The sequence below is a fragment of the Durio zibethinus genome, chromosome 12, assembly GCF_047325235.1.
Source record: "Durio zibethinus cultivar Kanyao isolate XHJ-2024 chromosome 12, ASM4732523v1, whole genome shotgun sequence".
In the NCBI taxonomy this organism is placed as follows: Eukaryota; Viridiplantae; Streptophyta; class Magnoliopsida; order Malvales; family Malvaceae; genus Durio; species Durio zibethinus.
In genome coordinates this window covers 16,355,927-16,428,015 of record NC_143173.1, presented here as the reverse complement: position 1 = coordinate 16,428,015, position 72,089 = coordinate 16,355,927, and the positions used below count along the sequence as shown (strand labels likewise).

General features: G+C 31.6%; 1 protein-coding gene and 3 pseudogenes across 5 annotated transcripts; all 4 read right to left on the bottom strand.

Moving 5' to 3' along the window:
- Positions 1-15,178: 15,178 nt before the first annotated feature.
- Positions 15,179-19,165, bottom strand: LOC111297650 (putative disease resistance RPP13-like protein 1 pseudogene; annotated as a pseudogene).
- Positions 19,166-22,454: 3,289 nt separating this feature from the next.
- Positions 22,455-33,402, bottom strand: LOC111297649 (putative disease resistance RPP13-like protein 1). Of its 5 annotated transcripts, XM_089741648.1 has the most exons (18): positions 30,325-33,402; positions 29,532-30,249; positions 28,202-28,645; positions 27,448-28,013; positions 26,871-27,260; positions 26,668-26,743; positions 26,242-26,534; positions 26,036-26,078; positions 25,406-25,458; positions 25,046-25,166; positions 24,640-24,685; positions 24,304-24,396; positions 24,066-24,147; positions 23,854-23,917; positions 23,577-23,733; positions 23,273-23,365; positions 23,055-23,151; positions 22,529-22,891 (listed from the first exon to the last, which is right to left on the bottom strand). In XM_089741648.1, exons 1-2 carry the CDS (start codon positions 33,325-33,327, stop codon positions 29,542-29,544), a joined length of 3,711 nt encoding a protein of 1,236 aa, XP_089597774.1. In that variant the 5' UTR covers positions 33,328-33,402; the 3' UTR covers positions 22,529-22,891; positions 23,055-23,151; positions 23,273-23,365; positions 23,577-23,733; positions 23,854-23,917; positions 24,066-24,147; positions 24,304-24,396; positions 24,640-24,685; positions 25,046-25,166; positions 25,406-25,458; positions 26,036-26,078; positions 26,242-26,534; positions 26,668-26,743; positions 26,871-27,260; positions 27,448-28,013; positions 28,202-28,645; positions 29,532-29,541. The 5 variants fall into 5 exon arrangements, with proteins under 5 accessions (XP_089597772.1, XP_089597769.1, XP_089597770.1 ...); XM_089741644.1 differs by having other exon boundaries at positions 22,528-22,891; positions 23,273-23,340; positions 28,202-28,530; positions 29,532-33,402; XM_089741646.1 differs by lacking the exon at positions 24,066-24,147 and having other exon boundaries at positions 22,455-22,891; positions 29,532-33,402.
- An 8,214-nt stretch (positions 33,403-41,616) lies between these two features.
- On the bottom strand, positions 41,617-45,104 carry LOC111297648 (putative disease resistance RPP13-like protein 1; annotated as a pseudogene).
- Positions 45,105-63,453: 18,349 nt separating this feature from the next.
- On the bottom strand, positions 63,454-67,521 carry LOC149515776 (putative disease resistance RPP13-like protein 1; annotated as a pseudogene).
- Positions 67,522-72,089: the final 4,568 nt, after the last annotated feature.

The following is a 72,089-nucleotide window of genomic DNA, read 5'->3' as shown; positions in this document are numbered from 1 at the left end:
TGATCTATAAATCTTGTATAAATAATTTGCAAATATGCTTTGATGCTAAAATTCCTTTACCTTAATTTTTTTTTAATACAAAAAGTCCATTGAAAAATATATGAGTGTTGCTATTTACACCCCAACAATTACTCTACACACCCCTTACTCTTAACATTCAAATTTTTACTCTTAACACATCTTACACCTAAATTACAAATTTATCAAAAAAATCCAAACATCCTATCCCCTTTCTCTCACACCACATCTCCTCTTTCTCTTGTCAACCAAATATTTTAAAGAATTTTAAGTTCAATCAAATCAAATTTAAAAAAAAAAATTCACTCATTTGAAGTTAAAAATATAAAATAAAAGATAAATAGTTTGTTATTTTTTACTTTTTTTATTTGATTTTATATTTAATTTCATAAGATCTTATGTTAATATTTTCAATGCAATTCAAAACTTTTAAAGATAGATTTTTAAAAAGTTTTAAAAGTTTTTGAAAATGAATATTTAAAAATCTTTAAGAGTTTTCGAAAACCTATTTTTGGAAGGGGTGTGAAAGACAAATAAATAATCAACTAATAGGTATTTAAATAATTTTATTAAAAATTAAATTTATAATATAATTTTTGAAGTATGTTGAGAAGAAATTGGGGTGCAAAATATATCCTCTCAAAATATATCCATGTTGGGTAACACAAAATCACCTGTCAAGGCCCAAAGTCCAACAAAGGAAATCTGGTTCAAGCTTAACACACAAGACCCAAAATCCTGAGGTGTGCAAGGTTGCTTTCAAGACTTTCAATACAAATTAAGGTGGCCCAAGCAATGGACAAAAATGGCCGCAGGTTACAGTCGCAAGGAATGATTGAACTCACATTTCACGAGTAGCAACTGTTTTAGCTTTGATGTAATATTCAAATACATCAAATGATCAGAGCTTTCATGCACTGTTTTGGCTAAGGCAAACATGCAATCGAATGGCAGAAACTGATAAAAGGAAGGCTGTTGTTCAATGACTGAAGTTGTCATGGGTTAACAGATGGCAAACCAAGATTCTGCATCAATCTGAGGATCATGGCTCATAAAAAAAAAAAAAAAAAAGTTGCCAAATCAGCTTGGTCAAGTGTTTTTTGCATGTTAAATCAAAGAAAAGAGGTGGTTACTTCATGAAACTTGACATTGATTTTTCCGAGTGGCCTTGGCTTTGCTGTTGAAAAAGAAAGAAATATTGTCTCTATGATCTCCCTTTCATTAAGGGGAGTTAGAAGCAGCTTTCACAAAGATAATTGATTGAAATTCAACAGAGAAAAGTCCTGTTTAATTAATTGCTTTCAAGAATCAAATGGATTTGGTTGTCAATTTTAGATACAGATGCGAAAAGTTGAAAATTAAAAAAAAAAAATTATTTATTTTCCTCTCAACTCCTAACTTTCAAAAATTAAATGACATTGAAAATAAAAGATTTAATGTGTAATTTGACTTTTGAACTATACTACTTTTAATGATTTGATACTTATAAACAAATCATAATTAGGTATCCAAAATTTATTTTTATCAAGTATTTTGTAACATTGATTAACACCGTTAATCAAAATATTGACATTGTAAATATTAATCAATAAAAATGTGCCATATGTCATGATATTATTGATTAATTTTTTTACCATATATCAATTCAATGGTAACAAAATTAGTGTGTATAGCAAAATGCTTGACAAAAACAAAATTCGAATATCAAATCCTAAATTTTTTTATAGATAACAAATCATAAAAAGTATTATAATTTAGAAGCTAAACCACATATTAACCCAAAATGAAAAGGATAATGATTCTTGTATATATATGTTAAATAGCAAACCTTATATGGAGGTAGTGAATTCTATTAATATTTTGTAAAGTTGAAAAGTGAAACTTATGAAAAATGTAAGAAATTGAGTATTAATGGCATAATTTATGTGATATATCCAAACATATTGGGATTTTTTTAATTTTGTTTAATGGAAATAATAAAGGGTCATAGCAGCTATAACAAATAGAACCTAGCTAGCAATTTTCTGAGGGGGCAAAACAAGGAGTTCAAGAAGGAACTGCCACATATAAGCTAGCTACTCAATTTCCATTAATCTAGCAATTCAAAACTATGAAGAATGGCAAATTTTGACATGTTTGGGTGATATTTGGAGCTATGGATTGGACTAACCAACCTCCTGGGAGACAGTCCCACCTGAAGTTTAGAGATAATTGGGGTCCATTCTTCGGCAATTTCATTGAATCCTAAGCAAATTTAGACTTATTGCTTTAGTCTAGTCTTCATTTTGATAACACCCCAATCTTATCAAACCCAATCATCAAACTGTAGTTGGTGTGAACCATAACAAAAATCATGGATTCACTAGTGCTTGTGAGACTCTAGGCACATGATCTAGTTATCTAAGAGCAATTGGCTCCCATAACTAAAGAAAGAGATAAATATGGGTTGCATTATTAGATAAGTTTAATATATACTTGATTTTTAAGTTTTACGTTTAGATAAATTTGACAATTTGTATATTCATGTCATATACAAGTACATATTACAATTCATGTTGACATATAAAACATAAAATTCATTTTTATTTTGTTAAATTTATATATAATTTTTGTTAAAATTTTAACCGTATCATCTTCATATTTTTTTTAATTATTTTCATATCGTATCATTATATCATATTTTAAATTATAAATCTAAATGTAAGTTTAAGTAACCGACATATTTAACATGTTCATTCAACTAATTATGTCATTATTTTTTTTTAAAAAAAATACAAATATTTGAAGTTGCCAATGTGTGGAGTTCAAAAATTCTATTATATATATATATATATATAGAGAGAGAGAGAGAGAGAGAGAGAGAGAGAGCGAGAGAGGCCTTGAAATCATGTTAAACATATTGAGTTGCATCAATGCAAGGAAGGAATAACTCAATTTGGTTTTTCAAAACACCTGTTTAACCAAACCCTTGTGGGGCAGAATCTTGGGAGACATGTCCATAACAAATGAGCTACCATAATGCTAATAATCTTATCCTGTCCAATGGGTTTGATGGCCATCATTTCCTGAGACAAATTCCCATTACCTCCCATTTTTATTTTTCATTTCATGAATTTTGACCATCTTCTTATCACATTTGGTTCATCCAAAAAATTTTGGACCACAATTAATACAAGATAGTTGAACTTGGAATACGGGACAAAGCATACAAAAGTGGCTATTTGATTATTGTACCGTCCTTTTAGAAAATGGACGGCAAGGTGTGGAATTGGGAAAAAAAATCATGAGAGGATGGAAATTGAGAACAATTGTAGCAACTGTACTGTAGATTTTAACAGCGATGAAGGTAGGAATTAGGTAAAAGAGAAGTCGGACGGTAATTTTAAAGGGAAAGAAGGGGCTAATGTAATATTTGGATAGGCTCCGACACTATTACATAAGAGGTGCAATAGACTTTTAGGGTTGTGGCCGCTGCTGGCCCCCTAGCTTGCTCCCTAGATATAAAATACCTCTCTATATATAAAATTCCAAAACACAATTTAATGGTCATTATTTCTTATACCAAAGTAGTTATAACTTTGAAAGGAAAGTGCAATATAAATGAATGGTAGACATGATATAATATTGCACGTGCAATTAATTAGGTATGAATAGTGGAGTTAGTCACCATTAATAGAGTTATTAAATTCCTTGAACGATATTCAAATTAAATCTAATAATTTTATATTATTATATTATATAAAATATTATATTTACATAATATTTTACATAAAAATAACATATCACAATTCATATTGATATTAAAATAAAAAATATAATTTTTTAATATTAAATCTATTTATGATTTTTTTTTAAATTTTAAGTCGTGTTATCTTTATATCATTTATTTATATAATTTTTATATAATGTCACTGCATCGTATTTAAAATTATCAAGTCTAATTAAAATATTTGTTACATGTGTCATTATTTTTTATATAAGTTTTTTTTTAATTTTTTAATGAGTACATTTTTTATATATTATGATAGAATTTTTAAACTCATAAGTGGGATTAAGAAAATGATTTTTTAGATTTGACTTGAGTATTAGAGCTTGAGCCCGCTAAGATTGAACTACTGATTAACAAATACAAAATTATTTTTTATTTAAATTTAATATTAAAAATATAAAATATTAATATAAAAATTATTTTTATAATTTTTAGTTTTTTTAATAATAATAAAATCTATTCAGATGAGTCAAGTTTGAGATTAAAAATTTTAAAAATCAATCGAATTTTATCCGATAATAGGCCTAGACTTGATCTTTTATTCCCATTTACCTTGTTATTTTTTTTATAAAAAAGTGTACAAGTGCGATTGAATCACTAATTAATATTTGATTATTTTGACTAAGCGTTAAAAAATAAATAAATAAATAAAACACATATACACATAAAGTATGAGAGAGATGTAATTAAGATTAATATTAAAAGTCATTATTATAAAATAAAAATAAATAAAAACCAAATATTTGCTTCCAACAACCGATTAGTTTTGATTGCCCCACTTGCGGTACGAGAAGAATCGGCCTGAGAAATGCCCTGACAGAGTGGGATTGTCATTTTAGAAAAAAATATAAAATAATATTTTTTTTTAAAAAAATGGGCGGTGGGTAATGAAAATTTTTGTCAATATTTAAAATTTTTTAGGTATCAGAAATTATGTCTTTATTGAATATTTCAGATTTTATCATGTGAGTGGTCGGCGGGTTTTTTTTTTTTTCTTCTTTTTTTTTTTTTTACCAGCACTAGTCAAGGAATAGTTCAAGTTCTTTGAATTCATTTAATTTAATATAATTCCCAAATCCCCAATCTAGGAATAAAAAAATGAAAAAAATCATAGGAATTTAACCTAATTGCTTAACCTTTGTTAAGTACTCTCCTTCGTAAGATCAAGGTTCAACTTTCAAATCTCCTTTTCAATTTAGACTTTCTCATATGAACAATAATTATAAAGAAATTAAACAAAATTATTTACCTTTTATTAATACATTAGATGCCCGGTCGCGATAGTTAATTAGTTGACACGACTGCATAAAATTAATACAAAAAATCATCTAATAATCATGGAGTGTCTATTTCTTTTTTATATTTAAGAGTTCATCATTTGTGATAAAAAAAAATTACAATTAATGTTAAGATTTAAATTTTAAATTTAAAAATTATTTTTAAATGATTATATAAATCAATTTAAATTAAGTTTTAAATTTCAAACCAGAGCATTGATAAAATTTTGGAATGCTAGAGATAAGTGACTTTGAACTATGTAAGCATGAAGCTCCCCATCAAATGGGATGATGGTGACTGGTTTTAGGGAAATTTAATTTTGGAGTAACAGATTAGACTAACCAATGTTTCCTTGGGACAACCTTAGCTGAAGTTTTAGGATGTATTATTCCATGAAGGTAAGGTTTCCTCCCTGCTATATTGCTTTTCTGTCATATGATAAAACCAATGTTTTGCTTGGTGAAATTGATCAAGAAAATGGGTTGTTTCAGCTCATCATAGGCAAGCTACCTGTATAAAATAGAAGTTAATGATTTATCTCCTTATGGTGGCTCATGGAGACATTTTCATCAATTTTTTTTTTCAATTTTCATCAAAATTTTTGTTTTTATTTTCTCTTAAGAATATAAAAATATGTGATAATACTTTTCAAAATTTGTATAACAATAATAATAACAACAACAACAATAACAACAACAATAATAATAATAATAGTAATAAATTATTATTATTATTATTATTGCACCAATTTGACGAGAAATACGCGTCAAATAAAGATTTGGAGATTCATCCTCAATCTAATCAATCATATGTTTTTAGAGATTAAGTGATAACGTGATAAGCATAACTTTTCATCAATTATCTAAATGAAGTTTTTACACAATGAGATAGTGATCACTAACAATAATTTTTTTTTTTAAATTTGAGCATTAGGATATTTTTAAAAATAGAAAGTGACATTTAAATAATTGTCTCAACTGTAAGTATATGTCTTCCATTATTTAAAAATTTTTTCAAAATTTTTTCTCAAAATATATCTAATTAAAAAAATATAAAAGCATGATTAATATCAATAAATAATCTCTTTATATATTAAATTTGCAACCATGCAATGATATTTCAATGAATTGTCTAAATATCTTTATTATTGCTTATTTTAATTTTAATACATATAAGTTCAGTTTATTGATCAATCCACTAGTCCACATGTATGTGTTCCAAATTTCAATATATAGCATCTAATTTTTTCTAATAAAACATAAAAAAATCAATGTTTTTTTCTTTTAAAAATAAAGGTTAAAGAAATTATAAATTTTACCATAATGTGATTATTTTATTTTTATATTTATACAAATATATTAAAATTATCTCCTTCTATCCAATTTAAGGCCACATCAATTGAAATTGACTATGATTTGGGGATAATTTTGGAACATAATCATGAAAGTTAACTACAGTATTTATTAAGTTCACATCTATACTTACGGATATGTTGAAAATGAAGTGGATAGTTTAAGAATTGCATTTCTTGAAAAGAAAAGAAGAGAGAGGGGCGAACAAAACAAGAGAAGGAATAGAGAGACAAAGAAATATCGAGAAAGAAATATGAGAAAAAAAAAAAAGAAAAAGTCGAGAAAGAAAAGAAGAAAATTTTAAATAAGAAAGGTCCGTGAAGGAAAAAAAAAGATGGAGAAGGAAGATAATCGTGAAAAAAACAAAAGAGATAGAGGACGATTTGAAAGAAATAATTCTTATTTGATTCTTGAACTTAAAAAAAGAAGAAGGATCGAGATCGAAGAAGGAAGAGGGGAGAGATTGTAATCTAAACTAAGTCAATCAAGTCATAAAATAATAGAGTCTTCAACAATGACTCCCTCCATCGACGACAAAATATTCTCCAACCAGTATCCGCAATGAAAATCTGACGAGTCGAAAGTTTTTCAAAAATCCAACAGGCATTTTCGATGATTATGCCTTAATGATTCACACTTATTATGTTAGACAAAAAAAATCCTTGAATTTCAACCCACGCCCACGTGAAGGCTTGTGCCTTCACTTCATTCTTGTGGAAGATTCTTATCTTTTGGTTTGATTCATTTCTTTTTTGGAATGTTTTGTAAAGTTCCTGTCTTAGAAATTTAAATTTAAAATTTGAATTGTTCATGTAAATTTTGAGGATATTAAAAGATTTTTATTATGTATGGGAATTTCTCCTGGTTTGTTTTATAAAAAAAAAAAAAAACAGAAAAGACTTACTTGAAGCCATGTAAGTGTCAATTAGGGGCTTAATTGAGGCCTCGATTGAAAATATTATAAAAACTTAAATTTAATATTATTTTATAAATATTTAGGCATTCAAGAAAAAAATTCCCCATTACTTTACATAAAGCACATTTTATTTTTAATAATTTTAACATAATAAATTATGAAATTGATGAAGTAGGACCCACTAGGGGTGAGTTTTTGAATGTTTTTACTTTCAGAGGCGATGCGTTGCACGTGTGGGTGAAAGCGAGCTTACGGAGCGGCAACGTCACGATCTTTCAACGATTCTCGCGGAAATCGGGCTTACGTCTACGTCTCCCCTTGGGATTCTTACTAATTTATTTTTTTCCTCATTTACCGAGTTTGCCTAACCCGGTTGAGTCAACTCAGTGACTGGTCAAAACCATATTGGGCTCATAATCTTGAAAAAAAATGAAAATTGAAAAAGATAAAAAAAAAGTTATTAGTACTAGTAGTTAAAGAAAAACTTTTGTTTAAATAGTTAATTTGAATCATTCATATGAATATTATCCAAAAAATTAATTCATAAATATGTGTCGAATTTAATTATATATCGTTCATAAATATACTTATTGTATTTGATTAGATGTATATCAAATAATTGTGATTAATTTTTTTTTATAATTATATAATTTTGTATAATATTGACAAAAGAAATTAAGATAAGTTCTACATTATTATCCTTATTATAACTTTTTTTTTTGTTTGTTTTGTTTATTTTTTACTATCATGTATTTATGTGAAAGCTTCTATTCAAAAGTCAAAGTTAAAAGTGAAATATAGATCCTTTTGTCATATAATTCAACTAATTGTGAATCAAGAAAACAAACAAGTTAGAATTTAAGTTCAAGCTTAAAATTGAGTTCAAGATTTGAATATTAGTGTGAATGATATTAAAAGTATTCTCAAAAGAGTTTAAATCAGAAAAGAAATAGAAACAAATCTAGCACTTGACCTAACCCCTTTACACACATGCCATAGCTTTTTCACTTTTAAGGAAATAAAAGGACAGCTTCAGAACCAAAATGGCTGGGCAAGAAATCTAAATCTAGACTTAGTAATTTAAAATATAATATAAATATAAATAAAAAATATTATAATTTTAAATTTTAATAATAATTATATTTAAATTTAATAAAATAAAAAAATATATTATATATTTTTATATCAATATAAATTATAATATATATTTTTTATATAAAATATAATATAAATATATAAATTTTAATATTTTATATAATATAAATCGCTAAATCTATCTATATCCCCATTCTTCCGTTTCTTATGCTTTAAGCCGTTAGATTTTTTTCTACATAATTCTAGCCTTTAATATCCTTCCTCTTGAGCTTGGAAATGATCAAAATTTAATCACCCAATTTTTTTCTTTTTTTCCCAGATTCTAATATGTAATTTCTATTGCATGATTGACATAATTAACTGAAACCCAATTTAGAAAACAAGTTAATTTTTTCGGAAAAAGAAATCTTAATTTAAAAATAAAAAATTATAAATATTAAAATTTAAATTCAATTTTTAAAAATAATTGTATAAAAAAAAACATGTTATTTTGGCAGAAAGAATAAAATATTGGGGAAGCTTTTATAATTTGTCAAATCAAGTTGCCATAATTATCCTAAAGGAAAAAAATGATATAATTTGCTAGCCAAGCAAATTAAATCTGTATATATATCTGGAATAGGAAATATATGAGATAATCATCAAATCAGCAACAGGTAAAACAAGCACTATACCAAGTTCATAGCCCCATTTCTTCCTAGAAAGGCTTTGAAAGCTATTCCCTTTCCCATCAAAATTCTGCCAAGAAAACTTCATTTTAACTAAATATAAATAGAGCAGAAAAGAAGAAAAATGAAACCCTTCTCAAGGGACCAAATATTTTCAAGAAATTAATGTTACTGTAATTATATTTATGATGATCTACACTTTTTCTTTGCCCAAAATTCACAAAAAAAAAAAAAAAAATGAAATTCCTTTTGATGAGTGTTCTAATATATATATTAACATAGAAATTTTCTTCTAATATAAGCTCTAATGTTTGCTCTCTACATTTCTTTTTTTTTTTTCCTTCAAGTGTCACCGTATTCGTTCCAGCAAACAAGCATGGTAACACACCGGCGGAGAATGTAGAACCTTGCTCTTTGCTCCTTCACCAGCAGGCTGCACCGCCGTCCGAAAGCCTTACACGGGTCTGCCACGTGCCGGTTGCAGAAGCTTCTGTTACTCTCTTGCTTCATTTCACTATACATATAAAGAGAAAAGAGATTTATTTTTTCAAGTAGTAGTTTGTTTGGTGAAAAAGAAGGAAGAGTTGTTGGGGTTTATATAAGTTTGATGATGTTTAAGGACGAGGATTTATTGGACACCCTGAAAGACAATTATACCCTTGTATATCTTAATGTTTATATCAATGTAGTAGGATAAAAGGTAATTTTGAATGGACCAGCTGCTCTGGCATCCATTTTGAAACAAAGGGGTTAAAGAAAAATGAGAATTGACGATGTTAATTAGATAATAACGAGGTTAAGATTAATAAATTAATTAATAATATGTAAATTATAATTTTTGGGGGTTTCCAATAATTAAAGGACAAACGTAAGATTTTAATAAGAGTTGCTTTACATTTTCTTTTCGAGGTTACCATTGTTTGACTGATGGCAGCCAAATCAAGCGTGTACGCTTAGGCATTCGTGGGCTATGATGTTTTAATTAGTAACGGATGATTGTAAGAAATTATATATATATATATATATTTACATAAAATAGGGAAGAGATTAATTTATATAAAAAGTGTATTTTTTTTAATTATTAATTTTAATAAATTTAAGAGATGGGATTAGATTTTTTTTTTTCATTTATCTCTTTTATCTATTGAATTTATTCAAATAAATAATTAAAAAAATATAAATTTTTTTAATTTTATATTGGTATAAATTGATCTCTTATCATAAATATATATAACAAAATTTTAAAAATTGAAATTAATTATACTTACAAGTTTTAAAATAAAACTTTTAAACTTGATTTATCGGTTTAAAACAAAATCACGTATTCGATTTTTATAACCTAAATCTTATGTATGGTAGAAAAACTTATTTGGAGCAATTATTAAAAAAAAAAAAATCGAACTTGAAGTTTAGCTCAATTAATTTTTACAATTATTTTTTTTATAATCATATAATTATCTTTAAAAAGTGATATTCTATAGATCTAAATTCAAATCATAACATTCACAATCCCTTCTTTTATCATCAAATTACACCATCCTATATACCAAAGGAAAAGAATTACAAAAAATACAGGCAATTATTTCTGTATTTCAAAGAGTTGTTAGCATAATACTAACTTATGTGCATTTGTATAAATTGTAAGATGAGTATTTTATAGGCAAACCAAAATATCCAATTTACATTAAAAATAACTATAGTGACTTAACCAAAACAAATTTCATGTTTTGATGAATTAATCTTTGGGAATTGTGTGAAATTCAGTTTGAATTTTGACTTAAAAAATTGGATGGTATGTTGAGGAGTGTAAATGAAGATATGGTCATACTTATGATTTGTTTAATTAAAGAATTATAAAATATTATTTATGATCATTTATTAAATTTAATAAATAAATAAAAATTAAATATATTTACAAATTGTTCATCGAATATTCTGTTAGTTTTCATTTGTAGCCTAAATCCAACAATTATTTCAAAGTTTAAAGCTTTGGGTATGTAAATTTAAGCCATGAACTCATAAATATTTTCAGAGTGAACAAACATCGGATTTCATTGGAAAAACAAATTGTATGGCTTTGTCAGGATCACAAGGAATTTGATACTCATACCTGCTTTCAACTCTGCTAATTTGCTTAGAGAAAAGAAATTTTGTTTTTTAATCATCATATTCATGGTTATTGGTTCCAAGTTCCAACCTAGTTGTGATTTTTTCGATTAGCACATTTTAAAGATTATAAGACAAACTCTTTTTAATCAATACTTTTTTTCCCTGTTTTTAAGAATGTTTAGATCCTTACATTTCTTATTTCAAAAAAAAATAAAAATTAAAGGTCAAAAACCTTAAAAAAAAAATTCAATATACATTGAAGCCTTTATCATTTTATTGTAATCAATTAAACTCATAAATATTTAATTTTGTCAATTAAACCATTATTAGATAAAAATTAGTTAATTACTAACATCAATTTTCGTTTAATCAAAAACCCAATTGAGCAAATAAATATTTAAGAATTTAATTAAGTAAAAACATATTTAAGGGTTTAACTGATTTAAAATAAAAAATTTTAAATTTAATTGATTGTAATATAAAATATTAAAACTTAAATGATTATTGAATTTTTATTGTGAGTTTTTCTATCTTAAACTGAACAGGAATAAAAAATTTAAGACTTAATTAATTATAATATAAAATATTAAAAATTTAAATGATTATTAAATTTTCATTCAATAATTTTTTTTACCTTTTGCCTTAAACAATTTAAGGACTTAAAAGCCCTTTGGTAACTCCATGGAAACAACTTTTTCTCATCTACTAGAATGCCGTTTGACAATAAAACCATACTCGAACTTCCCAAACGCGAGTCTACGGTTCATATCATCTTACAACGTTCCAAGGTCAGGCTAAGCAATCTGAAATGGAAAAACAAAATGCACATTTGGAAGAAAAGAATTGATAATTGAAGATTATTCTTAAAAGCTCCAATTGTGTCAAAGTATTTTGGAATACCATTTAGCCAAAAGTTTCACAGGCAAATGACAATAAAAGAGAAAGGGAAAGAAAAATGGAATTATTTGAAGCAAATTAACAACTGGATGGATGGCTTGATAACATGAAAAAGCTTCCAAGAAAACCAAGAACAGGATTTGCCTCTCTATATACATCAGACAAGCATTTCATTGTCTGTTGTCTTCTCTGTTGAATATGTTGGCTCTGTCCCTGAGTTTAAAAGGCCTCCGTGGAATGAACTGGAGCTTGCGCTTGTTATTAACCTTTTATATTTAAAAACATTCAAGGAATTGATGTCCCTATTTATCATTCGGCAAAATGAAGTCTATGAACGATGTAAGATAATATTCCATGTTGATTTGACAAGCCAAATTTGGAAATGAAGAATACAGAACTAGCAGCAAAGAGGTTCAACTTGTAGCTGTAGCTGGTAGTAGACCACTTGATATTCTCACGGTGTATAAAATCTTGAAAAATCAAAGCTTCTTTGTGAGCTCCAGAACAAAGTAGATTTGGATGAAGATTAACTAAAATTTGCAACAAATTTCTCAGAAGTAACTCAAGGCAAGTGATGAAGCATACCTCAAATAGCAGTTTGACCCAGTCTGATCACAATGCACAACGATTGAAGATCATTAGTTGCAGGTCTTCTTGTTTCCCATAAAGGACGAGTCTCCCCTGTATTATGGGAACATAACTTCCAGCACTAACAAGAAAAGCGTCAATGTTAGCCATAGTTGCGCCCGTTTGCCTGTGTCAGTAGAGCAATCAAGTCAAATAAGGATTTATTAAAGTTACAAAGTTCGATCTAATTTTGTACCGTGCACTAATGACTTAACCTAGTTGACATAGCATGTTGAACTTCAAACTAGTCTGAAACTTCCTAAGAAAGAACCTTCAAAATTTTCATAAATAATAAAAATAATTTAATGGTACCACTTACCTGCTTTGATTTGTTCTATGTCCTTTACCAGCCTTCACCAAGTTCTGCAAGTTAATGAGCTCTTCAAACTCTGATAATACAACTTAACAACTGGAGAATCTGTGAAAGGATCATAGAAACAGTAATAAAAATAAGTAAGCAATTCAGAGCCACCATTGATAGGAAAAATATAGGATATTACCAAGTGATAATGCAGTAGTTTAAAACCTCAATGGAAACTTAAAAACAAAAGGGAATTGAGGAACAATGACCTGTCCAAGCCTCATTCATGTGATTACAAAGCTGTCAATTTTCAAGAAGAATATGTGGAGATTTGGGTGAAACCTTGCCCACTCTTCCTTTAGAAACTACGAGCAAAGAACCATTTTGTTAATCTGCTGGAAACGAAGCAACTTTAACATCCCTATTTCTGGTATGAAGGGATTATCAAAATCAATGAACATTCAAGAAAAGTGAATAAAATTATCACTGACCTCAGAGTTGAGAATACTTCAAAAATTTCAAGATGAGTGCATTATTTCCAACATGGAATCATAGATATTCAAATCTTCAACTTGCAACTCTCAAAGACCACAAGACAATGGCGCCGACTACAATGCATCACATCTCTGTAAATTAAGTTGGCAAATGCTTGGTGCCCTTGGAAGCAAGCCTACAACCTTCCCACAATTTTTAATCTCATGTTTGGTTAAAGATGGGAGGTTCTTCCGCGGAGATTTGGTTAACTTGGGACAATGTCCAACTTATAGCAGTAGATTCCTTCATTGATGAACAAGATATTTAGAGACAAAGGTTAACGCAGAAGGAAATCAAAGCCAAAATGTAGGACCCCAGGAATCTGTAAGGAAACTTTGCTTATATTTTCTCATGTCACCAGCCAAATTGACATAGAGAAGACTGCTTAAAGGATTTTAGAGTAAAATTTGATCCCGAGAAAAAAAATGAAAAAAAAAATGAAAAAAAAAGTATGTTCTTGTTGCTTTTAAATTAAAAATTATTGTTGTTTTGAAAACAAAATGCATGATTTTACCTATATCAAACAATTATGTTAGAAATTATATTACATTTTAATTAGTTATGTTTTTACTAATTTCTACTATTATTTGCTTTTGTTCTATAACAAATTTTTAAAAAGTAAAAATTAAATAATAGAAATAATTAACAAAAGTACTAACCAAATGAAGTTTCAGGCTAAAAGAAGTTGCAATACTACCCACAGTACCAAATGCAGCCTTTTCCAATATCAGGGTAAGTTTCAAGCGCAGGTTCACCATCCAGGCATTGACGCAAGAGCAGTCCAGTGAAGAAGGAAGCACTGCAAGTGTGAATAATTAACTAAATTTTGCAAAAACTTTCTCAGAAGTAACTAGAAGCAAGTGATGAGGCATACCTCAAATAGCAATTTGACCCAGTCTGGAACACGATGCACGGCGATTGAAGATTATTAGTTGCAGGCCTTCTTGTTTTCCACAAAGGACAAGTCTCCTCCAGTATTACAGAAACACAACTTCCAGCACTAACAAGAAAAGCATCAATGTTGGCCATAGTTGTGCCCGTTTGCCTGATGTCAGTAGGGCAATCATGCCAAATAAGTATTTGTACATGTTAGCCGTAGTTGACATAGCATGTTGAACTTCAAACTAGTCTGAAACTTTCTAAAAAAGAACCTTCAAAATTTTCATAATAACAATAATAAGTTAGTGGTGCCACTTGCTTTGATTTGTTCTAGGTCCTTTACCAGCCTTCATCAAATAACTGAGACGTTCAAACTCCGATAATACAAGTATACAGCTTAACAACCAGAGAACCTCTGAAAGGATCATAGAGACACTATAAAAATACCACTCAATCCACAGCTTAACCTTGCAAAAGGCAAAGACAAGCAGTAATAATACCTGAGTGCTGAGACAGATTGCGTATTTTTTTTAAAGAAAAATCAATAAATAGAGAAAGGAAGATGGTTAGTGAAATTAAATAAAAATGAATGGAGTACCTCAGAGTCCGACTCAGATAAGTTCATCTTCAATTAGAATGACAGGGAAGTGGGACATGTTGGTCCAAACGTTGTCAACCGAGTAATTTCATGAAGAATGAAGAACAATAAATTAAACAAATTATAAAATTGGAACACAGAAATAGAGAAATATTACACAATCCACAGCTTAACTTTGCAAATAAGACAGGGCTGACTTGGATTGTTTATTTTTTAAAAGAAAAATCAATAAATAGAGAATGGAGGAGTACCTGAGTCTTGCTATAGAATGACTTCATCCTCAATCCAAATGACAGGGATGTGGGAAATGTTGGGCCAATCTTTGCCTTTCTCCTTTTTGCAACGCTGTCTCAGCAGAGGGCAATTGTGAATCTCTAGATAAGAAAGAGAGTCAGGGAGCATATTTGGCAGCATGGATTGGAGTGTCTGGCAGCATGGATTGGCGAAGAGAGGTGAGGTGTTGAAAGCCCTTGCCTTTCAAAAGCTTAAGATTTGGAAGATTCCATATCACAAGATTAGTAAGAGAAGAGGGCAGCATATGTTCATCTGGAAAACACTCTATCTCTCTTGCACCTTCGATTTGGAAGTGTGTCAGTGAAGGGAGTGTTTGCAAACTCCATTCCCTCCTCATCATTCCCGCAATCAACTTATCACTTCCTTTGATAGTAATACCTTTTAATTTGGAGGGTAAACCCTCCCTTGGAAATGACTCTATTTCTGGACAAAAGTTTATTCCCAATTCCTCGAGGGAGGGGAAGAGGGAGTGCATATGCTCTGGCAATGACTTTAAATTTGCTAAATATTAAAAGCATCAGCGATGTTAAATTGGTGGCAGATAATCCCTCTTCAATTTGAAAAGATATCAAATTATGGCAACCATTGATATACAAAAAATTGAGACATGCGAGAAGCTGGTGATGAGGCCCGTCTAATGCACCAATCCACTTCAAGTTTTCACAATCCCAAATAGAAACACCATTTAGCATAGGGAATGATCCTAATGCAAAGGACTCCAGTGGATGACACCCGCCTATTATGTACAAAGATTCAAGAAATGTAAACAAGAAGATTTTGGAATAATCCAAGACACTACACCTTTGGATGTTCAAATGCTTTAGCGTGATAGGCAGACTACCTTCGGGAAGGGAACTGATATTAGAACAATCCCACATAATTAACTCTTCAAGACAAGTACAGTGTTGCATCATCGTCTCCAATATGGAATCATTTATGTTCGAATTGTAAATTCCCAGCCTTCGAAGCCCACAAGGCAAGGCTTCAATTGCAATCCATCACATCCCTCTAACTCTAGTTGGCAAATGCTTGGTGTCCTTGGAAGCATGTCTCCAAGCTTCTCACAATTTCTAATCTCAAGCTTCCTTAATAAAGGGAGGTGCTTGGGCAGAAACTTGGTTAGCTTTGGACAATTTTTAATGTATAACTCTTGGAGAAGACAGAAAGCTTCATCTCTGGAACAAAACCATTCTTCCCACTCTGGCATATCCTCAAAGCTTAGAAATTCAAGAGATCCAAACGGTTTACTCGAAGAATCACAGTGCCCATAGAACTCATCACCGACTGTCACGACTCCCTCAAGCCCTTTAATTAAGAGAGATTTCAAAGATGATAGTTGCCCAAGCGGTGGCAAGAAGATGCAGTATCTGCAATCACATAACTCCACAGATACTACATTTGAGAATGAAGAATGCCCCACCCATTCTGGAAATGGAAATCTTGTACCTCTATAAAACCTAATGACAAGATGCTCCAAGTTTGTATGAGGCTCCAGTTGTTCAAGTACTTCTCTATCATGCTTTGTATCATCATCAATAAGATCATCCTCACTCCATATCGACTCCAACTTCTTAAGTTTCATCTTACCCTTCAAATTGGCATCTTTGGCATCCATTGCACAGACAATATTTTGCAAACCTGAAATGGCAAGTCCTCCACATAGATGCTCCAGCTTTCCCAACTCGTTAATGCTTGAACAATTTTGCTTGCCTAAAACAAAATCTGTTAATGTCCGAAGGTCTTTCAATTTGCCCATTCCTTGTGGCATCATTAGTAACTTTGTTTCCTGAATATTGAGATGGTGAAAGTTGATCAATCTTCTTATGTCTTTGGGCAACTCAATAAGGCAGAAGCATCGAAACAATATTAATGTACAATAGTACAATGTGCTCAAAGAGTTGGGCAAACATTTAATTAAAGTATTCGAGAGATCCAAATAACGTAACTGCTTCAAATTATCAATTTCTTCTGGCAACTCATTGATATTATGATATTTAGTCAAAGAAAGCACTCGAAGTATTTTATTTTATTATCAAATCATGCAATATGTGGCTGGTAACATAACAAGACCATGAAGATGACTCTAAAGTTAAGAATGTTCGTAAACTTTTTGCTTTGGATAATGTCTCAAATTTCTTAAGCACATCATATCTTTTCTTGCACATTGGACAAATGACGAGTCTTTTTAGTTATTTCACATGAACCACCATTATCTTCCAATTTGCAAAAGAATTCTCCTGATATAGATTTAGCCAAGTCACTGATTAGATCATGCATGACAAAGCAAGATTTATCCCCACTTAATTGTTGAAAAAAGGACCTCAACATTAAGTCTTTGAAGTACTCGTTACCTCGTTCTTCCGCATTGCCATTTTCTTTGGAACACTGTAAAAGACCTTCAGCTATCCATAATTGAATGAGCTCTTCCTTTTTGAATTCATAGTCTTTAGGAAAAATTGAACAATATGCAAAGCAACGCTTCAAATGTGAGGGAAGATAATAATAACTTAATCCTAATAACGGAAGAATAGTACCTGCTTCATCCGGTACGTGCCACAAATTGCTGTGTAATATTTTATCCCATTCATCAGCATCCAGTTTACCACGCAGAAGACCTCCAAGTGTTTTTGCAGCCAAAGGAAGGCCGTTGCATCTCTTGGCAATTTCTTTACCGATTACCTTCAAATTTGGATGCATGCTTGGGCTTGTATTGACAAATGCATGTTTTGAGAACAATCGCCAACAATCATCTTCAGATAAGATATTAAGATGATAAGTCGGAACATTCCTCATGATTGATGCAACGTCTTCATCACGTGTTGTTAAAATAATCTTGCTGTTCTTTGCGCCAGAAGTGAAAGGACTTTTCAATTCTTCCCAGTCAACATATCTCTTATGCCAAACATCGTCTAAAACAAATAGAAACTTCTTTCCCAACAGCTTCTCCTTTAGTTTAAGTTGAAGCTGGTTTAGGTTATGAAAAGCATCACCACTAGAACTGATCTCATCAAGAAGAGTTTTAGTTACCCTGAAAGCATCAAATTCTTCTGAAACACACACCCATGCTTTAAGGTCAAACCAATCCTCCACTCTCTTGTCATTGTAGATCAATTGTGAAAGGGTGGTTTTACCAACCCCGCCCATACCCACTATGGGAATCACATCCATCTGATTTTCAGTCGTATTTTCTGGGTGTAACAACTTCATTATTTCTTCTTTTTCGTCATCTCTGCCATAAACACCTGGTTCATCCACCAAAGAAGTTGCAGGGGATCTTTGAAATACCTTTTCTCCTCTAAATTATTTCAAACCGAGGATTTCTTTTTGGTTGACTAGAGATTCTAATCTCACATGGATCTCCTCCAGCTTTGACTCCATTCCTTCTTTGAAAGGATTGAGAGAAGAGAAAAAGCGACTCACCTGCTTTACAGTACTAGTTTGGTCCTCGGATTCCATCCTGCTTCGAAGAGCTTCAATAGCGATCTCGTCTAGGAGGTCCTCCGCATCGTAAACAGCATCTTTGAACTCATCGATCCAGTTCCTGACATTTGGGTTGGTAATCTGCTTATTTTCAGCATCATCCAACACTGCATTAACTGACATGAGCGTTGGCTTCAGTTTCTTAAGAAGGCCATCTTCAAGTTTCTTTCCTCTAACGAAGTCCAAGACCTCACCAGAAGCCATCCCGTCGAACATAATTTGGAGGGAAGCAGAGAGAAAAGCCCCACCCACCAAAGCCCCAGCCATTTTTTTCTTTTCTGGTAAACAAAGGTTTGAAGGAAGATAAAAAAGGAAGTGATTGCAAAAAATGAAATGAAGTGTACTGCACCGCGCTTACTGAACGGAAGTGAAGGCAATGTGTGTTTCACTCTATTCTCAAAGCAATATCTAGAGACTTGAGTCTTGGCCAATAAGAACACTGCCGAAAACGTTTACAGCGCTGATTTTCATTCTATATTATTTATCGAATACATTACAATGCATTGCCTTGGCTATCCACATGAATTATTTGTATTTTATTTTTCATGGAGATGGGAGATGTCATGTGCATTCATTTTAAATTGATAAACTCTAACAGCCACGTAAGCTGAGTTTTGTGCACTAAAATTAAATTTGAAAAGAAAAGAATCTTAAGCCAATTTGCAATACTTTCACTTGGGTGGTCGAATCAGTGGGAGACATCATTTGTAACGACTATCAATTCACAATAATTTATACAACTTTAATAAATTTATTTATTTTTTATTTAAACTTTTTTTCTTATAATAATGGTTTCTATTTTATGCTATTTGGGATGAATTTGGAAAATTTTGCACAACCATGTGATAAACCAAGCCTTAAAACACAACATATGCAGATTGATGGATTACAGTGAATTTTCTCGGATACCCCATTAATATTATTTTTATCTGGTTTGAAAGCTCAAGAAGGTTATAATTTTTAATTGATAACTCTCTATAATAAGAAAATAAATTGAGAAAATAAAAAATTAATTTAAAATAATAATATTTAGTTTGATTTAAATTAATTTTTTTAATATTTGATTCGAATTAATTCAGATATTAAATATATATATTAGATTTGGATTATATTTTAGATTAAAAATAAAAAATAATTGAATCGAATTAAATTATATATTTTATTAATTTATATATATTTTAAATTTTTATAAAATAAAAATAATTATTTTATAGTTAAATAATTATTTTATATCTAAATAATTTAAATATATTAAAAATTATATTAAAATAATATATAAAAAATAAAATTTAAAAACAAATAAACTAAATCGAACTCAATCGATAAATTCTATTTTATTCGAATTGCATTATGTGAAAATTCAATCTGAATTTAAGTCGAATTTTAAAAATTTATAATTTTATACATTTAAAAAAAATCAAATTGAATTCAATTATATATTTTATTAATTTATATATATTTTAAATTTTTATAAAATAAAAATAATTATTTTATAGTTAAATAATTATTTTATATCTAAATAATTTAAATATATTAAAAATTATATTAAAATAATATATAAAAAATAAAATTTAAAAACAAATAAACTCAATCGAACTCAATCGATAAATTCTATTTTATTCGAATTGCATTATGTGAAAATTCAATTTGAATTTAAGTCGAATTTTAAAAATTTATAATTTTATACATTTAAAAAAAATCAAATCGAATTCAATTATATATTTTATTAATTTATATATATTTTAAATTTTTATAAAATAAAAATAATTATTTTATAGTTAAATAATTATTTTATATCTAAATAATTTAAATATATTAAAAATTATATTAAAATAATATATAAAAAATAAAATTTAAAAACAAATAAACTAAATCGAACTCAATCGATAAATTCTATTTTATTCGAATTGCATCATGTGAAAATTCAATTTGAATTTAAGTCGAATTTTAAAAATTTATAATTTTATACATTTAAAAAAAATCAAATCGAATTCAATACAAATTGATATCATTTTGATTCTCTAATATAGGACATTAACGGAGTCATGTGCAATTTCTTCTAGTTAAACATGGAAACAAGTTCCTAAAATTACTTCTATTTAATATTTGAAAGAAGAGAATCTTAATAAGCCAAGCAGTATTATAGTTTCATCAGGCAGTAAAATGAGTGAGGTTGATGTAATTTTTGATTTGGTAGACAAGACCCGCAGAAAGTTGAGATGAAAAGTGTATAGAATTTGCCATAAAAAATAAAGGTTAAGGGATGTAAGAGGTTATTCTTTAAGGTGTATTTTGAAATTCAAATCAATAAGATATATAAATAAAAATAGATTCAGAATTTATATTTAGTGGGAATAAATTGTTAAGTAATATTTGTTTGTCCATTTATTTAAAATTATTATAACTTAAAATAAATTTTAATAACATATAATGTCAAATACTTATAGAAATATAAAATAATAAAAGATTTTTATAAATAAAAAAAATATAAAAAGTCAATTTTAGATAAAAAAAAAAACTCTACGAGATTTTTTTTTTTGACATTTTCCATATAATAGTTGTTTTAAAAATAAATTTTTATCCAAAGTTTAAAAGAATATTATCCAAATTCTTTTTTGATATGTGTAATTAAATATATTTTGATTCTTTTTTTTTTAAGTTAATATCATATAATATTAAAAAATTATTATATTAACTATCAATAATGATTTTATATTTACACTCTTAATCATTACTCTATTCAGCACCATTTTTATTTTGTTAATACATATATCTATATACCTTTTAATGTTATAAAAGATTTATACTTCAATGTTTATTTTACAATTTAATAGGGACAAAATATAAAAAAATAAAATTTTGAGTTTGTTTCTAATAATTTTATTTTATTAGATTTTAGTGGGGGCAAAATAAAACAATTTTTAAAATTTTAAATAACTTACTAATGGTAAAATTTAATTTTCAAGAATCTAATGGGAGCAGCTGCCCCCATCTAGATCCTCCCCATTACAAGAAAGAAATTGAGAGAGGAGAGCAAAGATTTTGAGAGAAGACAGAGAAAGTTGAGTTGTCAATGTCTAACCTCTTTGTTTTGATTCTATTTTTTTGAGATTGAGTGTTAGTTATAATCTTAAGCAATTTGGTTGGCAGAGAAAATGTACTTTGAATTGTTAGAATTTGGTGAAGAACATTGTAAAAATCTGTTTTTTTTGTAACTTATAGACTTGAATGAAGAACAAAGGGAGAGTTGAACCCTTTTCCTGAATGCTCTGCTGTTTTCTTGTTTGTTTATGTATTTTAAGGGTGATAGCAGATCACCATTTGAAACCAAGTTTCTTATTTCTATTTTGTTTCTATGTTTTAATCCAACCCAAAAGGTTCTTTTGGTTTAAAATAGCAGAAGAGGTCTCTCTTGGAAAAAGAAATGAAAGGTAGATGATGCATAAACAAAGAATGAGAGACGCTTGCCAAAGAAGGAGATGCTAGCTGAGACCAACAATCAAGGTTGATATATATCACCAGTGATGTTCTAATTAAGATAGCCTTGAGATGGCTTGATTGTATCAACTGCCTCAAGACTTATAATTGCCACTGGAGACATGGTTAATAAAAAATAATCACAAGTCCTTTATGGCTTTTAGCAAATTTAGCAGACTTGGTATTTTGGGAGACGATTTAGCCAAAAGTTTACAAAAAATTAACAATTAAAAAGGGAAACAAAAATGAAATTGTATGAAATAAAATAGTGGGTCAAAACACTAACAAGAATCCAGAAATGATAATCCACATCTGACTTCAATCATATAAGCAGTTCATTTTCAATTCTGCATGCACAATGTGTTTGAGAAGGTCTTCTACTCCTTCCTGTTGAATATGTAGAGCATTCCTTATGTTTGGCAATGTCTGCCTGCCATGGACTTGGGATTCTGGTTGTTGTTGACCTCTAATAGTTCCAAACCAAAGAAATCGATGTCCCGATCATTAACAAATTTGAAGAGTACGAACAATGTAAGATCATCCTCTATGTTGTCTTTGCCTCCGGATATTTTCACAGTGCATAGTCTTGAAAAAAGCAACTTCAAGCAATGAGGCATACCAGATCAGGTGTCTACTACGAATGTGGTAAAATACTTTTAATTGGCTATTAAGAATTTAAAAAGAACCATTAAACAGAAATAATGAGAAATGAAAAGTTGTCAGCCATTATATGGAGGGCACATGTTTCTAAAGTAAACTCACAGAAAGCATAAAATTGTACTGTCTTCGTCAAGTTTTGTGAGTTACTGAGCTCTCCATAGTCCAAACTCAGCTAATACATCTCAGTAACTTGAAAACTCTGAAAAGATAATAGAAACACTATTAAAACAAGCTAAGCAAATCAGAAGGTCCTTAATTACCTAGAGACAATCAACTCAAAAATTTCTCCTAAGTAACGTGAAGAAAGCAATGAGGCATACCTCAAATAGCTGCTGGCAGCCTTAAAAAAAATGCATAATACTTGAAGATTGCTAGCTGCAGGTCTACTCTGTATCCCAAAAAGCAGAATTCACCTAATGTATTATGGAAACTACTTTTATCATTAACCAATGAACCAAAAATGTTAAACTTAAGCAGTACAACTTGAAACTTTCATGGTGCATAGTCTTGTAAAAAGCAAGCTTCTTCCCTGTTAGCTCAGAAGGAACTTAACTAACCAGAAATATTCAACTCAAATTTGCTACAATTTCTTTTAATTAACATGAATTTAGTGCTGAGGCATACCTCAACTAGCAACTGCCAGCCTGGAATGTAATGCACAACAATTGAAGATCAGCAGGTCTACATACTTTCTATCCCAGAAAGCAGAAGTTACCTCTGAATTATGGAAACACAACTTTCAACACTAACCACAGAAGCATCACCGTGAGCTTTGTTCTGCCTGACATCAATAGAGCCAAAAAGTTTACTGTACATCATGTTCTACTTCAAACTAGCATAAATTTCTTGAAAAATGACCTTCAAAGTTTGATACTAATAATTAGTTACAGGCACGAGTTACCCGCATTTGATGTTTTTAGGTCCTTTGGAGGAAGAACCAGAGAAGACCATGCCACATCAAGTATCTGTAAAGAATGTGGTGAAATACTTTTAATTGGCTATTAAGAATTTAAAGAGAAACATGAACAGCAAGTATTGAGCCACAAGTAGTTGTGATCCTTTATACAAAAAGCACATGTATATAGAGTAAACCCACAGAAAGCATAAATTTACCCTGCCTTCTTCAAGTTTTTTCAAGTTACTGAGATCTCCAAAGTCCAAACTCGGCTAATACGTCTCAATAACTTGAAAAACTCTGAAAGGATAATAGAAAAACTATTAAACAAGGATAATAGAAACTGTATTAAAAAAAAAAAAAAAAACTAAGCAAATCAGAAGCATCTTAATTACCTAGACACAATCAACTCAAAGAATTTCTCCCAAGTAACATGAAGCAAGTGATGAGGCATACCTCAAATAGGAACTAGAAGCCTTCATCAAAATGCATAACAAATGAAGATTGCTAGTTGCTGGTCTACTTTGTATCCCATAAAGCAGAAGTCACCTAATGTATCATGGAAACTACTTTTAGGACTAACCAATGAAGGAACAATGTTAACCTTAGTTGTTTCTGACTTCAATAAAGCAATCAGAAAAATATTTCTTCAAGTTGCAAAATATGTTCTAAAAATGGTGTACTAATGACTTCACATGGTTGGCATAGCAAGTTTAACTTCAAACTAGTATAAATTAAAAAAAACGGACCTCCAAAATTTTGATAATAATAGTTAGTTAGTGGCACTATTACCTGCATTGCTTTGTTGTAGGTCCTTTGGTGGAAAGAGTTAGATTATCTGTTAAGAGTGTGGTGAAATACTTTTCAATTAGCCATTAATAATTTAAAAGATAGAAACATAAACAGCAAGTGATAAGACATGAAAAGTTGTGAGCCTTTCTGGTACGATGAAAAGTCAAATCTTTCTAGAGTAAACACACAGAAAGGATAAAACCTGCCTTTTCCAAGTTTTGCAAGTTTTTGAGATCTATAGAGTCCAAACTCTGATAAAACATCTCAATAACTTGAAAAACTATGAAAGGATAAAAGAAACAGTATTAAAAACTCAGAAATTCTTAGTCACCATTGATAGGGAAATTACGGAAGTCACCAAGTGATATAACCTTAATAAAAACTTACAAACAAAAGGAACAATGACCTGTCCAAATCTATTTTATTCGATCACAAGGTTGTTGGTTTCCCAACAGAGTATGTGAAGAACTGGGTGAATTGTTTCCACTCTCCTCTCGAATCAACAAGCAAAGAACAGTTTTCCTTATCTGCTGGAAACAAAGCAATGTTAACATCCTATTTTCTAGTATGAAGTGATTACCAAATGCTACATTCAAGAGAAGTTAACAGCTTAAAATTTTCACCAATCTAAAAGTTAGAACAGTTTAATTGTTCTTTTCCTGAAAAAAGGTGTCACAGTGAAGTGAAGAAACAGAATAAACTGAAATTTTCTCCATTTTGACGAAAACTAATGCTTGTTATGGAAGTACTTGGTGGTAATCCTTGCCTTTCTCATTTCAGGGAATGGATGCCTATTGCACCTTCTTCTCTGTTACAAACCTATAAAGGCAGAAATAAATATACTATAAAGTTAATGAAAGTATACGAAATGAATTCAGAACTGAAAGAATCTAAATGTCCACATCTGCATGAAGCAGGGAACAATATTCACATATCAGCACAGGGATGTGTGTGAATAAAAACATTGTGTTAGTGATGCATAATGATAATAAATTCTTGACCGATAAATTTCTTGATCCATCAGATAAGCTGGAATTAAAAGGAAAAAAAAAGAAAAAGAAAAGCTAGCTCAATTTCTTCATTTATGAAAATACCAATCATTGCCTTTTATTTCAGGGAACGAATGTCTAACGCACTTCCTTGTCCATTTACGACATATAATGGAACAGATAATTAATATACTATAAAGTCAATGAAAGTATACCAAATGATTTTAGAAGTGAAACGAACTAAATGTCCAAATTCTCATGAAGCAGAAGACAATATTCACATGTTAACACGGGGATGCACGTGAACAGAAATGATTTGTTAGTGATGTATAATATGAATTAGTACAGATAAATTTCTTGATCCATTAATAAGCTGTAAATGAAAGAGAAAAAAAAAAAAAACCTACCTGGTTTTTGTCATATCTGAAAGTATAGCTTCTATTTCTTGAACTGTTTAGTAGAACAAAAAACCAGGAAAAATTTATGAGTAGAAGGTGCAAATAAACCAAAGGGACATTAAGTTGGGAAAAACTGAAAAATGATGCAGAAATGAAACAAAAAAAAAAAAAAAAAAAGATGATTGACACAAAGAACAAGGAGTGCACAAGAATACCAGAGTTAGTTAGGCAACTATCCATCGCTTCATAGGGATAACGTAAAACTAGTTTCTTGAGCTGGGAGGTTGCAATAACTAATTTTCCCTCAAAAGACAAGGAATCAAATTCTACCAACTCCAATTCATGGATTGCTGTAATTGAAAGTTAATCCACAAACTGTCCCCCTTCACTATTCTCAAGTTTCATCGAAAGGGCAAGATGTCGATTAACGTAGAACAATATTAAGTAACGTTCTTCAAGCTGAGAGAACACCCCACATTGTTCATTCTCTTCAGAAAAAAACTAGTTCCTGTCATTCAAGATTTGTTAAAATCTTAATGCTTCTTTTCGAAACTAAGACGCGAGCGTTGTGAGCCTTTCCGGAACAACAAAAAATCAAATCTTTATAGAGTAAACACATGGAAAGGATAAAGTTACCCTGCCTTTGTCAAGTTTTGTAAGTTGCTCAGATCTACAAAGTCCAAACTCCAACAATACTTCTCAATAACTTGAAAAGTCCTGAAAGGATAATAAAAGCAATATTAAAAGGAACTAAGCAATTCAGAGTCACCATTGATAGTGAAATAATGGAAATGACCAAGTAATATACCCTCAATGAAAACTTAAAAACAGAAGGAAAAATGACCTGTCCAAGTCTATTTCATTTCATCACAAGGCTGTTGATTTTCGAACAGAGTATGCGAAGAATTGGGTGAAATTCTTTCCTCTCCTCTAGAATCCACAAGAAAAGAAAATTTTCTTAATTTGCTGGAAACAAAGAAATGCTAACATCCCTTCTTGTGTCATGAAGTGAATACCAAAATGCAACATTCAAGAGAAGTGAACAGCTTAAAATTTTCACTGATCTGAGAGTTGAGAACACATTGTGTCGTGGTAAAGTGAAGAAACAGGACAAACTGACATTTTTCTCCATTTTGACAAGAATTGATGCTTGTTATGCAAGTAGTTGACGCCAATCTTTGCCTTTCTTACTTCAAAGAATGGATGCCTATTGCACCTTCTTCTCCATCAGAATCTATAAAGGCAAAAACAAATATACTCTAAAGTCAATGCAAGTAAATGAAATGAATTCAGAAGTGAACGTATATGAAAATAATTAAGAAGTGAATCAAACTAAACGTATAATAATCAATTATTGATAGATAAATTTCCCAATCGATCACTTAAGTTGGAATTAAGAGGAAAAAGGAAAGAAAAGCTACCTGTTTTACCTCATATTTGAAAATACAGCTTCTCCTTCTTCAACCTTTTAGTTTATAACAAAATGATAAATGTGTTAAACAGAACAGGCTAGCAAGTCTTCAGAAAGATTACAAGAAATTGAGGTTGATGCCATGCTTGTGAATCACAGTCGCTAACACAAGTTGGTTGCAAAAAGCCTAAAATCTGGCAAGAACATAAGAATAAAAAACCTGGTAAAAGTTAAAGAGAAAAGTGACAACAATGGTCAGTATACGCAATACACCAAATACATGCTAAATAAAAGAAGTACCAGAAGATGCAAATAAACCAAAGCCACATTAAGTAGGGAAAAATGGAAAATGCTACTTTACACCTTGTGCAGACAAAGCAGTCCCTCAAGAGGCAGCGAATCAAATTGAACCAACTCAAATTCATGCATCGCTGCAACTGGAAGTTAACCCACAAACTGTCCCCAATCATTATTCTCAAGTTTCATTGAAAGGACAAGACCTCAATTAGCTTATTTAAGTTCTTCAAGATGAGAGGATGACCCCACATTCTTCATTGTCTTCAGATAAACCTGTTCCTGGCATTTCAGGATTTGTTAAAACCTTAATGCTTCATTCGAAAATAATTATTTGAGAGGATGCATTTGAATTTTATTTGTTGTTCATTTTTGTGGGGATGAGTGTAGTCATTGCATTTAAGAGGGTATAAAAGGATGTATTTAGAATTTGATGTAATCTGGATGGCTTAGTTGCTTAAAGAACGTACCAATGGAAGTTAGGATCCACAGATACTACTGAGTTCAACCGGAGAGCTCTTTCAAAAGGAACAGCTGTCCAAGTTGTTTGAGTAGTCCTTGAACTGAAATACTGAATGAATCATTATGGTAAGGACGACAGTGTTTCTGGTTTGAACTAAAGAATACGGTAGCCACCGTTTTCATAACTGTACAACAGAAGGAAGTGAAATCCTTTTGCTTTATTGAGTTGAAATTTGAGCATATCATCGTTGCAGCTCTAGGAAATCCAAATTTGAAACGAAATACCAGAGCTGGATGCCAAGCCATCAAAGTATTGAAAACTTTGATGCAGATAATTCTGGGATAGAAAAATGAATTATCAATCTCCGGGCTAAAGCAAATCATGTGACAGGAACTTCATTTGAATGGGAATCATAAATTAGAATTTCCAACTGATACTCAAAAGATGAGTCCTGGAAAGTTATAAAACAATTTGCAGCAAATTAAGCATCAGTTGACCCTTGTATTATTAAAGTAATAAAGAATTTGGCATTGAAATGCTAGAAAAGATAGCCTTCTTGTTTTTTTTCCTTTTCATGCAGAAGAACACGATTCAACAAATCATAAAATTGCAACAACAAGAGAAAATATTTCATTGACGACAAATCTATGGGCAAAGCGAGAAAAGAAGATAAAAAATAAACAACACAATTCACAAAAAATAGCCTAACTAAGACATAACAAAAATTAAAAGAAAAAAATGAGAACACAGTATAAAAAGCTCAACAGATTAAGAATTTTTGAAAGAAAAAAAATCACCACACAAATACGCAGAAATTAATGGAGAACCTGATCCTGAGTTAGATAGAGTTAACAATTATGGCAAGGGGACTGATTGGGACATTTGGCTTTTGAGTTCATCATTAATTTGAATGACAGGGATGCGGGTCAATTTAATTTGTTTGTAATCATATAATTCATATATTCATGATTATTACTATCAAATAACGTTTACCACATTTGAAATCTGAATTCATCTTCTACAATGTGAATTTACCAATGCAATCTAAACTTTTTTTAACATAAAAAACCGTGAATTAACTAAATTAAACTCTGAATTAATGTAATCTAAAATTTCATGAAAGTAATTTGCAACCCTGTAATTTCATGAAGATTGAAGAATAATGAGTTAAATAAATTATAAATTTGGAATATAAAAATAGAGAAATACTACATAATCCACAATTAAACTTTGCAAAAGGCAAAGAGCAGCAGTAATAACAGCTACCTGAGGGATGAGAAGGATTGCGTATTTTGATAGAATGACTTTGAAATGTAAAAAGAGAAATGTAGCTGTACCTGAGTCTTTCTATAGAATGACTTCATCGTCAAATCCAATGACAGGAATGTGGGAAATGTTGGGCCAATCTTTACCTTTCTCCTTTTCACAACTTTTTCTCAGCAAAGGACAATTGCGAATGGAAATGTAAGAAACAGAGTTAGGAAGCATATTTGCCGATATGGACTGGAGTGTAGGACAGCTGCCAATAATCAATTCACGAAGAGAGATGAGGTGTTGAAAGCCCTTGCCGCTCAAAAGCTTAAGATTTGGAAGACCCCATATCACAAGAGAAGTAAGAGAAGAGGGCAGCAGATGTTCATCTGGAAAAGACTCCATCTCTCTTGCATGGTAGATTGAGAAGCGTGTAAGTGAAGGGAGTGTTTGCAAACTCCATTCCCTCCTCATCATGCCTGCAATCAGCTTATCACTTCTTGAGATATAAATACGATTTAATTTGGAGGGCAAACCTTCTCTTGGAAATGACTCTATTTCTGGACAATCATCTATTGACAAATGCACAAGGGATGGGAAGAGGGACTGCATATGCTCTGGCATTGACTTTAAATTTACGCAAGAGTAAAAATCAAGTGATGTTAAATTGGTCGCAGATAAGCCCTCTTCAATTTGAAAAGATATCAAATTAGGGCAATCACAGATTTCCAAAGAATTGAGAGACGCGAGATGCTGTCGGTGAGGCCCTTCTGATGCACCAATCGACTTCAAGTCTTCACATCCCTTAATAGAAACACGATTTAGCATAGGGAATGAAGATAATGGAAAAGATTTTAGTGCATAACACCTCCTGCCTACTATGTCCAAGGATTCAAGGGATGTATACAAGATGATTTTGGAATAATACAAGAACCTACAACTGTCGATGTTCAATTGCTTCAGCGTGTTAGGCAGACTACCTTCAGCAATGGATCTGAGATTGTAACAATCCCGCATGGTTAACTTTTCAAGACGAGTGCAGCGTTGCATCATCTTCTTCAATTTGGAATCATTCACATTGGAATCCTCAATTCGTAACTCCCGAAGCCCACAAGGCAATGGCTCCAATTGCAATGCATCACATCTCTCTAACTCAAGTTGGAAAATGCTTGGTGCCTTTGGAAGCAACCCTCCAAGCTTCCCACAATTTTCAATAACAACTTTGGTTAAAGATGGGAGGTGCTCGGGCAGACACCTGGTTAGCTCGGGACAATTTCTTATGCTTAGCTCTTGCAGAAGAAAGAAGGCTTCATCTCTCCAAGAAAACCATTCTTCCCACTCTGGCATATCCTCAAATCGTAGAATTTCAAGAGATCCAAACGGTTTCCTCGAGGCATCACAGTGCCCATAGAACTCATCACCGACTGTTACTACTTTAAGAAACCCTGAAATAGAGAGAGATTTCAAAGATGATAATTGTCCAAGCGGTGGCAAGGATGGGCAATAGTAGCAATCCGTTAAGCACAAAGATACCACATTTGAGAAGGAAGAACGCCCCACCCATTCAGGAAATCTAGTACCACAGTAAAAACTAATGACAAGATGCTCCAAGTTTGTATGAGGCTCCAGTTGTTCAAGTACTTCTTCATCACGCTTTGAATCATCATCATCTATGCGATCATCCTCATTCCATATCAACTCCAACTCCTTAAGGTTCATCTTATCCTTCAAATTGGCATCTTTGGCATCCTTTGCACAGACAACATTTTGCAAACCTGAAATAGCAAGTCTTCCACATAGATGTTGGAGCTTTCCCAACTCATTAATGCTTGAACCAGTTTGCTTGCTTAAAACAAAATCTGTTAATGTCCGAAGTTCTTTCAATTTGTCCATTCCTTGTGGCATCATTTCTAACTTTGTTTCCCGAATATTGAGATGTTGCAAGTTGATCAATCTTCCCACGTCTTTGGGCAACTCAACAAGGCATTTGCAATAAAACAATGTTAATGTTTGCAAATTATACAATGTACTCAAAGAGTTCGGTAACCTTTCGATTGAAGTTTGCGAGAGATTCAAATATCGCAAATGTTTCAAATTGTCAATTTCTTCCGGTAACTCAGTAATATTACAATATTTAGCCAAAGAAAGTACTCGTAAGCGTCTAAATTTTACTATCAAATCATGCATTATCTGACTGGTAACATAACAAGAGGGTGGAGATGACTCCAAAGTTAAGAATGTTCGCAAACTTTTTGCCTTAGATAATGTTTCAAATTTCTTAAGCACATCATATTTTTCTTGGACATTGGACAAATGACGAGTCTTTTTAGTTATTTCACATGAACCACCATCACCTTCCAATCTGCAAAAGAATTCTCCGGATATAGATTTAGCCAAGTCACTAATTAGATCATGCATGACAAAGCAAGATTTATTCCCACTTAATTGTTGAAAAAACGACCTCAACTTTAAGTCTTTGAAGTACTCGTTACCTCGTTCTTCCTCATTGCCATTTTCTTTGGGAAACTGTAAAAGACCTTCAGCCATCCATAATCGAATGAGTTCTTCCTTTTTGAATTCATAATCTTTAGGAAAAATTGAACAATATGCAAAGCAACGCTTCAAATGTGAAGGAAGATAATAATAACTTAATCTTAATGCCGGAAGAATAGTACCTGCTTCATCTGGTATGTCCCACAAATTGCTGTGTAATATTTTATTCCATTCATCGGCATCTAGTTTACAACGCAGAAGACCTCCAAGTGTTTTTGCAGCTAAAGGAAGACCTTTGCATCTTTTGGCTATTGCCTCACCGATTACCTTCAAATTTGGATGCATGCTCGGGCATGTATTTACAAATGCATGTTTTGCGAACAGTCGCCAACAATCATCATCAGATAAGATGTTAAGGTGATAAGTTGGGACGTTCCTCATGATTGATGCAACGTTTTCATCACGTGTTGTTACAATAATCTTGCTATGTTTTGCTCCAGAAGTGAAAGGGCTTTTCAATGCTTCCCAGACATCATATCTTTTATGCCAAACATCATCTAAAACAAATAGAAACTTCTTGCCCAATAGCTTCTCCTTTAGTTTAAGTTGAAGCTGGTTTAGATTCTTACCATCATCACAACTAGAAGTGATCTCATCAAGAATGGTTTTGGTTACCCTGTAAGCATCAAATTCCTCTGAAACACACACCCAAGCTTTGAGGTCAAACCATTCCTCCACTCTCTTGTCGTTGTAGATCAATTGGGCAAGGGTGGTTTTACCAACCCCGCCCATACCCACTATTAGAATCACATCTATCTGATTTCCAGTTGGATTTTGTGGGTGCAACAACTTCATTATTGCTTCTTTATCATCATCTCTGCCATAAACACCGGACTCATCCACCAAAGAAGTTGCAGGTAATCTTTGAAATGCCTTTTCTCCTCTACAATGTTCTTTCAAACCGAGGATATCTTTTTGGTTGACTAGAGATTCTAGTCTTCCAAGGATCTCTCCCAGCTTTGATTCCATCCCCTCCTTGAAAGGATTGAGAGAAGAGAAAAAGCGACTTAGCTGCTTTGCTGTACTAGTTTGATCCGTCCTGCTACGAAGAGCTTCAATAGCGATCTCATCTAGGAGGTCCTCCGCATCATAAACTGCATCTTTGAGCTCATCAATCCAGCTTCTGACATTTGGGTTGCTATTCTGCTTATTTTCAGCATCATCCAGCACTGCTTTGACTGACATCAGGGCTGGACTCAGTTTCTTCAGCAGAACATCTTCAAGTTTCTTTCCCGTAATAAGGTTCAGAACATCCCCAGAAGCAACCCTATCAACCAGAACTTTGATGGAAGCAGAGAGAAAAGCTTCACCCACTAAAGCCCCAGCCATGTTTTTCTTCTTTTATGGTAAAGAAAGGTTTGAAGGAAGATAAAAAGGAAGTGATTGCAAACAATGAAATCAAGAGTTGTGAAGGTACATGTGTGTGTTTCAGTCTACACTTAAAAGGCAATGGGGATTCGTTGAATACTGCAACAACGTTACTTTTCTATAGCCTAGAATGCTGGTAAATATATATTATTTTTTATTTCAAAACTGATAATGAAATGTAAGTTTTATATTTAAATCTCTCTTTCATTTTGTTCATATGTATCATCATAATCCAAAATGTTCCAAAAAAACAGAATATATCCCAAAATTTTTTAAATACAAAAAAACGTACTTTGTCTTTGGTTACATCATTGATAATTACAACCCTTTTCATCCTTTTAGAACCTTTGGTTTGGGATTATATATATATATATATATATATTTATTTATAATATTAATCTTTCTTACTCATGCATATACGTAAATAATTTAACACATAGATATTACAACTTTTATTTTAAAATTTTATTTTTCATTAATAAAAACAATACTATAATAAATCAATAACAATAAAATAAAGCACGCAATATAGATAATTTTATATGAAAAGGAATCAATTTATACCGATATAAAATTTTTTAGTTTTACATATTTTTTTAATTATTGATTTCAATAAATCTAATTAATGAGATCAAATTATTTTTTTCAACTTGTCTCTCTTATTTCTTAGATTTATTGAAATCAATAATTAAAAAAAATATAAAACTATTTTTTTTTGTAAGTTAATACCTCTCCATTATTATATCATTGATCATTTATATATAAAAGTATGAACTTTTAAAAGTGTTAAAAATTATAGACTTCAATAGTCTTATAAATTTTTAAATTATCAAATTTATCTTTAAATATATAATTTTTATTAATTTACTTAAGTTTAATCTAAATCAATTAAAATTAAAAATAGAGTTTAAATTAAATTCAACTATTTAAAATTTTAAAATTTTAATTCCAAAAGTTTTAAAAGTGATTGACTAAAATATTTTTAGTAAATATTTTAATAAATTTTAATTTAAGTGAATTTTTTATTATTAGACTTTTTTATAATTAGTCTCAAAAGAACTAAAAATAATTGACTAAAATACCTTTAATAAAACTTTAATTCCAAAAAATATTAAAAGTTATTGATTAAAATATCATTAGTAAATATTTTTAAAATTTAATTTAAATAATTTTTTTATTAGTAGACTTCTTATTTTATAAGTAAAATAATTTTTCATATAAAATAAAAATATAAATAGAACGAGATCAAATCTTAACGAGCATAAAAATAAAATAATTATAAAAAATTTATTTTTTAATTAATGTAAAAATAATTATATATACTTTATATTAATAAATAAATTTATTAAAAATAATCATAATTAAGTTATTTTCTTAATTCTATGCGATGCAATATATACGTTGAAAGCAAGATGATAGCATTGTGATCTACACTCGAAAAATGTTTTTTTTTTTTCTTCTTTTGGACAGATGCAATAATTGTATGTATTTTCCTTGACTTCATCGATATTTTACAATAATAAAAACAACTATGAAAAAGATTAACAAAACAAGTTTGTCGATTGAACAAATAATTAATATTAATTTGATTGTTACGTATGCTTCACTTATTAATTTAAGTAACATGATCTAGTTTGTGGATTGTCAATAGTCATTCAATAAACATTTATGAATTATTATGAAATATTTATCTGAATTAAAAGATTATTCATATAAAATAGAGTTTGAAATCTTCTTCATTTAGTTTGTATATACTCATCATCATCGAAAAATTTTCACAAAAAAATATTTTATCCTAAATTTTTTATTTTGATATTAGTTATATCCTAAAATTTTAAATATGAAAGAAGTACCTCACCTATTGCCAATTATTTTTAAATGATCTCATAAAAATTTCACAAAAATCTTAAACTTTGATTATACTTATAATATATCAAACATTTTACTTCATTAATAAGTAAATATCAATTATTAAAATAAATATATAAAAATTAATATTTTTAAAAAAATTATTCATTAATGATATAATATCATCTGATTCGTTTTATAAATGAAATAACATTATCTAATTCATCAATAGTATAGAAAATTCATATACTGATAGTATATCAATTATAAATCTAAAAATTTTATATATTTTTATAGTTTTATTTTGTAAGTTTTTATTTTAGATACCCAACTCTGAGCTTCATATTGCACAAAAAAAGTCTTAAAACCTTCAAATTTACTGATTTCTAGTTTAATCAAATGTTCTTATGAAAAAAATCAATGTTTGTCTTTCATGTTTTTTTTTAATACAAGGATCTCGAGATTCTAGGAAATAAACTAGTTGATACTTTCACTGCGTAATTGCCTAATTAGAATTTCAGTTTGATTATGACATTGTTGTCAAGCTGGTCGGACCAACGGCTTAAATTTTGCTCAATTGCTAGCTTTTAATCACTCGGGAAAAAAAAAAAAAAAAACACCAGAAAACTACTTCTGGGTGAAGAAAAATATTTATTATCAGATAATTCACTTGTTCTTAAAAGCTCCAATTATGTAAAGTGCTTTGGCGGATGATTTAGCCAAGAGTTTACAAAAACTTTACAATTAAAAAGGGAAATAAAAATGAAATTGTAAGAAATAACTAGTGGATGAAAACACTAACCAGAATCCAGAAATGATGATAAGCAGTTCATTTTCCAATTTGCATACACAATGCGTTTGAGCAGGTCTTCTTCCACACCTTCTCTCTCCTGCTGAATCTGTGGAGCACTCCTTCTGCCTGCCATGGACTTGGCGTTGTGGGTGTTATTGACCTCTAATAGTTCCAACTGAAAGGAATCGATGTCCCAGTCATTAACCAATATGAAGAGTATGAGAAATACAAGATCATCCTCTATGTTGCCTTGGACATTCCAAAATTTATGATGAAGCATATACAACTTGCTGCAAACACATTCAACCTCTTGCTCAAGCTGGTAGTATTCCACTTGAAATTTTCGCAGTGCGTAAATCTTCATAAAAAAAAACCAAGCTTCTATGTTTTCTGCATGACATCAATAGAGCCAAAAGATTATTGTAAAGCATGTTCAACTTCAAACTAGTATTACCTTCAAAGTTTGATAATAATAATAATAATTAGTTACAGGCATGAGTTACCTGCATTTGAATTTTTACTTTGGCGGAAGAACCAGAGAAGAACATACCAGATCGGATATCTGTAAAGAATGTGTGAAATCCATTTAATTGGCTTTTGAAAATTTAAAGAGAACCATTAAACAGCAAGTACTGACATACAAATAGTTACGATCTTTTTATACCAATGCACATGTATATAGAGTAAACTCAATGAAAGTGTAAATTTACCCTGCCTTGTTCAAGTTTTTTATGCTACTGAGATCTCCAAAGTCCAAGCTCTGCTAACACATCCAATAACTTGAAAAGCTCTGGAAGAATAGAAACGTTATTAAAAAGAACTGAGCAATTCACAGTCACCAGTGGTAGGAAAATAACAGACATCATCAAGTGATAACCTCAATAAAAACTTATAAACAAAAGGAACAATGACCTGTCCAAGTCTATTTTATCTCATCACTAGGTTGGCAGTTTTCCAGCAGATTATGTGAAGAGTTGGGTGAAATTATTTTCACTCTCCTATTAAATCCACAAGCAAAGAACAATTTCCTTATCTGCTGGAAACAAATCAATGTTAACATTGATTACCCAAATGCAACATTCAAGATAAGTGAACAGCTTAAATTTTTCAAAAAAGTAAGAGTTAGAACAGTTTAATTGTTGTTTTCCTGAAAAAAAATTGTCATAGAGAAGTGAAGAAAGAGAATAAACTGACATTTTTCTCCATTGTGACAAGAACTAATTCTTGTTACGCAAGTACTTGGTGTTAATCTTTGCTTTTCTCGATTCAGGGAATGGATGCCTATTGCACCTTCTTCTCCATTACAAACTATAAAGGCAGAGACAAATATACTATATAAAAAGTCACTGCAAGTATATGATATGAATTCAGAAGTGAAACAATCTAAATGTCCAAATCTGCATGAAGCAGAGGAAATATTCACATGTTAAAACAGGGATGTGTGTGAATACAAACATTGTGTTAGTGATGTATAATAATCAATTATTGACCAATAAATTTCTTGATCCGTCACATAAGCTGGAATTGAAAGGAAAAAATAATGAAAAGCTATCCAATTTTCTTCATATCTAAAAATACAGCTTCTCTTTCTTCAACTTTTTAGGTTAGAACAGTACTACAAACGAGTTAAACAGAACATGCAAGCAAATCTTCAGAAAGATTATAAAAAATTTGAGGTTGATTGCCATGCTTGTGGATCACAGTTGCTAACACAAGATTGTTGCAATAAAACCTCAAATCTGGCAAGAACACATGGACATATAACCAGGCAAAAGTTCATGAGATAAATGACACCAATGACCAGTACATGCAATAAACCAATTATTGTATTGCAATGAAGAAACAGAAGATACTGTATTTTCTCCATTTTGACAAGAACTAATGCTTCTTATTCAAGTACTTGACACCAATCATTGCCTTTCTCATTTCGGGGAACGGATGTTTAATGGTGCTCCTTTTCCATCTACAACAAATAATGGAACAAATAATTAATATACTATAAGGTCAATGAAAGTATAACAAATGAAATTAGAAGTGAAACAAACTACATGTCCAAATTCTCATGAAGCAGAGGACAATATTTAACACAGGGATGCATGTGACAGAAATGTTGTGTTAGCGATGTATAATAATCAGTTATTGACCGACATATACACTTCTTGATCCATTAGCAAGTTAGAATTGAAAAAAAAAAACAAAACTACCTGATTTTTGTCATATGTGAAAATATAGCTTCTATTTCTTTAACTGTTTCGTTGGATAAAAAACCTGGAAAAGATTCATGAGTAGAAGGTGCAAATAAATCAAAGGGACATTAAGTTGGGGAAAAACTGGATAATGATGCTGAAATGAATAAAAAAAAAGATGATTAACACAAAGAAAAATGAGTGCACAAGAATACCAGGGTTAATTAGGGAACTATACATCTCTTCATAGGAATGACATAATGCTAGTTCCTTGAGCTGGGAGGATGAAATCTCTAATTTTCCCTCAAAAACCAAGGAATCAAATTCTACCAACTCCAACTCATGGATTGCTGTAATTGGAAGTTAAGCCACAAACCATCCCCCTTCACTATTCTCAAGTTTTATTGAAATGTCGATTAGCTTAAGACAAGCTTAAGTAAAGTTCTTCAAGCCAAGAGAATGTCCCCACATTCTTCATTCACTTCAGAAAAAAAAACTAACCTGTCAATTCAAGATTTTTTAAAATCTTACTGCTTCTCTTCGAAACAAGTATTGAGAGGGTGAATTTGAATTTGAATTTGATTTGTTTTTTTTTTTTTTGTAAGGATGAGGGTAGTCATTACAGTTGAGAGTACAAGGATGCTTTTGGAATTCACTTTGCTTTCTAGGTAGTTTAAATACACTACTTGAGTCATTCTATAAATCCATGTATTTGAGTGTAATTATATAACTCACTTATACATGAGTATTACCACATAATTCTACTACATTTGAAATCGAAATCCATCTTCTTAAAGTGGAATTTCCAAATGCATTCCAAAATTTCATGGACTCTAGATGACTTAGTTACTAAAAGAACGTACCCATGGCAGTTAGGATCGTACTCAGGAAAACCCTCAAATTGGGAAATCTTTCCAGAGGAGCAGTTGTCCAAGGTCTTTGAGTAGTCCTTAAACTGAATGAATCATGGAAAGGAAGACAGTGTTGCTGGAATGGACTAGAGAATATGGTAGTCACTGATTTCATACTAGCATGAGACCAAAGCAGTAAAAGAAGTTTTTCTTGATTGATTTGAAAGCTTTGCACATTGTCATCCCTGCACTAAGAAATCCAAATATGAAATGAAGTATGCGGAACTTGATGCAAAGCTGTTGAACCACCAAAAACTGACATTCTGATAATTCTGGGATAGAAAAATGAACACTTGTAGCTCCAGGCTAAGGTAGGTGAGCTCATACAAGAACTTCATTTGGATGGAAATCATCAATTAGGATTTGCAGCCAATACTCAGAACTTCAGAAGTAGAGTGATGGGAGGCTGTAAAAATATTTGCCACAAATTAAGTATCAGGTGTAGATCCAATTCCATCTAAAAGCGGAAATGCACAAGTCAATCCTTGCATTATGAAATTAATTTTCTCAAATTAGTGGAAGCATCAATATATGAATTAATTGTGCTTGAAGTGAATAAAACAAACCACAAAATCATTCGTAATATTCAATTTTTGTTCAACCAATTATAAAAACCAGGATAGAAAACCCTGTTGTATTTCATTGCTGTCTACTGATCTAGTAGTCTTGCACCCCAAGCCAAAACAGTTCAGTGACACCTCATTTTATAGTCTTGTTGGCATGTTAATCTTTTCATGTCACCATACACAATGGAATTCAGGCCACCTTATCATAATTGATGAGAAATATAGGCCAGTTTGTTTTGATGTCAATAAATGATGATTAATGAGCTATGGACACAGACAATATGGCAGACATGAATCCAAAAATAAAATAAGTTTCTATCAAAATGTCCAACGAAATTTATTTTTGTTATAAACTAAGCTTGTAAGGGTGACTTTCTATTGACCAAGGTCTTACGCTGAACCGGGAAAAAAATAGGATAAAGGATATAGCGGACAAAGCCAAGTTCTACTTGAAAACATGTGAGGAGTGGTGATGGTGGCAAAATGTGGCTGCAAGTTTTAGCTTACTTGAATCGATGTGCTAACTCAACACGATTTTCTTTTCTGGTCCCTTTTGATGAAAGGCCAACAAAAGATTTGGATATAACAATACTAAAATGGCAAGTGGTTTCATAAAGGATGGGTTAAGTGATGCAAATTTACAGGCATTTTGGCCTATTCCAATACCAATAATTTCAATAGTTTAACTATAAGGATGTTTTCATATAGTCAAGTTAACAAGTCCATTCAATTTACAATGGTTTCTTTTAATAAAGGCTTTCGCAAAGTGAATAGAGTAGAAAAGTTAAAACTAAAGCAGACATCCAGAAGCGTCATGATCATTTTTTTTTATCTGATTTTGATCAACCAAGCCAAGCCTGAATGTAAGCCTAGGCCAGAGTTGCCATGCCTACAAAATTTGAAAGACAGATTCAATATAACAAATTATTATGTAAAAAGATGACAGATAAAATTTGGGGAATGGCCAAAAGTTGTGTGAACTGAAAATTTAGCACAGCTTGCCCATATGAGCTCTGGAAGTTCATGGGAGACATGAGATGTTTTCTCATCTACTCTTACAGGTTGTCTCCTTGATGGATCGGCGGTAACAGAGAGTGTGAGCTATGTCTTTGAGGTTGTATTTGATCATTTAGAGTTGGTAGTAGAGGTTTTGTCACTGCATATAATGATTCTGGAGTATGTCTTCTTGTAAGCGATGAGGAAAGAAACAAACGGCTTAAACTTGAAGCAGTAGGAGTGCCCAAAAACATGATATTCGTAGATGGTACACTACTATACAGATCAATAGACTGCCTGAAAAATTAAAAGAAGGCATAAGCATTTGAATCTAAAAGTGGAAGCAATGCCTAGTAAACAACTTTTTTACCTTATTCAACTATCTAATACTACTTTGGCAAAAAAAAAAAAAAAACCATCTAATACTACACAGATTAAAGGTTATATAATAGTTGCTAATGTCACATCTTGTTCTCCCGAAACATTATTAGTTTACTTTGAATACAGGACTTTTCAACTTACACAAATTTGGCAAAATCTTATATACCAGCATATACTACTATTAGAATGAATGAAGAAAATATATCTTGAAGGTTCCAGCAGCAGAATGAAAAAGAATCGACTAAACAAAATTGAATGAGAGAAAACTAATTTTAGTTGTACATTATAGTTTAAAATTCAAATCATCAGCCAATTTAAATTGTCTATCTCTACTAGGGGCCCATAGAGGATTCATATGTCCAATATTAACAGGGTAGATAATTCAATAATTGGAGATGGATTGGTAGGCCAAAGTTGCATAGAGAAGCATCTCCTCTACAAGGTTTTACACAACATTCATCCGTGATTGTTATCACGAATGTATCAATCATAGTTTAAGTACTTTCTTTCCCTTTCTAAAGATCGATTTAAATCTACCTGTACTTTATTTATATACTGCTGTTTACCATCTCCTATACATAATACACACTCTATGCCTCATCAAGAAAAGCATGTCAAAGTAATGATATTAACAAACATCCTATCCAGGAAGAGAAAAGCAAATATTAAAATTGTTTCAACGACTGGTTCTTATCGTAGCTCTTGAAGATTAACTAAAAGAATCTTTGAAAGAAAGAATAAAAATCCAGGCTGCTATGAAACTTAATTTATGAAAGTGAACCGAATTACCAGAGAAAAAAGAGCAGCAGTACAATCATGTAAGCATGTGAAGAGAAAATGACCTATAACTTTGAGGCCATGAAGTGTAGTAGGAAGTGGGATTGTTCAGCCGTTGGTTTTCAGCAGAAGAGTCAGAAGCATTAGATACATTTCCATCTTTCCCTTTATGTCTCTGAATTTGAAAAGATATCAAATTAGGGCAATTACAGATTTCCAAAGAATTGAGAGATGCAAGATGCTTGTGTTGAGGCCCCTTTAATGCACTAATCGACTTCAAGTTGTCGTAGAAGTTGATAGAAAAGGGAATGATCCTAATGGGAAAAATTCCAGAGGAGGACACTCGCCTGCTATGTCCAAGGATTCAAGGAACGCATACAAGAAGATTTTGGAATAATCCAAGAAGCGACACCATCGGACGTTCAATTGCTTCAGCGTGACAGGCAGATTGCCTTCAGGAAGGGATCTGAGATTAGAACAATACCACACAGTTAACTTTTCAAGACGAGTGCAGTATTGCATCATCTGGCCCAATATGGAATCATTTATATTCGAACTTTTAATTTGCAACTCTCGAAGCCCACAAGGCGATGGCTCCAATTGCAATGCATCACATTTCTCTAACTCAAGTTGGCAAAGGCTTGGTGCATTTGGAAGCAAGCCTCCAAGCTTCCGGCAATTTTCAATCACAAGTTTGGTTAAAGATGGCAGGTGCTTGGGCACAGACTTGATTAGTTTGGGACAATTTCTTGTGCTTAGCTCTTGCAGAAGACAGAAAGTTTCATCTTTTGAATAAAACCATTCTTCCCACTCTTGCATATCCTCAAATCTTAGAATTTCAAGATATCCAAACGGTTTACTCGAAGCATCATAGTACCCACGGAACTCATCACCGACTGTTACTGCTGCGGAAAACCCTTTAATTGAGAGAGATTTTAAAGATGATAGTTGCCCAAGCGGTAGCAAGAAGAAGCAATATTTGCAATCACATAACTCCACAGATACTACATTTGAGAATGAAGAATGCCCCACCCATTCTGGAAATCTTGTACCTCTATAACACCTAATAACAAGATGCTCCAAGTTTGTATGAGGCTCCAGATATTCAAATACTTCTCTATCATGCCTTGAATCATCAATAAGATCATCCTCACTCCATATCAACTCCAACTCCTTAAGGTTCATCTTATCCTTCAAATTGGCATCTTTGGCATCCCTTGCACTTACAACATTTTGCAAACCCGAAATGGCTAGTCTTCCACATAGATGCTCCAGCTTTCCCAACTCATTGATGGTTGAACAATTTTGCTTGCCTAAAACAAAATCTGTTAATGTCCGAAGGTCTTTCAATTTGCCCATTCCTTGTGGCATCATTAGTAACTTTGTTCCTCGAATATTGAGATGCTGCAAGTTGACCAATCTTCCCATGTCTTTGGGCAACTCAACAAGGTATTTGCAATAAAACAATGTTAATGTTTGCAAACTATACAATCTACTCAAAGAGTTCGGCAACCTTTTTATTGAAGTTTCCGAAAGATTCAAATTACCAATTTTTTTGGGCAACTCATTGATATCAGCATATTTAGCAAAAGAAAGTACTCGTAAGTACCTAAATTTTACTATCAACTGGCTGGTAAGGTAACAAAAGCGTGGAGATAACTCTAAAGTTAAAAATGTTCGCAAACTCTTTGCTTTGGATATTGCCTCAAATTTCTTAAGCACATCATATGATTTTGGGACATTGGACAAATGACGTGTCTTTTTAGTTATTTCACATGAACCATCACTACCTTCCAATCTACAAAACAATTCGCCGGATAGAGATTGAACCATATCATGAATTAGATGATGGATGACAAAGCAAGATTTATCCCCACCTACTTGTTGAAAAAAAGACCTCGACGTTAAATCTTTGAAGTACTCGTTACCTCGTTCTTCTGCATTGACATTTTCTTTAGAAGCCTCTATAAGACCTTCAGCCATCCATAATCGAATGAGTTCTTCCTTCCTGAATTCATAACCTTTAGGAAAAAGTGAACAATATACAATGCAACGCTTCAAATGCAAAGGAAAATAATAATAACTTGATCTTAATGCCAGAAGAATATTATTTGCTATGTCCCATAAATTGCTCTTTAATATTTTATTCCATTCATCAGAGTCTGGTTTACAACGCAGAAGACCTCCGAGTGTTTTTGCAGCCAAAGGGAGGCCGTTGCATCTTTTGGCAATTGCTTTTCCAATTACCTCCAGATCTGGATGCATGCTTGGGCTTCTATCAACAAATGCATGTTTTGTAAATAGCTTCCAACGATCATCATCAGATAAGATATTAAGATGATAAGTTGGAACAGTCCTCAAAATGGATGCAACACTTTCATTACGTGTTGTTACGATAATCTTGCTGTTTCGTGCCCCATAAACAAAAGGACTTATCAGCTCTTCGCAGTCAACATAATTCTCGTTCCAAACATCGTCCAATACAAATAGAAACTTCTTTCCCAACAGCTTCTCCTTTAGTTGAAGTTGAAGCTGATTTAAGTTCTGACTACCATCACAGCTACAAGTTATCTCTTCAAGAATAGTTTTGGTTACCCTGAAAGCATCAAATTCCTCTGAAACACACACCCATGCTTTGAGATCAAACCATGCCTTCGCCCTCTTGTCATTGTAGATCAACTTTGCGAGGGTAGTTTTACCAATCCCGCCCATACCCACAATTGGAATCACATCCATCTGATTTTCAGTTGGATAGACTTGGAACAACAACTTCATTATGTCTTCTTTTTCAACATCTCTGCCATAAACACCAGATTCATCCACAAAAGAAGTTGCGGGGGATCTTTGAAATGCCTTTTCTCCTCAGCAATATTCTTTCAAACCGAGTTGACTAGCGATTCTAGTCTCTCAAGGATATCTTCGAGCTTTGAATCCATGTCCCTACTGAAAGTATTGAGAGAAGAGATAAGGCGACTTACCTTGGTTGAAGTGGTTTGATTCTCAGCTTCCAACCTGCTTCGAAGAGGAGGTCCTCTACATCATAAACAGCATCTTTGAACTCAGCAACCCAACCTTTCACATATAGTTTGGTAATATGCTTGTGTTCAGCATCACCCAGCACTGCATTAACAGACATGAGGGCTGGCTTCAGTTTCTTAAAAAGTCCCTTTTCCAGTTTCTTTCCCCTAATGAAGTCCAGGACCTCTTGAGAAGCCATCCTGTCGAACAGAACTTGAAGTGTAGCAGAGAGAAAAGCTCTACCCACCAAAACCCCGGTCATTTTTTTCTATTTTCTGGTGAAGAAAGGTTTGAAGGAAGATAATGTTAGTAGATTTAAGAAAAACAGAAATAGAAAGAAAGAAGAAAATATGGCTTTGAAGCGTGAATAACACTGTTTTAAAGGCAATTATGCCTATAAGATACAACAAAATCTTAAAACTCTCTCAATCAAAAGTAGTGAAAATAGTTATACTAAAAGATTTATTTATAATGAATGAACAAATATAAACTTCTATTCAGATAGTTATGACCTTTTATATAATCATGACCTTTATGAATAACAATATATTTATATTTAAATAGTTATGACCATTTGTCAGATGATAATTATTTCTGTTCAATCATAATTATTTAAAATATGAATAAAATTAATACAAAAATTAATTTTATTTATCAATGTGGGATGCACCACATTCTAAACTACCAACAATCCCCCACAAGTTTGGAATGTTGGTGCTTAATCTTTAACCTTTCACACAAATAAATATTATGAATACAAAAAGGTATCTTTCGATTTAAACCTTCAATTAACGTATATAACTTAGAATTCTAACAAAGTTGATGGTGTCCGTAGTTTAAACCTCAATTCCTAATGTTAAAATTGAAGATATAACACACATAATATTTATTTAATATTTTGTCAGAGGTTTATAATCACTTTAGCACTATTATGGCCATGTGCTTATCCTTATTCATAAACATTTACAAGAAAGTTTTTAATTTTCTTGTTGAAACAGCATCACTTCTATGTTTATATAGGTGGAGTTTCTTATTTATGTCTCCATTGCTATAGACATTTAATTATTAACTCCATTAAGAGTTCAATCTCATCCTCCATTTACGCAATGGCGTACACCAGTATTCCAAATATATATAGAATGGGTTGACTAGTGTTTACAAACAGATAACAATAATTTGTTATTACCTATTAAACTTTGCAATTAGAGGTTATTAATTCAAAGTTAGGTTCCCATTATTGGTGTCTAAAAGGAATTTTAAACCCATTTCACTTGTGGTGCTTCTTACCAAATTTCTAGGTAGCGCCTTAGTAAGAGGATCTGCTAAGTTTTTAGCAGATTTAACGTATATGATGGTAATTACCCCATTTTTTATCAATTCTCTGATATAATCATGTCTTAGACTAATATGTCTAGATTTTCCATTATAAATTTCACTATAAGCTCTAGACATAGTAGCTTCACTATCATAGTACAAGAAAATGTTGTCATTGGTTGTGGCCACAACTCTATATCTATTAATAAATTTTTTAGCCATTCAGCTTCCTTGCCTGCTGTAGCTAAAGCTATAAATTCAGATTCCATAGTTGAATGTGAAATGCAAGTTTGTTTCTTAGATGCCCAACTAATTGCACCACCTCAAAGGGTAAATATCCATCCTGAAGCGGATTTATTGTCACTTATACTAGTGATCCAACTTGCATCTGAATATCCTTCCAAAACAGTTAAATCTCCAGAATAAAATAAGCCAAAATTTTTAGTTCTTTTAAGATAACCTAGAACTCTTCCTATGGTTTTCCAATGACTTATACTAGGCTTACTTGTATATCTCGATAACTTGCAAATAGCAAAAGCTATATCTGGCATAGTACAATGCATAGGATACATAATACTTCCAATTGCACTAGCATATTCAAGTTGTGCAATTACATTATCTTGATTTTTTTGTTAATTTTATACTTGTATCATATGGAGTATTGGTTTCTTTTATATTGAGATACTTAAACTTATTAAGCAGTTTCTCAATATCATAACTTTGATTAATAATGAAACCCTTATTATATCTCTTAACTTTAATTCCCAAAATGATATCAACTTCATTTAAATCTTTCATTTTGAAATTAGAAATCAGATACCTTTTGGTTTCATTCATGCTAATCATATTAGTACCAAAAATTAGCATATCCACATAGAGACATTATAACTCCATATTCTTTAGTAAATTTTGAGTAAATGCACTTATCTACTCCATTATGTTTAAAACCATTGGCTACTATGATTGAATCAAACTTTTCATGCCATTGTTTAGGAGCTTGCTTTAGCCCATAAAGTGACTTAATTAATTTACAAACTTTATTCTCATTACCTGAAAGAATAAAACCTTCTGGTTGTTCCATGTATATTTATTCCTTTAAGTCACCATTTAAAAGGCTGTTTTAACATCCATTTGATGCACATACAGTTTATGAATGGAAGCCAAAGCTATAAGAACTCTAATGGATGTTATTCTAGCTATTGGAGCATATGTATAAAAATAATCTATGCCTTCCTTTTGTTTAAAACTTTTTGCAACTAATCTTGCTTTAAATGTTTGTATAGAACCATATGTATTATATTTCTTTCTAAACACCCATTTATATCCTATAGGTTTAGAACCTAGAGGTAAATCTACCAAAACCCATGTATTATTGGACATGATCGAGTCCATTTCATCATTAATAGCTTTTTTCCATAAAGCAACATCTCTTGAAGTCATAGCTTCATTAAATATTTTAGGGTCTTCATCTATATTTAATAGAATTGGTGTTTTCTTAAGCACTTTGGTTCTATTCCCTTTTACTATGAATACTATAGAATATGGAGAAACAAAATCAGAAAGCAAAAGATTATCTTTTCTAACTCTTTTACTTTTTCTAATTTCAATAGAATCATTACTTTCTTTTCTTTTATTTCCATTCATAGGAATCATTTCAATTTGTTTCTCCATATTAATTTTGGTATCATATATAAACCTATTTTCAAAGAATTTTACATGAATAGATTCAACAATAACATTAGTATTTAAATCAAGAAGTCTATATGCTTTTGAATTCTGTGCATAACCAACAAAAATACTTTTAATACCTCTAGGTCCTAATTTTGATTTATGAGGATGAGGTATTTTATAAAAGGCAATGCACCCCCACACTTTAAAATAATCCAAATTTGGTTTTCTGTCATGATTTCAAAGTTCATATGGTGTCTTTAAGAACTTCTTTGAAAGAATTCTATTATGTATGTGGCATGCTGTTAAAAATACCTCTCCCCAAAGATTCAGAGGTAATTTAGCATTTAACAACATTCTATTTACCATATCAACCAAGGTTCTATTTTTTCTTTCAGCTAAACCATTTTATTGGGGTGCATAAGGGATTATCCTTTGATGAATAATTCTATTATCTTCACAAAAAAGAGAAAATGAATCTAGAAAATATTCACCACCCCTATCTGTTCGAAGAATTTTGATTTTCTTCTCTTTTTGATTTTCAACAACTGATTTATATTCTTTGAATTTATCAAAGGCGTCATCTTTTGTTTTCATTAGATACACAAAAGTATAACGAGAATTATCATCTATAAATGTTATAAAATACCTTTTTCCTCCCCTTGTTAATAAACCATTTAGCTCACAAATATCAGAATGTATAAGTTCTAATAATTTTGTATTTCTTTCAGCGTTAGGAAAAAGTTTCTTAGTCATTTTTGCTTTGACACAGATTTCACATTTAATGTCATGATTTTTTTGGTATGTTATATAACCATGCTTAGTCATATGATTCATATAATGATAATTTAAATGTCCTAATCTAGCATGCCATAAATAAGAAGAATGTTTAACAATATAAGCAAAAATATTATTTATTTCATCAATGTTTAGTTTAAACATACCATCATTGGAATATCCTTTTTCCAATGAATACACCATTTTTGAAGACTATAACTTTATCAGACTCTAGTACAATCTTAAAGCCTTTTTTACATAATAGATTTGCAGATACAAGGTTCTTTCTAATCTCAGGAACATGAAAAACATTAATTAGAGTTAGTTTCTACCCTGAGGTGAATTTCAATTCAATCGTTCCTTTTCCAATCACTTTGGCAGGAACATGATTTCCTATAAGGATGTTTTCTGGTTTCTTGCATTCTTTATAAGTCTTGAACTGCTTTTTGTTGTTGCAAACATGAATTGTTGCACCAAAATCTAGCCACCAATCAGATGACTTATTTGTAGTAGCCATATGAACTTCGGTGATCATTCCAATTTGCATGTCAATCACCATTGCAAGAAGTTATTAATTTTTTGCTCAACCAAATTTACCTTGCTTTCAGAACTAGAACCAATCTTAATTCCAACGTTTTTAAATCTGCAATCTTTAATTAAATGTCCTTTCTTTCCACAATGGAAACACATTTTGTTCTTGTTAAATTTGGACTTCTTAAATCCATTCTTCTTGACTTTAAAATTGTTTTGAAATTTACCAAAAGACTTGTGAGTTTTTCCAAAATTTTGTCCACTCATGTAATTCACATTGTAACCTCCAAGGAAGAGTGCATCTCTTGCATGATTTTCTGCTTCAATCTGTATTTGAGTTTGAAATTCTTCAATAGTGAAAGTATATGTTGAATGTAGAACTTTCTTCCTATATCCATTCCATGAAAGAAGAAGTTTTGACAAAATAGCTCCAACTTGAAGTGAATCAGGAACCTTAATTTTCAGCTCACTTAACTTAGAGACCAAAATTTACAACTCATGCATTTGATCCTTGATTGGTTTATCATCAGTTATTGAAAATTCAAAGTATTTCAAAGCCAAAAACTTATCCGTACCTTTTTTTTCATTCATGTATTTGTGCTCAAGAGCAGTCCATATCTCTTTTGGTGTTTTCATATTTCTATATAGGTCATATAGATGGTCAGATAATGAATTCAGAATATAACCTCGACAGATTAGTTCATCTTCTTCACGTTTGCTTCTTGTTGCTTTAATAGTATTAGAATCTTCAGGAGTTGGTTTTGGAATTGGTTTCAAATTTGGATCAAGTACATAAAACATCTTTAATGTTGTCAATAGAAAAACCATTATATCCTTCCACTTAGTGTAGTTTGATCTATTAAAACGATCAAATCTGATTACATCTTCATTTTGAAAATGAACCTTCATGCTTGATTCCAAATCCATAGCAGTAGTAGGGACAATAGTAGATGTAATATCCATATTATCCCCTTAAGCACTTTTAACCACTAAATTAAAAGCTTTGGGACTATCGCAATGACTATTAACAACTACTATAAAATAATACATGCAAGTTGATGGATTACATTGAATGTCCATGAAAATATTTATATTTATTTGTTCCATTTATATTTTAAAACATTAAAATGCAAAACAACCAACAATAGTACAATCAATTGATAAGTACTACTACTATGAATTAATACAAGCAGTTGCAGATTGATTGGATACAGATACACTACATTTCAATGAAAATGTTTTTCATGCTTTGGCCATTCACATTTCATATTATTATTTTTCTATCATGGTGGAGATTCGATAGGGTGGATGTTTTATAATTAGACTCTGCTGAATCATGTGAAGTGCATTTCTTCTTGAAAAATATTTCTACTTAATTTGAAAACAAAATAATCTTAACCCAATTTACAGTAATATATTTCATTGGCCTGTAGAATGAAGATTAAAATATGCGCATGTTTTCAAGTTTATAAACATCTTTTTTGACGAAACTGTAGCTAGAATCCTTGATAATATTGTTTTTCAATCCTTTACAAACCTATTAGATCCAATATGTTGAGCATGACAACCTATTAAACTCACATAATCTAATTGTAAAACCAATTTAAAGAATTAAAAGGTTTTTTTTCTTTTTTTTTCTTTGGGAAGGAATATAAATTTTTTTTGCATATAATATAGATAGTTTTATTAATTTTGGATATACTATTATTTTATACAATGAAGATTCAAAATTCTAACTTTTCAAATGTGATTAGCATTTCAATGTGAAAGATTTTTTATTAAGGTGTAAAATAGCAAAGTTTTCAATGAATCATTTACGAATATATATGGTTTTTATTCGTTTCTATTCATTTATTAAATTTAATAAATAATTTTAAATAATATTTTTACATTCATTTATTAAATAAATTAAATATAAATAGAAATCTATTTTGTTTGTTTATATTCACAAAAAAATTTATTTAATGATTATTTAAAATTCGTTCATTCATAAATGGTTTATGTTCGATTATTATTCTATAATAATAATAACAATATTACATGATTACCATTTATCCTAGTTTTTTACCCTAATCATATTACATGTTAGGCTATGATTTATTTATTATTCATGAACATGTTTGATTATATATATTTATAAATATATTCGTTTAATATTCACAAATGAATTCGTTTAACTTAAATGAGTTAAAAATAAACTAATCTCGAATATCCTATTTGTTGGAGGCATTTGATAATCAAAAGGGTATAGTGGTCTTTTTTCTTATTAGATGTCTTTAGTAGACAACCATGGGTAATTTTGACATAGTCGATTGACATATTCAATGCCATATCAGTTCGACCATGTCTTTATTATCCCTCGATGGTCCTTTATCTCTTACCTATAAATACGAATGTTTAGACATCGATAATGTACGTTCAATATACTCTTAATTCTCCTTATTACTCTTCTTCCTTACTCACTCATTCTGACTTACGCATCGGAGTGCAAACGCAGGAAATATTCCATGCCTTTGTCTCTAACCATCTTTCTCTTATATTTTTTTAAGAATACCCTGAGATCGAAGCTTAGCACAAACATTTGACGTGCCAGATAGGGGGCCTTTTCCACTCATTAGTCAAGCACAAAACAATGCCACTTAAGAAAAAAACTTTAAAGGAAAAAGAGACCAACATCCTGGTTTGGATGGAAATGCATAATAGCCAACATTTAGATTGACTTGCCCCACCACAAACTGACCTAACCATAGAACAATTCTAGGCTTTGACTGAGCATATACAGGCTTTAAAACAAACGCTGCAAACCATAACCCCATCATAAGTTTCAAAAGTGCTTGACCATCACTTTTGGCTAAAGAGCCGCAGTAAAACAACCAAGTTATGAAGATACGAAAGCTTCTTTGGCCTCCAAAAAAGAAGAGCACAATACCCTAGTTCGCCACTATCCCATCACAATTTGATACATGCTATGACCTAAAAATTAAAGCAGACAAACCTCATCCAAACAAAGACCTAGAAGCTCAGATGTATGCCATAAAAAGAGAGCTAAAATAAAAGACAATGGCATTCAAGGATGAGCATAAATTTTTGGAGACTTCACCATTTGCTAGAGAGATTGATAAGTCATGTCTCCTAAATGGTTCAAAATACTGACTTTAAAAACCTACAATGGTACTATTAATCCCTTTGATCATTTGAAACTTTATAAGACTACTATGATGATGCAAGATACAGATGAAGCTTTAATGTGTAAGGGCTTTGCTACCACTTTAAAGGGCGTAGCATGGTCCTAGTTTAGTAGCCTAAAATCAAGGTCAATTATAAGTTCAAATAACTCAGCCACTTTTTTCTGTCTCGATTTATAAGTAGCCAAAGAATGAAAAAAACAACTTTAAGTTTAATATCGATCCATCAAAGTCGCAATGAATCTTTAAAAAGCTATGTCACGCGTTTTAACGAGAAACCTTTATAGGTAAAGACTTGGAGTAAACAACTATTGTCAGTGCTCTAATAAGTGAACTTAATAATATAAAATACCATCTGAAATTGATCGTCACTAGAACCACTTAAAACTCTGGCTAACATCATCCTCGTAGCTGAAAAATATATAAATGCTAAAGCTACAATGAAAAATAATCGAGGTAAGAGAGGTTTATCCCCTTTCATCGATTTAAGAAAGGTAAATATTTTTACGATCTGCCCCTTAAAAAGAGATGACATAAGGCTAGAAGCCCTTGTAGAGAAAGAAATTATATTATGCTAAATACTTCCCCAAAAAGGATTTTGATATAGATTGAAAAAATCCTAACCTCAGATGGCCAAAACCACTGAGACAGAACACAAAAAAAGATTCGACTAAAATATGTACCTTTCATAAGAATACAGGCCATAATACTAAAAATCGTGTCAACTTAAAAAATGAGATCGAAGCTTTAAGAAAGGCAGGTTGAAAAGATTTGTAGAGTAACGAAAATAATATCGACTTAGAACGAATTAAAGACTAGACTGAAGAGAGCCCACCCAGGGTGAGAAAAGAAGGTCAAAATGAAATAAAAAAAGTTTAAGAAAATGAGTCGAAATAAGATAAAGGTCAAACTAATAATAATAAGTCGATAAGTGTAATGATCAATGTGATTACAAAAGGTAACTCAACCTTGATTAAAAGAAAGTTCAATCTAAGCATGATCATGACCATGGGTACCTTGATAAAGAAAGAAAAGATTAAAAAGATGAATCAATCTTATTTAGTCAATAAGACTTAAAAAAAATCCAGCACTTATATGATTATGTCATAATAATCATTGCTAGAGTATATAGCTATGTAGTTAAGAAATCTTGTTCGATAATAGGAGCTCAACTAACTTCATGTATTATGGCACTATGAAAAAAAGAAATCAATGAAAGCCAACTACAACCTATTACTATAACACTAATGAAATTTGGGAATGAGTAGGTACCAGTGAAAGAAACAATCAAGCTAGTTATTTCTTTAGGGATAAAATCAAAGACTATCACCTCAATCATAGAATTTATAGTTGTGGATGTCTCATCTACCTATAATATGATATTAAGCTAACCTAGCCAATTTGTTATATGACTCATAGGCTCAACTATCCATCTGAAAGTAAAATTTCTAACACCCAAAGGGGTTGAAGAGGTTAGAAGATACCAATCTATGACATGACAATGTTATGTCACAATAGTGAAAAAGAAGACTGTGAAGTAAACTAGTAGTTCAACTAAAACTGAAAGCGTTAAGGAAAGACAAATAGTAGAAATAGAGAAAAAGCAAGAAACCATGAGCAAAAACAACAACATAATATAACCTGACAAAAGCGTACTCTTAAGTTGCTCTAAGCTTTTAAACTCCAACAAAAAGACATCTTTTGTTCCATTTTTTAAAATTTTGAAATAACTCTAAAGACGATTGAGCTCTTAAGTCGGTGTAAACAATTACATGTCATTTGAATCAAACTAATATGATAGTCAAAATATAACTTAAAATGAAAAATGTGTACCAATTCAACCATTCATTTTAGCAAGTCATCAATAACATACTAATTATAAAGTTGGGATCTATCTTCACAGAAAATGGTATCGATCTAATAAAAAAAAAAGAGATAATTAACCAAAGACTGGACTTGAACAAACTTTGACCTAAGCCAACTGAGGATCTCGTAGCTATATCATTTTGGGATAACGTCCCTAAAAAACATATGCAGATCAAAACTAAACTTCAGCGTAAGAATTAGTTTATTCAACATTTGAGAAATAATGTCGACTTGTTCGCTTGAGCACCATTTGATATGCCTATAATTGATATTGAGGTGATGGTCTATAAGTTGCATACTAATCCTAAGGTAAAATCAGTTCGACAAAAGAAAAAAATCTTTACCTCAAAAATACAAAGGCCTATCAAGGAAAAGGTTGACAGATTATGACAAACAGGCTTTATCAGGAAAATCTATTACCCTGAATGGATAGCCAATATGATCATGGTAAAAAAACATAAAAAAAATGAAAGGTGTTGACTTAATCGACCTAAATAAAGCATGCCTAAAAGATAGTTTTTTCCTCTCTAACATAGATTGGTTATGGATGATAATGCCGAACATAGCCTTCTTAGCTTTATGAATGACTGCTTTGGCTAGAATCAAATCAAAATGCTAAAGAATGATGAGAAAAAGATGATTTTTATTACTGAAAAAAGCCATTACTATTACAAAATGATGCCCTTCAAATTAAAAAACATAGGGGTAACCTTTCAAAGGATGGTAAACAAGGTGTTTGAAAATCAGATCGAGTACAACATGAAAGCATATGTGAATGACATGATAGTCAAAAGTAAAAGTTTGATCGAGCACTTGGAAGACCTCAAAGAGAACTTTAACACCTTGAAAAATATAATATGATGCTTAATCTAAGCAAATGTGCTTTTGAGGTTATGTTGGGTAAGTTTTTTAGTTATTAATAAGAGAGGGATAAAGGCAAACCTAAAAAAGGTTCTGGCAATCTTAAACATAAAGGCACCAACCTCAATGAAAGAAGTAAAGAAGCTAACTAAAAGAATCGCCACCCTAAGCCAATTCATATATAGGTCGTCAGCATGATGCCTATTATTTTTCAAAATTTTCAAAAACATTTCTAACTTTAAATAGACCTTTTTGTGCCAAAATTTTTTTGAAGAACTTAAAGAGTTTTTATCCTCTCCACTTATCCTATCTAAGCCAAGACCCAAAGAAATCATGTACTTATATATGGCCACTATAGACTAGGTCCTCAACTCGATTTTGGTTTAAAATGAAGAGGGAAAGTAAAAATCAATTTATTTTGTGAGTAGAGTATTGATAGGGCCACAAATTAACTATAGTGGTATAGAAAAATTATCTTATACGGTTGTCACTTCGGCTAAAAAACTCAAGTTGTATTTTCAAGCTTATATAATCCATGTATTGACTAATTAACCATTGAAACAGGTCTTACAGAAGCTAAAAATGTTAGGGAGGTTAATCAAGTGGACAGTAAAGCTCAATGAGTTTGACCCGCATATACTACCTAGGTCGACCTTGAAATCTTAAGTGCTAGCAAATTTTGTTACAGAGTTTACTTTAGTTCATTTTGAAAAACGACCTAAAAAAAATGAGTGAACCCCAGACTAGGCAAGTTGAAAGCTTTTTATTGATGGATTGGTCATGAACCATAGTGGAGGAGTCGGACTCATTCTATTTAGCTCGGAAGGATTGCAATATCCATACACCTTGAGAATTAGGTTTAGGGCATCTAATAATGAGGTAAAATATGAGGCATTGATAACTAGTTTAAGATTGGCAACTGAGTTGAATGTTCAATATATAATCGTGTATAGTGACTCTCAATTAGAGGTCAATTAAATAAATAAAAAGTTCAAAGCTTGAGAAGAAAGAATTCAAAAATATCTAAATAAAGCACTGGCCTTAGTGATCGATTTTACTAAGGTTAAGGTAAAATGGATATCGAGGTCTAAAAATTTGTTAGCAGATTCTTTATTTAAGTTGGCTTCAAAAATAACAATAAAAAGCTTAGATTAAACCTTGGTAGAAGAACTGGCACACAAAAGCATTAAGAAAGAGTTTATAGGGTAAATCACGAAAAAAAAAATTGAATGACACTTATCAAACAAAATATATCTGACTAGGAGAATGCTATCTGAAGATAGGATTTGAGCTAAAAATTGATGAAAAAAGCTTATCGATACACATTGATTAAGGAAACATTATACAAAAGATCTTTTAACCTACTTTATCTAAGATACATTGATGAGAAAGAAGCAAACTACGTTTTGCGAGAAACCTATAAAGGAATATTTGAAAACCACTTTAGACTTTGACCATTAGGCTACAAAGTACTTAGGTAGGGTTACTATTGGCCCACCATCAGAAAGGATACAAGTACACTGGTCAAGAGATGTAATACATGCTAAAGGTTTGCTCATGTGCAACATTTTTCTTCGATCGAGCTCACTCCTATCATCAGTCTGTGGCTTTTCATGCAATGAGAAATGGATGTTCTTAGACCATTCACCTTAACCATGGGTCAGAGAAAATTTTTCTTAATAGCAATAGACTACTTTACGAAATGGCTCGAAATTGAAGCCTTGGCCACTACAACAAAGGCCCAAGTTGAAAATTTTGTAAAAAAAATATAGTTTGTAGATTCGGCTTACTTTGATCCATAATAACAGATAATGAAAAATAATTCAAAAACCCAAGGTTTAAGGAATGATGTTTAAACCTTCACATAGACCTAAGATTCACATCAGTGGCCCACATTCTGTCTAATGGACAGGCTAAAATGATGAACAAAATAATATTATAAGTCTTGAAAAAAAAAAAACTAGATAAAGCGAATGGGAAGTGGGCTGATGAACTACCAATGGTGTTATGGGCCTTAAAGAGAACCACTAAAGTACCAATAGGTGAAATCTCATTCCACCTGGCATTTGGAACAGATGTCGTGGTACTTGTTGAGATCCATCTTTCAAGCTTAAGGGTTGAATTAGGTTTAGAAAAAAAAAAAGAGGAAGCTTTAAAGGTCGACCTAGATCTCATTGAAACATAAAAGGACATAGCCCTAACATGGATAACAGTTTATCAACAAATGGTGTCCAGCTATTATAATAAAAAGATCTAACGTAAGCACATCGATAAAAGTGATCTGGTGCTGAAAAAAGTTAAAGCTTCAGGAGTAGACTAAGATGACAACTTAGCCCAGACCTGGGAACAACTATATGTAGTCAAAGTGATCATCCATGATGCTACTTACAAGCTTCAAGATATGAATGGCAACATCATTCCAAGGACATGTAATGCAAATAACTTAAAAGTCTATTACCAGTAGCTCAAACTAAATCGAGCTCACACTTATACTTTGTACTTGAATATAAAAATCAAATTACACTCATTAGATGACTCTTACACTTACATTAAGCTCATACCCCAACCAATCTAACAAAATTTGACCTTAAACTTGGATTTTCAGGTTAATTCTAGATATTCCTAAACGACCAGTTAAATCTCTATCTCACTTAATTGAGCTTCATCCAATTAACTTTAGTCAAATCAAACATCAAGCTTAAACTTGTTACCATAAATCCATAGAACTAGTGTTACCGTGATTAACCAAGCTTGAACTTCTACAAATAAAGAAAAAAAAATAATAGAACTAAACTAAAACTTAAACAAAATGAGCAAAATATATATTCCTTATTGGTATGACTAATACAAAAATTGTCAACTAAAGGGTTGTTAGCAAAAATTCCTATTCGTGGTCACCACAAAAATCAACCTCATACATCAACATTTCTAAAACAAAAAAAAATTACAAAAAACTAAAAATGAAAAAAAAATTATATGTCAACAATATCAACAATAGTAGCAATAGCAGTAGCACCCTTATTAGTAGGAGCAGTAGCAACGGCCTTAACCTCCTCAGCCTTATCCATCTTGTGTTAGATCCCTAAAACGACTTTGAGTTTGGCATTTATGGCCACATCATCGTTATTTTTCTTTTACTTCTCGGGTTGACATGGGAAGGCCTTGATCTGATATTGTTGATGTCAATATCAAAGAGATCAAGATTAAAGTCAATAATTTTGAATTGTACCTCATCATTGGCCAAATCAAAGGCACTGAGCATGTTGACCCTAAAAAACTCCACTTAAAGCTGAAAGACTTCATTAAAAGCCTTAAAGTCTTTAACAGTTTTCTTTTTCAAGTCTTCCTTTTTTTGACCTCCAGCTTAGACTTCAACCTTTCTATCTCAACCTAAACATCATTAAGCTTAAGCTTGGTTTGTTCCCTCATAAAATTGATCAAGACTTTCTCAATTAAGATGGCCTCTAACTTTGCTGTCAGTTTGTCATTCCTCTTTTTCTATTCAACCTCTTTCTTATGAGACGCATTGAGGCTGGACCTAATATTGCCCAAAGCATACGAGCTCTTCTTATGCTCCTCAGTTAAGGTAGCCACATGCTTCTTAACCTTGAATAGGTGGGCCATAGCAATGTAAGCGTTGTGACAGGCCTGGCTAGTGTTATTCAGGGACTGAAGTGGGAGCTTCTATTGGATTGCATAGAATAAACTTAAACTTAGTAAAATGAAAAACAATATAAAAGCCAAACTGGAGTTAGGTAGTACTTACCAAAGAAAAGAATCGAGACCTTGCAGAACCTTCTCACCATGTCGAAGTTCTCAATAGGGTCATTAACGAGAGTATATTCCAACCTTGTGTAAATCTTCTCTGAACTGAACCTTAACACCCTTGCTTTGGGATTCTCTAAAGTAGAAAAGAAAACCTCGACCCTAGATTTTTTGGCAAAAAGAGGTGCTATAAAAAACTCTTGACAAGTTGTGGACTTTGTCTTTCAGGTTGAGGAAGCGTGTTGGGTTAAAGGGTTGATAACCTAATACCCTTTGCGAGCAAAGGCTCTGAGCTGAATTTTTTTATTTGAGCTTTTATGGGCCTGGGTGCGTGTGAAACTAGGAAAAGTTGAAGTTTTCATTGACAAACATTTATGTAAAATCAAGCTAACAGTTACATAAAAATCAAGTTAAAATAAAATTCTACGAGGTTACCTCACACCTACCCCAATACTTCATCTTATTTATTACTTCAAGTGAAGTCAACTTGTGAGCATCAATAACGAACCCCCTATAAGTGTGCTCTATTATTTTGTCCTGATCTGATAGATCCAGCACAGAGAAAGCTATTGGTACATCCATAAAAATGCTAGGCCTATTTATTATATTCCTTGCATTAACCTCGACAGCAGCCCTGATCTTGGTCTGACCACCTTTATTTATTTTTTCTTTTAAAGGCAAAAAAAGAGTAATTTTCAATCTTTTACAAAGCTCGGGCAATCAACAAATAATTTTTTATTGGGCTGAGTAGTTATGTAATACCACCTCTTATCATTGGTGTGCTTTTTAATGAAAAAAATTCTCTAAATAAAGGGAAAGCGGTAAGAATATCTAGATATTGACAAAAAATGATAAAGCCTACTATGTACTATATAAAGTTAGGAGTAAGTTGAATGATAGTTAAATTATAAGAATCAAAAATTAAAACAAATAAAGAATGAAATGGAAACCTTAGACCAACCACGAATGAATCTCAATATACATAAAGCTGATATGGCCGTAGTTTCTTAATGACTCAATCTGAGAAATTCGACATTGATATGCTATACCCCTCTCTAGGAAAAAAGAAAGTTATCTTTAAAGTACGAACATAATTAACTAAACACATTGTTAAGACAATATTTAGGATTAGTCATGCCCTTTAGTTCCCTCATAATTTTCTTAAGGATCATATTGAGGTCACAAGGAGTATATAAAAGAACCTTAACCAACTTATATTACTCTGCATGATTCTTTTCCTCATCGTCACTTTTCCCAGTCGAGGTACTCCTTCCTTCTGTTTCACCTTGAAACCCTCATCATTATCAAAATCTTTACTACCAAATAACTGTAACTCTTGAGCAGGAGTAGGATTTAGAGATTGAACCATGGCTAAGAGCAATATGACCTTAGGCTAAGAAAGATAAGGTGGAGACCGATAAAGACCCTTCAAAAAAAGAAGTAATCTCAACAAGAACTAACTGATGAAGAATAAAAGTGACAATTAGAGCATTAACAAGTGGAAAAGCAAAAATAAAAAAAAAATGATGAGATTGGACCTAAAAGGGGGAACAGCTAAAGATAAAAGAAGGACAAACATAGAAGACGGACCAACTTGAGAGATGGAAAAAAGAGGTGAATTTTGTAGGTTAAAATCTATCTAAACACATAGTTTCTTTGTGCTCAAGACTCGTGCTTCTCTTGTTTGAGCATTGTCATTATTTCATTGCTGCTCTTCTTTAAACTTAAGGTTAAACCAGATGGTCATCTTTTGACAATCACAACTTTCGATGATTGATGGAATCAGGTCATCCTTATCGTACCTAAGTTGACCACCCTTAGATTCTACCTTGAAACTCTTGGCCTCCTAAGAATTGAAATTAAAAGTATAATTAAAAGTACGTATTGAAGAAAACAAAATAAATGGGCGATAAGAAAAACAATTTTAAGGCCAAAAAGCTTTTTAGGTAAAAAAATTTAGATAGAACAAATAACAAAAAAAGTAGAAAGATGAAACATAAACGCCCTAATAGCCCTTATATAGCTACTCATCAGATCAGATGAATGGCACAAATTACACCATGTGTCAAAGCAAAAATGGGAAGAAGTCTTTTCGTCTTCCTTTTTTAAACTTTTCCTCTCAAACTACTTTTCTCCTCATTTAATGCCATCCAACTGGTCAAACCGGATGAACTTCAGATTAGATCGACTAAATCGGATGACTCATCGGGACAGACTAGACACCCTGTTGAAATTAAAAGGGTTTGATTGATCTGATAAATTTCTTGATCCATCATATAAGCTGGAATTAAAAGGAAAAAAGAAAGAAAAGCTACTTGTTTTTACCTCATATTTGAAAAAAACAGTTTCTCCTTCATTAACCTTTTAGTTTACAACAATATGAAAAATGTGTTAAACATAGCAGGCTAGCAAGTCTTTAAAAAGATTACAAGAAATTAAGGTTAATGCCATGCTTATGGATCAGTCACTAAAACAAAATGGTTGCAAAAAGCCTCAAATCTGGCAAGAACATAAGAATAAAAAACCTGTTAAAAGTTCAAGAGATAAGTAACAACAATGGTCAGTATTTGCAATATGCCAAATACATGTTACATGTAGGGATGGCAATTCGTTGGATTGGAATGGGTTTTTACTCACCCTCAATCCAATTCGACTATATATCTATAATACTCAACTTGATTGGACTCGATGATTTTTTTTGTTTTTTAATACCCAAACCCGATCCAATCAAATATTATGTAAAACCATCCTCGATCTGACTCGATCAAAAATTAATAAAATATTATTTTTAAAATATAAAATATTATTTTTTAATATAAATATAAAATAAAATAATTAATTAAAAATAATTATATATATATATTGGATTGGGTCGGGGTGGTTTACTTAAAACTTGACTCCGATTTTATTTTACAATTATTCAACCTAAAACCTGATTTTAAAAAAAAATTGATCCTAAAAGATCAAATCGGATCGAAACCCATCAAACACAAATTGAGCTGCCATCTCTGGCTGCATGAAAGAAGTTCCAGAAGATGCAAATAACCCAAAGGCGCATTAAGTTGGGAAAAATGGAAATGCTACTTTACACCTTGTGACAAAGCAGTCCCTCAAGAGGCAACGAATCAAATTGAACCAACTTAAATTCATGGATTGCTGCGGAAGTTAACCCACAAACTGTCCTCAATCATTATTCTCAAGTTTCATTGAAAGGATAAGACCTCAATTAGCTTATTTAAGTAACGTTCTCCAAGATGAGAGTATGACCCCACATTCTTCATTGTTTTCAGATAAACCTGTTCTTGGCATTTCAGGATTTGTTAAAACCTTAATGCTTCATTTGAAAATAATTGTTTGAGAGGATGCATTTGAATTTTATTTGCTATTCATTTTTGTGAGGATGAGTATAGTCATTACATTTAAGAGATTCAAGAGAAAGTTTATAAATCCATGTATATGAGTGTAACTATATAACTCATATATTCATGAGCACTGCCACATAATTTCTACTATATTTTATATCCAAATCCATCTTCTCAAATGTAGATTTCCAAACGAAACTAAAATTTGATGCAATCTAAGATGGCTTAGTTGCTTAAAGAACATACCCAGCAAAGTTAGGATCCACAGTTACTACTCAGGAAAACCTTCAATGGAGACCTCTTTCAAGGGGAACAAGTGTTCGAGTTATTTGACTCGTCAACACTGAACGAATCATTATGGTGAGGAGGACAGCGCCTCTGGTATAAACTAAAGAATATTGTAGCCACTGATTTCATAACTGTACAAGAGAAGGAAGGAATTGAAATCCTTTTTCTTTATTGAGTTTAAACTTGAGCACATCATCCTTGCAGCTCTAGGAAATCCAACTTTGAAACAAAATATGCAGAGCAGGATGCCAAGCCATCGAAGTATTGAAAACTTTCAAGCAGATAATTCTGGGATAGAAAAGAAGTCATGAATCTCCAGGCTAAAACAAATCATGTGACAGGAACAACAAATTCGAATGGGAATCGTAAATTAGAATTTGCAACTGACACTCAAAAGAAGGGTGTTGGAAGGCTGTAAAACAACTTGCAGCAAATTAAGCATCATTAACCCCGGAATTATAAAACAAATAAAGAAAAACATAATTCAACAAATCATAAATTGCTACAACAACAAGAGAAATATTTCATTGACTACAAAACTATGGGCAAAGAGAGAAAAGAAAGATAAAAAAATAAACACACAATTCACAGCAAATAACCTAAAACACAAAAAAAAAAAAAGTAACAATTAAAAGGAAAAGTATAGAAAGCTCAACAAAGAATTTTTTTAAAAAAAACATCAATAAATAAATACATAAAAAAAATGAATGGAGTACCTGACCCAAATATTATGGCAAAGGGATTCATTGAAACTTGGCTTCTGGGTCTGACCACAGAATGATTTCATCGTGAATTTGAATGTCAGGATGAGGGTCAATTTGGTTTTTTTTTTTTTTGGATAAATGTCAATTTGATTTGTTGTAATTATACAATTCATATATTCACAAGATAATTTCTATTAAATTTAAAATCTAAATTCATCTTCTAAAATGTAAATTTATCAATGCAATCTTAAATTTCATGAAAGTAATTTTCACCCTTTAAGTTTCATGAAGATTGAAGAACAATGAATTAAATAAATAATAAAATTGGAATACAAAAAGTAACAAAACACAATCCGCAGCTTTACTTTGCAAATAGCAAAGACGAGCAGTAGTAATATCTGAGGGTTGAGACGAATTGCGTATTTTTAAAAAGGAAAAATCAATAAATAGAGAATGGTGGAGTAGCTGAGTGTTGCTAAAGAATGACTTCATCGTTAATTCCAATGACTGGGATGTGGGAAATGTTGGGCCAATCTTTACCTTTCTCCTTTTCGCAACGTTTTTACAGCAAAGGACAATCATAAATGAACAAACAAGAAAGAGAGTCAGGAAGCCTATTTGCTGGCATGGATTGGAGTGTTGGGCAGCTGTCGATTCTCAATTCGCGGAGAGAGGTGAGGTGTTGAAGGCCATTGTAGTTCAAAAGCTTAAGATTTCGAAGATAGCATATCCGAAGATAATTAAGTAAGAGAAGAGGGCAGCAGATGTTCGTCTGGAAAACACCCTATCTCTCTTGCAGCATAGATTTCGAAGCTTGTGAGTGAAGGAGTGATTGCAAACTCCACTCCGTCCTCCTCCTCGTCATGGCCGCAATCAGCATATCACTTCCTGAGATAGAAAAAGCTTTTAATTTGGAGGGCAAACCCTCTCTTGGAAATGACTATTTTTGGACAATGGTTTATCCCCAAGTATTCAAGGGGTGGAAAGAGCGAGTTCATATGCTCGGGCAATGACTTCAAAATTTCGCAGTTTGAAAGCACAAGTGACGTTAAATTGGTGGCAGATAATCCCTCTTCAATTCCAAAAGATACAAAATTAGGGCAGTCACAGATGTTCAAAGCATTGAGACATGTAAGATTCTGGTGAGGAACCCCTAATGCACCAATCGACTTTAAGTCCTCGCATGACCAGATAAAAAGACGATTTAGCATAAGGAATGATCCTACTGGAAAGGATATTAGTGGATGACACCTCCCGCCTACTATGTCCAAGGATTCAAGGGATGTATGCAAGAGGACTTTGGAATAATCCAAGACATCACACGTTTGAATGTTCAATTGCTTCAGAGTGATAGGAAGATTACCTTCAGGAAAGGATCTGAGATTAGAACAATTCCACATAGTTAACTTTTCAAGACGAGTGCAGTGTTGCGTCATCCTCTCCAATATGGAATCATTGATATTTGAGCCATCAATACGCAACTCTCGAAGCCCACAAGGCAATGGCTCTAATTGCACTGCGTCACATATTCGTAACTCAGGTTCGCAAATGCTTGGTGCCCTTGGAAGAAAGCCTCCAAGATTTCCACAGTTTTTAATCTTAAGTTTTGTTAATGAAGGGAGGTGCTTGGGCAGAGACTTGGTTAACTTGGCACAATTTTCTATGTATAACTCTTGGAGAAGACGGAAAGCTTCATCTCTCCAACAATACCATTCTTCCCACTCTGCCATATCCTCAAAGCTTACAAATTCAAGAGATCCAAACGGTTTACTTGAAGCATCACAGTGCCCATAGAACTCATCACCGACAGTCACTACTCCCGCAAACCCTTTAATTAAGAGAGATTTCAAAGATGATAATTGCCCAAGTGGTGGCAAGGAGAGGCAAAATTTGCAATTCATTAACCGCAAAGATACTAAATTTGAGAAGGAAGAACACCCCACCCATTCAGGAAATCTTGTACCTTAGTAGAACATAATGAAAAGATGCTCCAAGTTTGTATGAGGCTCCAGCAGTTCAAGTACTTCACCATCATGCTTTGAATCACCATCAATAAGATCATCCTCACTCCATATCAACTCCAACTCCTTAAGGTTCATCTTATTCTTCAAATTGGCGTCTTTGGCATCCCTCGCAAACACAATATTTTGCAAACCTGAAATGGCAAGTCTTCCACATAGATGCTCCAGCTTTCCCAACTCATTAATGCTTGAACCATTTTGCTTGCCTAAAACAAAATCTGTCAATGTCCAAAGATCTTTCAGTTTGTCCATTCCTTGTGGCATCCTTACTAACTTTGTTTCCCGAATATTGAGATGTTGCAAGTTGATCAATTTTTCCATGTCTTTGGGCAACTCAACAATGTTGAAGCATCTAAACAATATTAATGTTTGCAAATAGCACATTGTACTCAAAGAGTTTGGCAACCCTTTAATTGAAGTTCCCGATAGGTTTAAATATCGCAAATGTTTTAAATTACCAATTTTTTCTGTAACTCATTGATATTACGGTGATTAGCCAAAGAAAATACTCGTAAGCATCTAAATTTTACTAGCAAATCATGCGATATCTGATGGCTGATATAAGAAGACCATGTAAAAGACTCTAAAGTTAGGAATGTTCCCAAACTTTGTGCTTTGGATAATGTCTCAAATTTCTTAAGCACATCATATTTTTCTTGGATATTGGATAAATGACGAGTCTTTTTTACTTGTTTCACATAAATCACCGTTACCTTCCAATCTGCAAAAAAAATCTTCAGATATTGATTTAGCCAAAGTCACTAATTAGATCATGCATGACAAAACAAACTTTATTCCCTCTTGATTGTTGGAAAAATGACCTCAATACTAAATCTTTGAAGTACTCATCACCTCGTTCTTCTGCATTGCCATTTTCTTTGGAAAACTGTAAAAGACCTTCAGCCATCCATAATTGAATGAGCTCTTCCTTTTTGAATTCATAATCTTTGGGAAAAAGTGGACAATATGCAAAGCAACACTTCAAATGTGAAGGAAGATAGTAATAACTTAATCGTAGTAGTGGAAGAATATCGTCTGTTATGTCCCATAAATTGCTCTTTAATATTTTATTCCATTCATCAGCGTCCAACTCACAACGCAGAAGACCTCCAAGTGCTTTTGCTGCTAGAGGGAGGCCTTTGCATCTTTTGACAATTGCTTCACCAATTACCTTCAGTTGTGGATGCACGGTTGGGCTTGTATTGACAAATGCAAGTTTTGCGAATAGTCGCCAACAATCATCATCAGATAAGATACTAGGATGATAAGTTGGAACGCTCCTCATGATTGATGCAACGTTTTCATCACGTGTTGTTATAATAATCTTGCTCTTCTTTGCCCCATAAGTGAAAGAACTTTTCAATTCTTCCCAGTCAACATATCTCCTATGCCAAACATCATCTAAAACAAATAAAAAATTCTTTCCCAATAGCTTCTCCTTCAGTTGAAGTTGAAGCTGGTTTAGGTTCTTACTAACATCAACAGTAGAAGTGATCTCTTCAAGAATGATTTTGGTCACCCTGAGAGCATAAAATTCTTCTGAAACACACACCCATGCTTTGAGTTCAAACCATTCCTCCACTCTCTTATCATTGTAAATCAGTTGTGCAAGGGTGGTTAATCCACTATTGGAATCACATCTATCTGATTTTCAGTTGGATAATCTGGGTACAACAACTTCATTATTGCTTCTTTTTCATCATCTCTGCCATAAACACCAAATTCATCCACCAAAGAAGTTGCAGGGGATCTTGGAAATGCCTTTTCTCCTCTAAATTCTTTCAAACCGAGGATATCTTTTTGGTTGACTAGAGATTGTAGTCTCTCAAGGATATCTTCGAGCTTTGAATCTATGTCCCTGTTGAAAGGATTCAGAGAAGTGATAAGGCGACTTACCTTTGCTCAAGTGGTTCGATCCTCAGCTTCCAACCTGTTTCGAAGCGATCTCATCGAGGAGGTCCTCCGCATCATAAACAGCATCTTTGAGCTCAGCAACCCAACCTTTGACATGTGGGTTGACAATCTGCTTGACTTCAGCATCATCCAGCACCGCTTTAACGGACATCAGGGCTGGCTTCAGTTTCTTCAGCAGTTCCTTTTCCAGTTTCTTTCCCCTAATGAAATCCACAACCTCTTGAGAAGCCATCCTGTCGAAAACAACTTGAAGGGTCGCAGAGAGAAAAGCTCCACCCACTAACTCCCCCGCCATGGTTTTTTTATGCAAAGAAAGGATTTAAAAAAGATCAAAAAGGAATTGAACGCAAACAACTGACAGTGAAATTAGATGAAAGATGAAGAAAGGGTTTTGGCGAAGGGAAGGCTTAATACTGCAATGGGAATTCGTTGACCAAAAACAACGTTTACAAGTCGATGAATTGCACAGAATTTCCATGAAAATATTATATTTTATTTGTTCCATTTACATTAAAATGCAATGCGAATGCTTGGACCCATGATAGTATAGCCAACAACCATACGATAGTTAACTACTACTACTATAAATTAATACATAAATTGCAAATTGATTGGATACAGATAAGTAAACTTGATTCTAAAATTTTTTTTTTTATTTCAAAATTGACAGTGAAATATACTTTTTATATGTGAATCTCTGTTTTAATTAGTGATTTAATTCTTTTATTTAAAAAAATTAATTTTCTTTTCAAACTTAATCATATATATATATATATATATAGCTAGAGTAAGTAATATAAAATGAAAAATTATTTCAGTATTCAACAAATAAAATTATTATCTATGTGTATTGTTTTTACTCAATACATATATGTATATGTATGTATTCCTTCTATAAAAGATTAAAACTTTGCATTTACAGTATGCTTAAATTATTATCCATGTATATATGTTTTTAATTATTGTTCACAGACATTATAATATTTTCTATTAATTAAGTTTATTACAATTTTCTTAAACAAATTAAATAAATATTGAGCATATTAAAATAAAATAAAATAAAATAAATATATCATTTAACAAACATAAATAATTAAAGAACACGAAAATGCCATTTTCAAATTAAGTTATTTAAACTATTTTCGTAGGTTGATATATAACTTAAAACTATTTTGGTTTGTTGATATATAATGAAAATGTCATTGAGGTTGAAAGTTATAGTGTTATGGTTCATATTAATTTGTGAAGTATTATTTATTTTTAATTCAATATATCTAATGATTTTATCTTATAAAAATATTTCACAAATTGAAAGTGATGTAATATTTAAATCTTAAGATCAATTTTAATATATAATCAATATGATATTCATAATTTTTTAGAATATATTATCATCTTCACTCTTTCCAATAAGTGCCACCAATTTATATAATATTATCTAAATTACTAATAGTTTAAAGTAAAATTTGATACTAAATTTTACGATTCACGTTAATTTATAAAATATTATTTGGTTTGTCCCATTAAATCTTATAATTGGATCCTACCAAAAATATTTCATAAATTAAAATTAATATCTTAAAATCAATTCTAATATATAATTGATATAAGATTTATCACTCTTCTAAAAGATCATCGTGACACTAAACCCGGTTGGGTTCCCCCTTTCCAAGTTGAACCGTTGAATTCATACCTAACAAGGAAATTTTTTATACCGTTCCAAACCTGTAATGACTTATGAGCCGCAAGGCCCATCTGTCTAGTCTAGCCAGATATATAACTCAATCTAAACTTGGATGGGCTAACCCTTACAAGACCTAAATGAGCTCAAGGGCCTCAGATCCAAACCGATTTAGTAAACCAAATCTTAAAGAAATCATATAGAACAGAATATAGAAATACAATTTGTGATTTTGGCCATTCTTATTATTTTATTAATGTAATGGATTAATGGTTAGTGGATAATTTATGGTCTAAACTCAAAGGTAAAACCTTTTCTTTTTTTTTTTTATTTGGAGATAGACGCCATTAAAATAATGATATTTTGTTAATTAACTTTTTAATTTCATTATCAACAAGGGTTTAGGATTTAGATTCATAAGGGGATATTATTAGGCTTGGTTTAAAATAAAAGGACAATATGAATTTGTATAAAAAATTTAAGTTTGATTTTCTAATAATTTTTTCAAAAAGAAAATCAAACAATGTCAATTTAAATTTGTAATTGTCAAATTTGTTTTTATTGTTTATTCCAATTGATGACATATATGGTTAATATATATTAGAGATTTTGTAATTTTATGATTAAAATAATTATTTTTCATGGTTGTTGAACCAAAATTAATGTTATTAAAAAACGAGAGAGGTACTATGAAATATGAAATTATTTATAATAAGTTTGAGTTTAAATTTCTATACATAAAATCTTCCTTTATTTTCACATTATAACTTCTTTTGTAACATATATATATATATATATATATAGTGAGAATAGAAATTCAAACAAATTCAATATCCTAAATTAAGAAAGGTGAAGAAAATTAAAGGGAACTTCATTTTTGAATTCCTTATGATATACTTCACCAAATATTAATCATATCCACTTACATCTCCATTAATTTCTTCTTCCTATCACTTATCCTATAACCCTAAAATCCTATTGACCACATATATATCGTTGAGATTTGCCTTGAATTTCATAATCTCACATCAAAAGTTAAGTAAAGTTATAAGAGTTGAGAGTTTATCTTATATTCCACATCGAGAGTTTAGTAAAGTTATAAAAGGTTTCATCCTTAAAAAAAAGATGTTTGGGTTTTAGTTTAGTAATCCTAGATAGTTAGACACCAAAAAAATAGCTAAGTGAGTAGGCTATTAAAAGGATATAATTGGGTCTTGAGTAAGGAGCTTTTGGTGACTTTTCTCATTCCAAAAGTTTCTTAATTGTAAAGATTTATTTGATAGTGGATTAGGTTTGGAGTAAGTCATTTTGAGTTGGGCTGAAACAAATATATTTGTGTGTTCTTATTCTTGATTTGAGTTTGCTATTTTGTTTGTGGGTGCTACATATGTGTGTTAATTTTTCAACAAGTGATATCAAAGTTGTGGTGATCCCGAACAAGTGGTATCAGGCGAGGTTCGAGGTTTGAGATTAGCAGGAAGAAGAGGCAGACCCAAGAGATCGTGAAACAAGTATTTTAAGATGTCTAAAGAAGATATATCTAGTATACCTATGCCTAAGTTTGAGATTCCATTATTTGATGAAAAGAGTAACTTCATGTTACGGTAAAGTACGATTCAAGATTTGTTAGTACAACAAGGGTTGGATCAAGCATTAGAGAGTAATAAGCTTGAGTGAATGTCTAGCAGTAATTGAAATAAAATTAAAAAAAAAAGTTATTAGTACTATTAGATTGGCATTAGCCCTAGAGGTAAAGTATAATGTGTTGACTAAAAGTACTCTAAATAATTTATAGGATAAGCTTGAAGGTATTTACGCATCGAAGTCATTGACAACAAATTATGTTTGAAGATTGATCTGTATTTTTTGAAAATGAAAGAAGGTACGAGTCTTCATAATCATTTAAATAAGTTTAATAGATTACTTTCTCAATTACTGACGATTTTTATGGATGAGTTAAAAAATGAAGAGAAAGTTTTAATTTTGCTAACATCTTTACCCAAGTCTTATAGACTTTTGGTTTAGACTTTGTTGGTGGGTAGGTCTACTTTGAAGTTGGATAATGTGACTATCCTATTACATGAAAACGAAAGGTTTATGGGAACACAGAATTCATCACCTAGGGAGAGTACATTAGCTGTATAGAGTTTTGATCAAAGGAGGAGTCAAAAGAGGATTGATGGATTAAAAATGAGATCCAAGTCAAGAGACAGAGATTATAGTGATATAGAATGTTATTATTGTGATGAAAAAGGACATATCTAAGTGTGTTTTAAAAAGTTGAGGAGGGATATGGCTATTTTCAAAACAATAAATGATGAAAAAAATTAGCTAAAAGAAATAGTGATATTGCTACGATTGTATTTGATGATGATGATATCATTTTTATGACTTATATAAATGAGACTCAGACTTTGAAAGGTGATAAAAATTGGGTTTTAGATTTTGTTGCTACAGTTCATATTTGCAATGATATGAGTTGCTTTGTGGAGTTGGATGAGAATGAGAAGTATATAGATATTGTGGTTACTAACAACAAAAAGGTGCATATTCAAGGCATTGGGAGTGTTTGCCTTAGATCTCATAATGGTGTTATTAAGACAATTCGTCATGTAAGGTATGTACCAAGTTATAGTTATAATTTAATTAATTTAGGTGAGTTAGCTTCTCGATAGTACACATACTATGGTAGTAATGATTCGTTGAAAGTGTACAAGAATGGTAGTGTGATTCTACAAGGGAATAAGGTCAAAGATCACTTGTACATGTTTGATGGAGGCTCAGTTGCTGGGATTCCTATTATGAAAGATAAGAAAAAAGGCAAGCATGTTAGCTTTACAGATATTGTTAAAGTGTTTGGAAATTCAAGTCAAAGAAAGATTTGTTAGGATTTGCCTTGAATCTCATAATCCCATATCAAAAATTGAGTAAAGTTATAAGAGTTGAGAGTTTGTCTTGTATCCTACATCGAGATTTAGTAAAGTTATAAAGGGTTTCACCTTTATAAATAAGATGTTTTAGTTTTAGTTTAGTAATCTCAAATAATTAGATACCAAAAGAATAACTAAGTGAATAGGCTATTAAAAGGGTGTAATTGAGTTTTGGGTTAAGTTTTAAGTAAAAAGTTTTTGGTGACTTTTCTCATTCTAAAAGTCTATCAATTATAGAGATTCATTTGATAATGGATTAGGTTTGGAGTAGACTATTTTGAATTGGACCGAAATAAATATATTTGTGTGTTCTTATTCTTGATTTGAACTTGCTATTTTGTTTGTAGGTGCTACGTATGCGTATTGATTTCTCAACACAT

Bases quoted from the DNA above. Each gene is read 5' to 3' on its own strand.
- LOC111297649 (XM_089741646.1), bottom strand. From the start codon at position 33,327: ATGGCTGGGGCTTTAGTGGGTGAAGCTTTTCTCTCTGCTTCCATCAAA.